Source organism: Zingiber officinale, chromosome 8A, assembly GCF_018446385.1.
Source record: "Zingiber officinale cultivar Zhangliang chromosome 8A, Zo_v1.1, whole genome shotgun sequence".
NCBI classification, from domain to species: domain Eukaryota; kingdom Viridiplantae; phylum Streptophyta; class Magnoliopsida; order Zingiberales; family Zingiberaceae; genus Zingiber; species Zingiber officinale.
In genome coordinates, this window is record NC_056000.1 from 27,221,064 (window position 1) to 27,292,501 (window position 71,438).

At 40.4% G+C, this 71,438-nt stretch overlaps 5 protein-coding genes across 19 annotated transcripts; 4 read left to right on the forward strand and 1 right to left on the reverse strand.

Annotated features, from left to right (window-relative positions):
• Nucleotides 1-8,670: 8,670 nt before the first annotated feature.
• Nucleotides 8,671-9,505, forward strand: LOC122011617. The gene is made up of 3 exons (XM_042567999.1): nt 8,671-8,862; nt 8,941-9,046; nt 9,134-9,505. Exons 1-3 carry the CDS (start codon nt 8,686-8,688, stop codon nt 9,292-9,294), a joined length of 444 nt encoding a protein of 147 aa, XP_042423933.1. The 5' UTR covers nt 8,671-8,685; the 3' UTR covers nt 9,295-9,505.
• A 7,728-nt stretch (nt 9,506-17,233) lies between these two features.
• LOC122008152 lies at nt 17,234-36,069 on the forward strand. Of its 14 annotated transcripts, none has more exons than XM_042563765.1 (5): nt 17,234-17,447; nt 33,625-33,717; nt 33,795-33,836; nt 34,578-34,680; nt 35,302-36,069. In XM_042563765.1, exons 1-5 carry the CDS (start codon nt 17,426-17,428, stop codon nt 35,330-35,332), a joined length of 291 nt encoding a protein of 96 aa, XP_042419699.1. In that variant the 5' UTR covers nt 17,234-17,425; the 3' UTR covers nt 35,333-36,069. The 14 variants fall into 14 exon arrangements, 3 of the variants coding, with proteins under 3 accessions (XP_042419699.1, XP_042419697.1, XP_042419698.1); XM_042563763.1 differs by having other exon boundaries at nt 35,551-36,069; XM_042563764.1 differs by having other exon boundaries at nt 35,577-36,069.
• A 9,800-nt stretch (nt 36,070-45,869) lies between these two features.
• On the forward strand, nt 45,870-47,050 carry LOC122011447 (two-component response regulator-like APRR1). Its single transcript, XM_042567838.1, has 3 exons — nt 45,870-46,293; nt 46,403-46,525; nt 46,622-47,050. Exons 1-3 carry the CDS (start codon nt 46,063-46,065, stop codon nt 46,922-46,924), a joined length of 657 nt encoding a protein of 218 aa, XP_042423772.1. The 5' UTR covers nt 45,870-46,062; the 3' UTR covers nt 46,925-47,050.
• A 558-nt stretch (nt 47,051-47,608) lies between these two features.
• LOC122008155 (UPF0664 stress-induced protein C29B12.11c-like) lies at nt 47,609-50,522 on the forward strand. Its single transcript, XM_042563767.1, has 5 exons — nt 47,609-47,785; nt 48,771-48,876; nt 49,670-49,741; nt 49,839-50,062; nt 50,160-50,522. The coding sequence occupies exons 1-5, from the start codon at nt 47,676-47,678 to the stop codon at nt 50,266-50,268; spliced, it is 621 nt and encodes a 206-aa protein (XP_042419701.1). The 5' UTR covers nt 47,609-47,675; the 3' UTR covers nt 50,269-50,522.
• A 1,288-nt stretch (nt 50,523-51,810) lies between these two features.
• LOC122008156 (14-3-3-like protein GF14-C) lies at nt 51,811-55,314 on the reverse strand. Of its 2 annotated transcripts, none has more exons than XM_042563770.1 (6): nt 55,109-55,314; nt 54,477-54,913; nt 54,289-54,367; nt 53,722-53,844; nt 52,068-52,184; nt 51,811-51,979 (listed from the first exon to the last, which is right to left on the reverse strand). In XM_042563770.1, the coding sequence occupies exons 2-6, from the start codon at nt 54,881-54,883 to the stop codon at nt 51,920-51,922; spliced, it is 786 nt and encodes a 261-aa protein (XP_042419704.1). In that variant the 5' UTR covers nt 54,884-54,913; nt 55,109-55,314; the 3' UTR covers nt 51,811-51,919. The 2 variants fall into 2 exon arrangements, with proteins under 2 accessions (XP_042419704.1, XP_042419702.1); XM_042563768.1 differs by having other exon boundaries at nt 55,094-55,312.
• Nucleotides 55,315-71,438: the final 16,124 nt, after the last annotated feature.

The following is a 71,438-nucleotide window of genomic DNA, read 5'->3' on the forward strand; positions in this document are numbered from 1 at the left end:
TGGCCTCCATACTGAATCGGCTGTGGTAGAGGAAGACTGGTCTTGTTCAGGCACTGCTTAGCCATATGCCCTTCCTGTCCGCATTCAAAGCATCCTCGTGTGCCCTTACGACAAACTCCAGGGTGGAATTTCCCACAAGTAGCACTTGGATAGTTTACTAGCCGGTCCTCCTTTGGGTAACTCCCGGTTTGCTTGTTGGAGTTCCCTTTCGATTAGAGCCATGGAGCCGTGACCTCTTTGTTTCGAATACGAACCTCCTTGACCTTTAGATTACGAGAGGACTTGCTTTGGCACCGGGTGCTGGTGGTCAGAGCACTGCTGACTAGTTCTTCGGTGGTTTGCGGCCTATGAACGCCGCCAGCCACGTTCATTGCTATTTCCGGCCTCAGCATCTTGAGCATCAACCGGACTCGTTCTTTCTCTGTGCTGACTAGTTCAGGGCATAGACGAGCCAATCTGTTGAATTTCTTCACGGCTTCCTCCACTGAAAGGTTGCCCTGACGAAACTCAGTGAACTCGTCGTAGTGGCGGTTTGTAACCCGCATGTGAAAGAATTCCTCAAAGAACTCCTTCTCGAAGTCATCCCATGTCATCTGGTTTACTGGGCGCTTCGCTCTAATTCTCTCCCACCACATACGTGCATCTCCTGTCAGACAGAAGGAGGCGCACTTCACCTTCTCATGTTCTGGCCAGTCCAGAAGCTCCATCGTACTCTCCAGTGTTTTGAACCAGGCCTGTGCATCCCATGGTTCACTGCTGCCTGAGAAGTTCTCTGGTTTGACTCTTTGCCACTGGATCAGATAGGCTTCTCTTTGGGTTCCTGCTGCTGGGGCCACTGGTGCTGCAGGTTGGACTGGTGGAAACTCTAAAACCACTGGTGTCGCTAAGTTAGGCTCCGGGGTGACAGTGGGAGTGTTCTGCTGACTAGCCTTTAAGGTGGCTATTTCCTGTTGCTGTTCAGCTAGCTGCTGCTGTAACTGAGCCACTAATGCTGTAAGGTTTGGGGGAGGCACTGAACTGCCTGCTGCTGCCCTTCTAGCTGGGCGTCCTCGTGACATTTCTAAAGACATGAAGGACATACATGACTAACACAAGCATAATAGAGTAACTATTGTTATCATGTTAACTACTATCCTAAACAAGCATGCTTTAGTTATATCTGAACATGAAAACAAGAAACATAATGAAAGTGAGAGATGTTCTTACTTGGAAGCTGCAGGTTCAATGCTGATGTGTGTGTAGGAAGTATGGGAACTTAGCTCTGATACTACTCTGTAACGACCCACCTTCTACTAACTAGGCTGTGAGGCCAATCGTTACATTAATCTGTGCTAATTAATCCATGACCATCATTAAATACTAAGTGTGGAAGCTGTACTAACTGAAATTTTGCTAAACTACTAATATTTCTTGGTACTATACATGCTAAGGGGTGTAAACTAACTATTCAGGACATGTTTTACCTTCCCCATGGTCAAGGAACTGAACTTGAACATTTTTCCGCTGATATCAGACCTCCCAATCGATCCATTGATCGATTGGAATGTCGGATCGATCCGGTGATCGATCCAGCACGCTACTATGCTCGGACAATATTCTGGATCGATCGGCTGATCGATCCAGACTGGTCAATCGATCCAGTGATCGATCCCAGAGCCTTCTGTTCGCGACGGAATTGGCTGGATCGATCGGCTGATCGATCGAGACGCCTACTGTTCACGAGACGAGTTGCCCAGTCGATCCATCGATCGATTGGAAACTCTCGAATCGATCAGCTGATCGATTCGAGTTTCTGATTTCGTGCCAATGATCTGATTTCAGCACTATTTCGTGCCTCAATCTCATTACAGGTTCCAAAATGATTAAGAAACACTCTAACAATAACAACTAACATTCTAACATTATAAAAACAGTGTTCTAAGCATAATAAAGTGCATGGTTAACTAATTCGTAGCAATTATCATATTAAAGTGCAAATGATAAAATACTGAAAGGTTTTAATGCTTAAACCAAGCTTGCTAAAATTCCTTAGATCTCTATCCCAAGTTCCTGCCCACACACATCTTCATAGCATTGTCCTCCAGCCTCCGCTAGTCCATCTTTCCTTTACCTTTATCTGCAGTATAAGGGAAAAAAAAGTATCTATAAGCTTTCGTTTAATAAGAAACCATCTACCTCACTGAAACATGCATACGATGCATTTATGCTTTTTAAAACATGCTATCAAACATATGATGAACTTGTTAACACATGGCATACTGAAATCACTGAACATGAACACTAAAGCATGGCATACAAGCTAATCATAAACTATCATGAGTATCAATAAAGGAAACTGAACTGAACATGAACTGAGCTAAGCTGGAACTGAATTCAAACTCAACTATCATAACTAACCCTTGTGAGTTTTGAAAAAAACTATAATATAATAGATTAAAATACATAATCATACTGCTAATGGGCCCGGCTACTGTACATACTATGCGCGCATCCTTAACTAAACCCGGGGTTACAAATCCCAAATTTAGTAAGGTTTACTAGGTTATCTAAACCTAGGGACCGACTATGGGAGCCCAGCCCAATGGATATCTAATCCTGTACAGTGCCCATACTGAAAATAAAATACTGAATCATAGCTAACTAATTTATCTTGCTTTTACTAGGTTATCTGAACCTAGAGGCGACTATGGGTGCCCACCCATTGGACCGTAGTCCCATATAAGCTGTAGCAAGACTAACTAAACTATTTAAATGCTTCTAGTGCATTTACTGAGCTATTAAAAATTGTCTACTGTAGCATTTTACTGAGCTACGCATTTTATCGAACACTTAGTGTGCTCCAACTCTCCTCTCTATTGGGGAGACCACCTCTAGGCACCCGACAACGTCTAGAATCTCCAACTGAAAGGAGGAAATGTGTCTGGCCCATCTAGAGGTGCTCAACTAAATCCCTAAACCTGCGAGAAAGGTCAAATACACCCTATGCATCGAAAAGTCTGCATATAACTAATTTAAAAACATAGAATCGTACGAAAAGCTACTATACTACAGGTGAGGGGTTTCATACCTCGTGCGCTAGTTTTCTTACGAATCTAGTCGCTAGTTTTCCGGTGGAGACGATCCTCTCGACGATCTTCTCGCGTCTACGCGTTCTTCTCGCGGAGAGGAGCGTCCTCGTATCGTTTGTATTGCCGGGAGGTGTTCCTAGAACCCTTGGTTTGGTGCGCCGAGAGAGGGAGGGAAAAAGAGAGGTGGGCGGCGGTGGGGTTAGGGTGAAGGAAAGTTACGATCAAAATAACTCTTCACTAAATTATTTCCCTATTTATATTAAGGAATTAATTCGCCCAACTCTAACATAAATATAATTGATTCCCTTTCCTTTCAGCACGGCCCTGCTGGGTTCACCTGGTTACTAAGGTTCACCATAAGTCAAAGAACCCAATAGGTCTCGGGTTCAATTCCCGCGTAAGCTATTTTCGTTTTCTATTTATTTTTGCTACTTCCGCTACTCTAAAAATTCCATAAAAATATCTTAAAATTCCAGAAAAATACTAGGATATTTCTAATAATTATTTTGAGAATTTTCGGGTGTTACAGAGTAGGTGAGGACGCGTTCCCCCGAAGAGGGAGCAGTAAGTGTCAGTTTGACCTAGAGTTTCACCGAAACTCAAAGTCAGAACCGGACAGTCAGAGACTCTTAAATTCATATTTTATATATTATTTATTGTCTGAACTAACTTTATTTAGCAAAAAATCAAGATGGCTGAAATGTTGGTCCGTGCGCCCGAAAGGGGTCCAGGTGCCCGGACTAGCCTCTCCCCGAGCGAGGCTGGGGTGCCTTGCGATCCGGGCGCTCGGAGTCAATCCAAGCGCTCAGACCCAAAAAAATATCCACAAGCTGATGTGGAACGCTTCGATTGGTAGAGACAAGTGGTCCAGGTGCCCAGAGGGGTTCCAGGTGCCCGGAATATCTTATATAAGCAACATTTAACCAGGGGCTAAAAAACAACATTCAAAACGACTTCTGCTCTTGCACATTGCTCAGAAAACACTTCCTCGATGCTTAGACGTTGCTCCGATGACCGAAGGCTTAATTCTTCAGATATGTAGTTGTCGGTATTTTGTTATTTTACAAGTTGTTTTAATATTGCAATTTCATACTTGTACTTATTCAGAATTGATAGTGGATTGCCCATTGAAAGCACTCTCACGTGCGGGCCTTGGAGTAGGAGTCGTCATAGGCTCCGAACCAAGTAACTCTTGGGGTTCACAATTGCTTTCTTTCTATCTTTTCTTTCTTATTCCATTGTGTTTTACTCGAACATTTCTAAATGAACGCGAAAGCCACGAGCATTATTCACCCACCCCCCTTTAACACATCAATCCTATAGTAATATCAAGTCGTGTGATGGTGGTATTATAAGGCTCCAATAGTACTTTGATAAATCTATGAATTAGACAGAGCATGAGAGGATAAAGTTGTAAAGTTGTTTATAGAAATTGATGTAGAAATTGGACGTGCTCCATCCATTTTAGTTATTTGGAGAAGCACAATAATATTATTTGCTTTAAGAAAAAAGATAGTTTTCCTCATGTGGAATAAGTTCAATCCCAAGAATAAAATGAGCATTACCCAAATCTCGAGTAGAAAATTTTTGATTAAGAAGAATTAATAAAGTTGTGATACCCTTGTGCGTTGCCAGTTATTAGGATGTCACATATATAAATAAGAAAAAATATCATAGATTCATCATTATATTTGTGGAATAGAGACGATTTAGTTTTTTATCTAGAAAATTCTTGAGCTTGTAACTAATTAGATAATTGATAAAACCATGCACGATGAGCTTATCGAAGACCAAACAAGGATTTCTTGAGTTGACAAATGACAAACATGAGATGAAAATTATGGATGAATGAACCCAGGTGGTTGTTTTATAAATATAATTTCCTCAAGATGACTATGAAAAAATACATTTAAAATGTCTAATTATCTATAGGTCAATTAAAACTAACAACTAATAATAATAATAATAATCTGACAGATGTAATTTTGATTACTAGGCTAAAAGTATGAAGTCAATACTTAGTTGTTGACTAAATCTTTTGGCTACAAGTCGAGTCTTGTGTTGTTCAAGAGAATCATCAGCTTGATGCTTAAGATGAAATATTCATTTAGAGCACACAATATTCATGGAGGGATTGCATGAAACTAGACTTCATGTTCTATTGTGAAAAGTGGATCAAATTATGTAGCCATTATATTACGTCAATTCAGATCCTTATTTGCTTATGTAAAACAAGTTGGTTCAATAAATTTTGAAGAGACCATTAGAGCTTGTGGAAGGGGATATTGAGTTGTCATTGGTGGACATTGTGCATATATGTCACTTAAGGAAACATGTGATGAAGTATATTATCATCTGAATCACTTGTTGATGGTAATGAGGAAGTAAGTTGGCATAGTGACTTTGTTGACGGACTTGTATTAACTGAGGATCTCGAGCTAGAAAACATATTATCTTTAACTGGTGATGCATTTGAGATTGGAGCAACAACTTGAGATGATTCTGATGGTATAGGGGAGTTATTAGAGAGATCCGGAACATAGCCTAGGATGTCATCACTTCCGACAATGTTAGGTGGCATCAAGAAGGTGTCACCTGTATCTGGAGGAGAGATTGAAGATGCTACTGAAAAAAGGAATAGAGATTTATCAAAAATAACATATCATGAAGTATGTATCTGTCATGTTGGTATATGCAAGCAACAATACTCATGATGCATATTACTATAACCAAGGAAAACACATAGTAATGAACAAGAGTCGAAGTTTGTGTTTAGAGTATGGGTGTAACCATGGATAACATGCACAACCATAAATTCGAAAAAGGTGTAGTTAGGAGTCTAATTATAAAGTTTTTTTAAAGGACATTTATGATTGAGTAATAGGGTAGAATGTCGATTTATGAAATATATTGTAGTACAAATAACTTCATCACAAAATTTATGCAGAACTGATGCATGATGGAGAAAAGCTAAGGCAGTTTTAACTATATTTCTATGTTTTCTTTTAGCAGAGCTATATTGATATGAAGTGTGAGGGCAAGAGACTCAATGAATAATTCCACAAGAGACAAGGTGATGATGAAGAGCTTGATATTCGCCTCCCCAATCAAAATGAAGAGAGAATATTTTATAATTAAAATATCATTTAATTTGTTTTTTAAAATGACAGAAAATGTCTAATAAATCAGATTTTCTTTTCATAGGATAAAGTTAAGTATATTTACTAAAATGATCAATAAAGATAACATAATATAGGAAACCTCGATTAGACAAAATAGGTGCAAGCCTCAAACATCTGAATGAATTATTTCAAGTGGAAAATTAGAAACATGATCGGATGAAAAGGAAGGTAACTTATGACTTTTAGATTTCATGCAGACCCTACATATATGAGATTGGGAGGAGGTAAAGGAGGTAGATAAACCATAACTATATATTGATAATCGATTGAACGATGCGAAGAGAAGGATGACCAAGACGAGCATACCAAGCTAATTTATTTTTATGTTCACCAATAAAAGTTTTGATTAAAGAGCTTTGAAGATAATAAAGACCATTTTTATTCCCCCATAAAACACGGCAGTACTTGTTCCTCGATCTTTTATAAGATAACAATTATGATGAAATTCAGAAAGGACATTGTTATCAAGATAAAACTAACATGTGGAGAGTAAATTTGTAGTAATAGAGGGAACATGAAAAATGTTGGCATGTAAAAAATATGATTAGACAAATGAATATATATGTTTCCAAGATTAACAATTTGTAAACCTGAGTTATTGCCTACTTGTACCATAGTACGACATTATATTATAATTTGATGTGAATGATAAGTTACTCCAATGTCAATATACCATTGAGACAAATTTGATATCTTTTCCGAGTATCTGACATTGAACATAAAAGCAAAAGGATAAAGAGAAAAGAGTGAAGGAAAGTTTCATTATTTTTTTTAGGAGACAAAAAAAAAAAAGAAGTAAAGAGGCTTGTAACCCCTGGAAAAGAAACTTTTTTCTAACAGAGGAACGCTGGAAAAGAAAGTTTTGTGTGTGTGTGTGTGTGTGTGAAATAGAGAGGTTGCAACGAGTATACGATGAGAAAAGATCAAAAGAATAAGGTCGGTGCTAGAAAAAGAAAATACAAAGGCCAAAGGAGAAGTAGGAAGATAAATGGTAGAAAACTGACGGGGACACAAAGAAAACAAAGGAGAAACAAGAAAAGAAACAACAACAAAAAATGAAACAAGAGAGAAGAAGGAAGAGAAAATGAAACTAGAAATGAATGAAGAGAAAATAACTTATCTAGAAAAATAAAGTCGGTGATAGAGCTCAGATACCATAAAAAAGAAGAATAAAAATCATATAATGAAAAATAATAAATCTTATTATTTATTAATATTTGTCTGGATAGTACATTATATAATATATAAGAAGTATTAATAAATAATAAAATTATTCTAATAATTATTAAATCCTAATACTAATTTAATTTGATCTGTTAACTTAATCGGTCAATCCTCGTATATTTAATGATTTTTTTTAGTTATCACATGTCATGTGCACTATACTGATCCACATGCTACCTCAGCCCATGTAAAGTCCCACGTGTTATTGAACAGGCTAAGCTGATTGAGCTGGAGAAATTGACCTGTTATTTCCAGAGATGTTGGGTTGCTGAAGTTGAGACGGTTGAGTAGGAGATGTCAAGTCAACGGGGTCAAGACGATTGAATAGTAGGTGTCAGATCGGTGTAGCCGAGCGGCCGGGTGTACAAGAGGTGTCGAACCAACAAGGCTGAGACATGTGAGCAAGGGGCATCGAGTCGGCGGGGCCGAGACCATTGAGCAGAAGGTGTCGAGTTGACGGGACCGCGAGATGGTCGAGATGAGTGATTGAGTTAAAGTAATCGACATTCGTCGAGAAGACTCCTTCGAGTGAGTTGATCTTTGTTAGGAAGACTCCTTGAGGAAGTGTCTTCGTTAGGAAAATTTCTTGGAGGAGTCGACCTTTGTAAGGAAGACTCCTAAGAGAGGTCAAGTCGGCTCAGTAGTTGACTCACCTTGTTGAGCTGGCTCGGTAATCAACTCGGGTGATCTACCCGGCTAGCTATGGGCCACGAGCATCAATGTTTTTCTCTTTCTTTTATGCCTTTTCTTTCTCCGATCGTAAATCTGAGCTTATCTCCTTCAATTCTCAACGCCATCGGATCCTGGGGCTAACGTCTAAGTAGGTGGTACCATGGCTCCGCCCTATCTAGCTACCATGCATATGACTTCTTGTTCATCTCTGCGTCACATAATTAATGTTGTAATTATTATTTTTTAGCGTACACATTGAGATAATGACGCATGCGGAAGAGGAATCACAAACGATCAACAACGATGACTTACCCTGAGACGGCAGCTCCTCCCACCGTTGCTCCGGCGATCGACCGCGACCGCGCGAGTTGTGATCCGAAACGGCAGGAGTTGTGATCCGAAACGACATCCTGCGCAAGAGCCCGCTCCGGGTGGCCCGCGTGGTGCGCCTCCATTGGCCCTTAGGCGGTGGCCGAGGAGGGAATCTGGTGCAGGAACATGACGGGGACGGGCAAGATCTCCTTATCTGATCTCGACCAATGGCGACGCGTTGTCCACGTGACCGCGGGCCCCTCACTGGCATCGCCTTTAAGATCGACTCTCGCTCCTGGCTCTCTCTCTCTCTGCTCGCAGTTTCGCAGCTGACGAAGCGATCGATCACAACCGCGAAGGGAAAAAAAATGGCTGAACCTTCATCGGCTTCCTACATTAGAATGGTAAGTAGGATCGATCATGATCGTGCCATCTGAGGACTGAGATCTTAACTTTTGACACATTTGTTCATCCGATCGCAGGTGCAGCATTTGATCGAGCAATGCCTGGTGTTCCACATGAATCAGGAGGAGTGCATCGAGGCTCTCTCCAAGCACGCCAATATCAAGCCTGTCATCACCTCCATTGGTATATACACACACGCGCGCACTCTATTTATTTCATGTATGTATATATATATATATACACACTGATACACAGTCTTTAAAAGTATAGTTTGGAAGGAGTTGGAGAAGGAGAACAAGGAGTTCTTCCAGGCGTACAAGAAAGAGCAGGAGGAGAAGGTGCTGGAGATGGCGGCTGAAGAGAGGACACAGAAGATGCTCGCGGAGGCGGCGGCGGCGGCCGCCAAAGACTCGGACAAGGATGATGAATAAGTTAGTCATGATCATTAAGCTTGAATTAATCTTTTTTAGTTAATTAATTAGATCATTGTCGCTAGTTAATCAAGTATATTGGATTAGAATTTAATCGAGTACATGTAGATGAGTCGATTCAGGGCAGGCTTATTTTTTCAACTTGATTCCAGTGGATCTGATTAATAAACTTTGTAGTATATAATTACTTAATTAATTAATCATTAATTCATTCGTACAGTTTGCTCTAGTATCGTTTCTAGGGTCAAATCGAATGAATTGAAGTGAGTTAGTAAGAAATTAATTAAATAAAAATTATATCTTCATATAAAAAATAGAAATAAACTATTAAATTTGATATGACTTAATTGATTTTCAACTAAATTTCGTATTTTTTAAATGTGCCCTATTCCAACTTGAGATCATTGGAAGGTGAGCCACCGTCCATCGGTGAGTTGTCTTCTATATTGACGGAGTCGCTGAACTTCATGGAAGATAAAGAGAGGGCCGATCAACCGGAGTACCTACAAAGCATAAGAGAAGTATAGTTAGAATGGAGGCTGGGGGATGCTCCAGCTCAATTACTCTGATGTTCAAGTCAATTTTCAAACAAAGGAGGTGGAGAAGATGAATAGGGAAAAATGTGTAGTTTGTAGGTACGTGTAATGCATAAAAGCATACCTTTGTCGGCAGAAATGAGATCCTTTTATAACAATACTTGTCTACTAATTAACTGGACATTGATGCGGCAGAGCTCTGCAATCTTATGTGTCCCTAGAATAAAAAGTCATGTTAAGTTGTTAGTCAAAGTCAAGATATTGTAGGTGCTATCAATAGAGGGTCAAACTTATCATAGAAGAAACTCAAGTTGAGTCTAGTAAGTCCAATACATTCATTCTAGAGATGCAAAGTTAAACAAGGGCAAGTTAGCTATCAGAGCCCCTGTCTCGATTCAAATCCTGACACCCCTTCTAACTCAATTTGAAAACCTTACATTGACTCCCTCTTAGTTTCGGCAACAGACTCCTCAGTCTTGACGATAGACTCCATCTTAGTCTCGACAATAGACTCTCTCTTAGTCTCAGCAATGGACTCACTCTCAGACTCAACAACATACTCCGTCTGAGTCTCAATTTCGACAACAGACTCTCTCTCAATCTCGGTAACAGACTTCCTCTCAGTCATGACAGAAGACTCTCTCTTAGTCTTGGCAGAAGACTCCCTCTCTATCTTAGTAGCAGACTCCCTCTCGGTCTCATTCCCGTACGTTGTCGCCCTCTCTCTATATTAGATCCCGACATTGTCTCAATCTTAATCTCAAATCCTAACTTAGTTTATTCTCAAGGTGACTCCACATCGACTTCACCTTTTCATTCTTAAGATAGACTTGTGCCTATATAGGCCCGCTGATAGTAGTTGTGAATATTTCAGGACATGTGGTATCCTAAGAATGAGGGACGATTACAAGGTTGGCATAACCGGTTTTCTAGATGCTCTCTTATGAATACTACGTTGCACTAAATTAATGGAGCAACAACTAACAACTGTCAAATATGGTCTCCTCACCAGCTCCTACAATGATGATGTTTCGGTTGATGTGGAGATGCTCTTCGAACAATCATATAAACATTCATGAAGGTCATGACAGGGGGTTCCTAATTTCTCGAAACTGTAGATCATGTTCCACTCTTTTTCTCGAACTCATGTTTCTCGCATATCGCCTCAAAAAACCCCTAACTTAAGCGTTGGAGTGGCCTCGGGATTCATCCGACAGATAGTCTAACTCTCATTTAGAGTGTATTTCAAGCTTTTTTTCATCTCAGTCATCAATGGAGATGAAGAAAGCGTACACCAACGAGTTCGTTGATTGGTAACTTGACCATCCACGATATTTGGTCAGAATAGACATCATATCCAGTAAAGAACGTGTCACGTCATCGTATTTGAGGGGCATGCCACCTAAGTTTTGTGTTGTAGATCAGATCTTGTAGGATCACACCATGTCAACCATGCTGCTCCACATACTCTAACAATCCATGCGCTATCTCACATGTTGTACCACGTACTGCGTCATTGTTAGGATGTATACTAAAAGTCTAGCTTTTGGTATAAACATTTATCTAGAATTAAGAATCACATTGGTCAAATGTCTACATTTATAATAAATGTAGTTGTTCAATTAATTTATATTGTAGATAACATGGTGTGTGGTGTCACACACAGAGGATCATGTTATCAGTACCTTATAAATTATAAACAGTAGCTCACGACCATGATGGAAAGGAACAAACCATTGGAAGGTCGTAGTGTAATTAGGTATTAGTTTATCTTAACTATATAATTACACTAGTACACTTAGAGTGTATTGAGTAGGACGATTAGAGGTCGTTTCTTTTATACTGACTTTATAAAGGAACAAAGACCTCAGTTATTATGGAAGTGTGTGCTCTTAATCCTAATATAATAACAAGCACATATATTTGATATTTATTTCTTTAATTTATCAATGGGTGAGATTTAGTTCGATAAATGAATAAGTCCGATAAGTTGGGAAATGATATCACTTATAGTGTGTGTTGTTGATTATAGAAGGAAACTGTGTCCTAGTGATCTAAGTTGAGAATGTCCCCAAGAGGAGCTCATAAGGATTGTCATGTTAAACCCTGCAGGTGGACTTAGTCCGACATGATAATAAGGTTGAGTGGTACTACTCTTGGACTAAGATATTAATTAAATGAGCTGTCAGTAACTCACTTAATTAGTGGACATTCAACATCTTAAACACAGGGAGACTAACACACTCATAATAAGAAGGAGCCTATAACTTAATTTGGGATTGGTGCGGTAGTTCAATAATAGTTCTTTAGTGGAATGAATTATTATTGATGAAATTAAATTGTGTTCGGGGCGAATACGGGATGCTTAATTTCATCAGGAGACCAAAACCAATTCCTTCTCTCGGTCCCTATCGTAGCCTCTATATATATAAAGTCTTATATCCATCTAAGTCCATCTTCTAGTTCGTGTTGTTGGCGTTGCTATCCAAGGGTGTTTCATGTTGTTCTGATCAACGTGAATAACAAGTTCATTCTTGGATTGCTGTGAGATGCCGTTTGTTTAAAACAAGAACAACAACTCCAAGTTGCCTCACGTTTTTAGCTTGCTTGCAAATTGAATCAACGTGAGAAGTGCTTGACAACTAAGTCAACATGAGAAGCTTAAAACCAACTCATGTTTTTTTTGCTTGCTTGCAAATTATATCAACGTGAGAAACTTTGCTGATGTGTCACATGGAATTAAGAGGAGAATAAGTTTTAATCTTTCTTGTTGTGGAGATATTTTTTAAGGAAGATTTTAATAAAAAATTATCCTTGTTTATAAATCATCCACATGTTTAAAGAGAGATTTTAATTTATAAGTTTCCTTTTTACAAATCACCATGAAGGGATAAATTGTTAGAGAAATTTTATTTTTAAAATTTCCGGAAACAAATTAGGAAGGTTTTAATTCTTGATTGAATTAAATTTCCTTTGCTTAGATTATTTTGGCCGGCCATGTTGATTAATAAAAGAGAAATTGATTTTATATCAATTAGATTTATTTTTCATGGCAAAGGAATTAAGAAAGTTTTTATTAAAATTTCCTTATTTGCCAAGACCAAGAATTATAAAAGAGGGGGTAGAGGTGCCTTCATGACAATAACTCTATTCTATTTTCTCCCTCTTTTTCTTCCTTGGTGTGGCCGACCATCTTCTCCTCCTCTCTTCTCTTTGATGGCCGAACCTCATCCTTCTTGTGGAGATTCATATGGTGGCCGGATCAAGTTTAGAGAAGAAGAAGAAGAAGGGAGAGAAAGAAAGCTTTGTTTCTAGCATCCCTTGGAGCATGGTGGTGGTGGCCGAACCTCTTCATCTTAGGAGAAGTTTTGATGGCCGAAACTTGCAAGGAAGAAGAAGGTGCTTGGTAGTTCTCATCTCGGAAGATCGTTGCCCACACAACGTCCGAGGTTAGAAGAGGAATACGATAGAAGATCAAGAGGTCGTTAAAGTCTACAAAGAAAGGTATAACTAATATAGTTTTCCGCATCATGTTAGTTTTATCTCCATGTAAAAATACCAAATACAAGAGGCATGCGATTCTAGTATTTCGAATTAGTTTTCGATGTTGTGTTCTTTTATTTTTCTTTTCCTTGTGATTTGATTGTTCCTTTTGGTTGACCTAAAGTTATTTAAGGAAATTAAATATTAGCTTTCCTTAAAAGGCTTTGTCTAGGCGGTGGTGGTTGTTCCCATATCCAAGAAGGTCATGTGCCTCGCCATGCAGTCCTGGAAGCTAATTTTGGGAATTAATATTTAATGAAATTAATAACCTAAGTGATTTGGATCGAACGTGTTAAGTTCTGCAGGAGATCCAAGTCTAAACCTAAAAGAACAAATAAATTAAACTTAGGATCAAACGTGTTAAGTTCCGCAGGCGATCCGAGTTTAATTTAAAAGAACACATGGTAGCTAGGAAAAGGTTCAGACCTTTGTACAAAATTTTTGTACAGTGGAACCATTAGGTTTTCCGAGTAGCAACCAACAGTCAGCACACAGGATATTGAAGTAATTGGGCCATGTCTTGTTAAGTAAAGGAGCATTAGATCGGCGAGGCCGAAAGGAATAAAGTGGCGGTCATGTAAGTGGGAGCGTCTGGTCGGCACGGCCAAGTGGGGAAGGAGCTAAACGTCCAGTCAACGAGGTCGAGCGGGGAAGGAGATGAGCGCCCAGTTGATGAAGTCAAGTTGGAAGGAGGTGAGCGTATGGTTGCCAAGGCCAAGCGGGAAGGAGGTGAGCGTATGGTTGCCAAGGCCAAGCGGGAAGGAGTTGATCGTCCGGTCGACTGGGCCAAGCGAGATAGAGCTGAGTGTCCGATTGGGGGAATCAAGAGGCAAGGAGCTAGTGTCCGGACAGCGAACCTTGAGTCGATGGAGTTGAGATGACTTAGTGGGGTAGTCGGATCGGCGGAGCTGAGTCGATTGAGCGGGCCGCTTGGATCGGTGGAGTTGAGCTGACCGAGCAGGGCACTCGAATTGGTGGAGTTGAGCCGACTGATGGAATGACTCGTCTTGGATAGGCCGAGTGAGGGTGGTTCAGTTAACTCGTCTCTCTATCTCAATAGCAGACTCCCTCTCGGTTTCATACCCGTTCGTTGATGTCCTCTCTCTATATTGGATCCTGACATTGTCTCAATCTCAATCTCAAATCCTAACTTAGTTTATTCTCAAGGTGACTCCACATCGACTTCACCTTTTTCATCCTCAAGATAGACTTGTGCCTATACAGGCCTGTTGATAGTAGTTGTGAATATTTCAGGACATGTGGACCGTGGTATCATGAGAATGGGGGTGATTGCAAGTTGGCATAATCGATTTTCTAGACGCTCTCTTATGAATACGCCGCACTAAATTAATGGAGCAACAACTAACAACTGTTAGATATGGTCTCCTCACCAGCTCCTGCAATGATGATGTTTCGGCTGACGTGGAGATGCTCTTCGAACAATCATATAAACATTCATGAAGGTCATGACAGGGGATCCCTAATTTCTCGAAATCGTAGATCATGTTCCACTCTCCTTCTCTAACTCATGTTTCTCACATATCGCCTAAAAAAAAAACCCTAACTTAAGCGTCGAAGTGGCACCGTCTAACTCTCTTTTAGAGTGCATTTCAGACTTTTTCATCGCAATCATCGATGGAGATGAAGAAAGCGCATGTTAATGAGTTCGTAGATTGGTAACTTGACCATCCACAATATTTGGTCAGAATAGACATCATATCTGGTAAAGAACGTGTCAGGTCATCATATCTAAGGGTCATGCCACCCAAGTTTTGTGTTGTAGAAGATCTTGTAGGATCACACCATGTCAACCATGCTGCTCCATGTACTCTGACTATCCACGCACTATCTCACATGTTGTACCACGTACTGCGTCATCACACAGGATATTGAAGTAATTGGGCCATGTCCGGTTAAGTAAAGGACCATTAGATCGGTGAGGCCGAAAGGAATAAGGTGGCGGTCATGTAAGTGGGAACGTCTGGTCGGCACGACCGAGTGGGGAAGGAGCTGAGCGTCAAGTCAGCGAGGCTAAGCTGGGAAGGAGATGAGCGTCCAGTTGATGAGGTCAAGCTGGAAGGAGGTGAGCGTATGGTTGTCAGGGCCAAGCGGAAAGGAGCTAATCGTCCGGTTGACGGGGGCCAAGCGAGATAGAGCTGAGTGTCCGGTTGGGGGAATCAAGCGGCAAGGAGCTAGTGTCCGGACAGCGAACCTTGAGTCGATGGAGTTGAGATGACTTAGTGGGGCAGTTGGATCGGCGGAGCTGAGTCGATTGAGCGGGCCGCTTGGATCGGTGGAGTTGAGCTGACCGAGCAGGGCACTCGAATTGGTGGAGTTGAGCCAACTGATGGAATGACTCGTCTGGGATAGGCCGAGTGAGGGTGGTTCAGTTAACTTTGTTGCGAAAGACCAATATGTTTCTACTCAGAAAAACACATGCACAGCAGAATTAATAAAATATTTTGCTCTCTTTTGTGCAATTAATAAGCAAGGCAAACCAACTAATTAAATCAACAATAAATCATAGAATAACAGAAAAATAATGTCACGTTTTTTTTTAGCATGGAAAACTCTCAAGACGAGAGGAAAAACCACAAGACCCTTAGACCACTTAAATCTTCCTTTAATAAAATTAGTGGGTATACTCCAAGTTTACAAGTGAAATATAAAAGAGGAGAAACCACAATCCAAACCACTAATCTTGTTACCCAGATTGTCACAAGCAAGGTACCAAAATTTTATAAGAGTAAAAGAAGATTCACCGATGAAGCATCCAAATTTCTTTCTTCCACGTTCTCACTTTTTCCTCTCTTCAATTTTTCTTCTTATATTGTCTGATGGCTACTTATATCAAAACCCTATATTTATTTTATCACAAATGAACTTTGAAATAAACAACTTAGAAAAGCCCATCATCACTCACTAATGTGAGAGGGACTCACAACAGACTTATCATAAAGTTTGACATTCATTTCAACTGGCACATTCTTGATACACATGGAGGCCTCTAGTACCACCCCTATCATACTCTTATAAATATGTTTGTAATGTTATTGAAATATTTCTGTTTTTTAATAAAACAGCATGTTGAATTTCTAATATATTTCTCAAACTGTTTTTTTTAAAAAAATATTATTTGAATCGATCTGATAAAAAAAACAAATTGTAATTTAATATGTTTTGATCAATACAAGCCGAATTAACTAGAACCAATTATAATTATAATGATAGTAATTATTACGGCTAAAAATGAGATAGATTGTTGTAAATTCTTAATATTATTAGTTTCAAACTGATTTATCATTTAAAATATGTAAGAATTGGTTTCTAAAAGGGAAAAAAAAATCAAATTTCTTTCTTGCGTAGGAAACTACATTAAATATTTCATAATTAGAAAATTAAAATGTTTTTATACAAAATAATGCTTTCTAAAATGAAGAAAGTTTTCCGAAAATCATTTTTCTGAATTATTCAATCTTTGATATCAAGAAATAACAAAGTTTTCAAAAAAAAAATCAAAATTTTCAATATTTGATATTAAGAAATACTTTGGTTATATAATTTAGGGATGTACAGACGTGAACATAATTATCTTTCGCTATAAATTGATATCAAGAAATAATAAAAGTGTCTAGAAAACAATTTTTTTTTGGTCTTTTATGATTATTAGCCTTTCGACAAATTGGTGATGAGTAATTTTAAAAGACGTGATGAAGTGTATTTTTTTTAAAAAAAAATAATTTAATTTTATTGGTTCCGTGTTTGATTACAATGGGCCAAGTTTCCTTGGCCCATGGGCTTTCTCTCACCTCACCTCTCGCCTCGTTGGAGAATAAAAGGTAAGAGCTTCGGAAACTGCCGGTGGTCACGGGATCCTTTCGAGGTAATCTTCTCCTCTCGCCGTTGCCGCCTCCGTCGCTGTCTCCTGCGACTTCGTCGGAGCTCGATCTAGTCTCCGCCTTTTCTTCCTTCTGTACACGCGCCCCAACTTTATCATTTTGATTTCGTTCACCTCATTGTATTTCACTAGGCAAGATGTCTCTTTAAATCAGATGGTCGAAAATCATATACTAGGTTCGTAAAGTTAAATTTTTTATGATTTCTCCACCATTAAATTATAACAATTGGTTGCGTATTTGTTTCATGAGGGCTAACTATCACCTGTTCTGATCAGGGCAATGTGCTTGTGAAGAATTAATTTTTATTTTTATTTTCTGTAAACTTCTTCCTTTTCTTGTTCAAGTGTCTATTAATTATAGAAGGCTTCCTGTAAATATATTTCATCTTACAAAAGTACAAAATTTCCAACTGGGTTGTAATGTGCATTCAAATCACGAATGACATACAACTTGTGTATGGACTGTTGTTGATAGAGAGAGCATTGTTTGTGCAAATAGGAATTCTCTCATTTAATGTAACTGATGAACCTACTTTTTGAGAAAAATGCCTATTGCATTTTCATCTTGATATTGTATATGCTTTTCTCTAAAGTGTGTGTTACTGAGGATATGGTGCCTATATTCTTGTAAAAATTTTTTACACTCCCACCCCCCTAGCCAACTTGGCAGTCAGCTATAAGCTGACCCCATGATTTACCTCTCTTCACAAAATCTGGAGACGGACTATGAGGGACGCCTGGGGTGAGCGTAATCACCTTTTGCTACAATTGTAAAATTTTTTTACATATCTTGTTTGACTTGACAAATTAGTACCTCAGTAAAATTTGAAAGAATTATTTATAAGCCTTTTATTTATTTCCTATAGGAAGTTCCATCTTTTTTCTTGTTATGTTGTTGTGTTGAAGTTTCCTAACTTTGACTTTGTGACTCATATTCAGAAGGCAAATTGACAATGTGAACTATAGCTCTCAAAGCAATCTGGATGGAAGAATTGTACATGGCCTCATATATTTTGAGATCTGAGCTGAATGATTCACATACAACATTAGGAAAACATAATCTTGATGATTTATTTTACGAGATAAGATTAATGATTATGAGGACGTTGACTCCCAATATTCTAAGCCGATCTTGTTTAATTATCCCTGAATTCCTTGGATTTCTTATTTTCCAATCTGGGTTTTCTTTTTCTTTTTGTTTTTTCTCTTTACTTTTTAGTGTTTTTTTGTTGTTGTTGTACCCTATTTCAAATCCACTGAATATTAGTTCTTAAATTTGAGATTAAATTCTCAAAAGGCATATGCAACTAATATGCCATTGATCCGCTATATAGCGCATATGCAATATGTGGAGGCATAGAATCAATATTAAATTTAATTTGTATTTATATGTAAATATTTACCACTTGCAAAATAAGTGACTAACACTTACAAATTCTATCTACTATACTGGGTAGCTTAGGATTTTAAGTCAATTTGGTTCAATGTATATTAGTTCAAACAAAATATATAGGGTATTTTAAATGCACATGTAGATAACATATGTCATATGCAACCATATAGAATCAATATGCAATCACCTTCAAAATCTACCTAGGCTGTTGCATGTGTGGCCTAAGTGGTGGCAATTTAAAACCATGATTAAAATTCAATTCCTTTGAACTCCCTCGGTTATAATTCAATCTATGTCAATATACTATGTTGAATACAAAATTATAGTGCATCTCTTTTACTGCTATGGTAACATTTTTCTTTAAAGGTGCGTAACTTTATTAAATGTAAGAGAATTAGTATGATGTTTTGTTTCTAGAACTTGTATACTTGTTCATTACTATATACATACTGTATATAGGCACCTTGAGTTACTTCAGCAATTGTAGTACCTTGGAAAAATTTATCCTCGGTGATTTAGAGCTATATCCTTTGCCTTTAACAACAGTATCTAATAATGTAAAACTTTATCTAACTTTTCAAATTTGTTAATGGTTGTAAATTTAATCCTAAGTAATCCAAGGTCAAATTGATTATGTGGATTATACAAGAATCAGTGATGTTCAGGTAATATAATCATGCAATATAATATATTGCATGATTATGTTACCTGAATATATTAGTGCCAACTAAAAAAAAAAACTCATGCAATATAATAGAAAATAAAAAATCAAAGCCTATTTGACAATTCTGCTTGTAATATGATTAACCTATCTTTTCTTTTGAGTTTTGACTTCACACTTAGAAGGATATATTAGATGAAGAAAGAACTCAGCTTAGGAGAAGTAAACAAGACAGACTGTTAATATAGCAACCAGTTAATAAAATTCCTAAACGTGTATCAGAAATGATTAGGTGTTCCATATGATTGTTTCTAAAATTTTTTGGACATGATCTAAGGACACTGCTGGAAAGTGGTGAACTGGTGGTCCACTTAATTCACCAAATAGTTTGCACTGTGCCTTGAGCTGGGATTCCATGTACTCCTAGTTTCTTCTGCTTTATCTGTCAAACTCACTGATCATTGACTTGAGACTAGAGGTGTCTAGTGTCAACTCCAAGTCAATGTTTGACACAGGTTTAGAGGGGAAAGCGGAGAGTCTAAGTATTGGAGGACAACTATGTAGTTCTGAGTGTAGAAAATTTGATTAGATCCGTTTATCTTTTTCCCCATGAATACACAATATAGTTAGGTTTTTAAAATTCTTTGTAACTTAATTTGGAATTATTATTAAGCACTATGCATCCACTAAGGTAAAATTACATTAGTATGAAGATTTAGCTTACAATAGCAATCTAACTACTTGCTATTTTATTAAATTCACATGTACAACTACTAAATAACTATTCATTATTTCACTTGTATAAATTTTTTTTAGTCAAATCAAACGTTTCACTTGTCTTCATCATGTTGCTACAAGTGGATTAAGAGACGTTACTATGTGAGAAAAATATAATGAATATTCATAACCTAAAGATTTTCATGAACAACAGAATTTTTGCTCCTAACTAATATCTCCATGAAAATTGATATTTAAGAGGCTTTCACCGGTTAAAATATCCACCTAGAACTATTATTATCGGCTCTCTATATTGTGCATATGATCTCTGATATGGCGAATAGGGTAGGGTCCCCGAAGTGGGGTCAAAATTAATAAGACTGGCTGATGTAGCGGTCAAGGTTAAGGATGTGTTATCACTCAGGGCTAGCACGGTAGCATGGCCGATCGAGTGGCCCCGTCGATCGGATTACAAGTCCCTGCGGCTCGATGGAATCCTGAGACGTATTAATTTGATTTGGAGTCAAGTCCCCTTGGTCTGATTGGATATGATAGACGTACGACCCGATCAGACTCCTTGGTTGAGCGGAGGTTGAGTTCTCAAGGCGATCAACATTCCTTAGCTGACCCGACCCCCGTTCGAGAACAAGGTTCGACTGGACATCCTGGCCGAGCGAAGGCCGAGTCCTTAGGAAGGCTGAATCCTCAAGGTGGTCAACATTCCTTAGCTGACCCGACTCCATCAGCGAGGTCTGATCGGACATTAGAGGGGACTCGGTCGATCTACCATCAAAGCGTACTCAGGGCCTACCAACCCAATGACCCAATATTTTTTTTGGTGTTTTGTATAATTGTTGTCAGAGAATTAAGGGAATATTCCCTGTGCAATCCATACGAAGGAAGCTTCGACCCTAAAAAAAAAAGGGCAGCCCGGTGCACGAAGCTCTCGCCATGCGGGGTCCCGGGGAAGGATCCATTGTACGCAGCCTTACCTTGTTTTTTTGCAAGAGGCTGTTTTCAGGATTCGAACCCGTGACCTTTTGGTCACATGACAACAATTTTACCGTTGCGCCAAAGCTCCCCTTCAAAGGAAGCTTTGACCCTGCAAAACACAAATGGTGGGTCTATTTTAGGAAAGTTGTCAGAATGCCAGAATATTGGGTCATTTTTTTTGGAAATGCATCGATATTCATGCACAGAGGAAAGCTAGCATTATATAAGGCGTCTCCTCCTAAAGGCGCGGGTACGCAAAATTACGCACTCAGATCTCACTGCTCATTTTTATTGTTTGTCGCATTCTATTTTCCTCTCGACCACTTGTCTAACTTGAGCGTCGGAGTGTCTGCGACCCCTCCTTGGCCCTATCGCTGACGTTCTCTTCCCTCTACATTCTTTTGGCACGCACGATCGCTCACCTTCCTCCAGCTCAAATTCTTCTCACGGTCAATGTTGAAGCCACCTAATTGACTGTCTGTCTTTCCCAATTTTAGACATGATCAAATTTTACGTCGTTTGTAGGAACCCTGAATTTGAAACGCGTAGATGGAAGAAGCTGGACGATTCACAATAGTTACTGATGTGGCGATGGGGGAGGTCTACCTGGCACCGGGTCAATTGCCGAGGTGGAGGTTAAAGTCAAGATGGTCAACGTCATGGTGCCAGAGGGCCGAACGGAGAACAATGGCAATGGACGATTGGGCAGGCAGGCCAAACCGGCGAGAGACATCTCCGAGTAGACCACTCGTCCAGCTCGAGATGACACGTAAGATAACCGACGCTCTATGCGGAGTAGCAGGACTTTGAGGGAAACCGGATAGCTTATCCGAATGGGGGGAAGGCAGGTGCTACTAAGTCATCACATAGAAGAGCCACCGAGGTCGACAGAGCAGAGGGGTCCCGACCGAGCGACTACCCCTCTCGGCCAAGCAGCGGGACTTGGCCACGGACGTAGCAAAGTCCCGGTCGAGTGACTATCCCGCTCGGCCCAGTAACGAGACCACTGTAGTCTCTCGACATCCTTTTGGGAGATAGTGCCACTAACACGAGGCATGGTCGACAGACAGATCGTACGGCGAAAGCTTCTACTGTCTTGTTAGGGATATGCATGCCCTGTTAAGGTATGGTGTTAGAGGTACTTTCCTGATAGGTCCTTTCATAGGACATATCGGAGGGCGTGCCTATGCCTTGGGAAGCATGCACGTCGCCCGCTAGGACTATATAAAGGGGGTCCATCACCGACGGAGGTACGCATTATTCTTGAGTTTTACTGTTGCTATTGTTGCTCCGTTTTTCTCCACATTCCGATGACTGACTTGAGCGTCGGAGGACCAACGCCGGGGACCCCTTCCCTAGCCCGATACTGATGTCATTTGTTTTGCAGAGTGGAGCGAAGTCCACGTCCGATCAGCAAAATCGCCACCTCCCAGCTTTCCAACTTCACGTTTTCGGACAGGATCAGTTATTTTGTCGCAAGAGGACCTAGAGTTACTCATAGATACTAGAGCGCAAAAGTTGGTGCAACAACAGCAAGCAACAGCCGGATATCCTTTGTCAAACGACCCAGCTATATCTATGACAGGCCCGCACACCGAGCGAGGGATCGGAGTGGAAGGGCTGACTGTGTTCCCACTGATTCCTCCTTCTCCGGTCGGCTTCATGCAGGCGCTTGCACTACCGATTAGCCTTCTGCCCGTGCCTCCATCTCCGCTTGCATATCATCGAGCATTGTTTCACACGTCTTTCGATGACATGGGCCGAGCGGAGAGGCCCCAAGGATCATCTTCTGGAGATGCACTCGTTAGGGATAATTGGAAGGGGAAAGCTCTAATGGTCAGTAGCTCTCCTGAGTGGATAAGTATGTCGTTCTCCCTGAAAATATTGGAAGACAAATTGCCGAGCCTTAGCAATTGTGGAGTATGGAGGAGTGACCGATCCGGAGGACCATCTGCTCAAGTTTAAAAATGCAACTATTCTCCACCAATACATGAATGACGTCAAGTGTTGAGTGTTCCTAACTATCCTCTCCGGCTTTACACAGTGATGGTTTAACCGACTTTCAGCCGACTCCATTTGTTACTTTAAGGATTTCCGCAAGGCGTTTCTCCACCACTTCGCCAACAACCAACGGTACCACAAGACCACGGTTTATTTTTCCTCTAGCAAGGACTCAAGGAAGTGCTCAGGACGTACATTAAACTGTTTAATCAAGTGGTTATAGACATCCCTTCGGTCACTCCAGAAATTCTGGTGAGTGCTTTTTCCCAAGGGCTCATAGATGGGGACTTCTTCCGGTCCCTAATCAAGAAGGCCCCTAGGGATTTCTACTATTTGCTAGAAAGGATGACTAAGTACATCAACGTGGAAGAGACTCAGTCCGCTCGGAAGGAGGTAGCTATGCTTGCTCATGTCTCTGCCTCCGAACGCCAAGTTCCTCTCCCTCCTCTTGCGCACAAAGGACCTCGATCGGACCCCAGTCGTATCCACACAAGCATAGGCTAAACACGGTCTAGCATGTGGAGGCCGATCAGGTCTCGTTTGCCGAGCCCCGTCAATGGGTCTAGCCATTTTGTACTTACCACCGGACTGGAACCCATAACACTCAAGAGTGTTATAGGTACAATTAGGGGAGGCACCGACCGTCCAACCAAGAGTTCCGAATGTGATTGCTATCTCTAAACAACAGGCGTTATCCACGGCCGAACGAACCACCTAGAAGAGACATCCGAGATGCCAACTGCCCCAACAAGTACCCTAAGAACGAGAAAATAGTGCCCCGACCCCCACCAAAGTCAAGCTAAAGCGTTCCCCGACTCCACAAGAAGAAAATTGTGGTGGGGGGACATTGGTATGATAGCGGGCGGCTCGATTGACGGTGATTCCAACCGAGCCAGAAAGTCACACGCTTGCCGATTGAAAATTCATGTAGACGGGTGTAGCTGAGAGCAGGCGCATGGGCCAGAAATTTGTTTTGATCCCAATGACTTAGAAGGGATGGAAGTACCGCACGATGATGCCTTGATCATCAAGGCTATTATAGCTAATTATAATAAATATCGTACCTTTGTGGATATAGGAAGCTCTATCAACATCATATTCAAGAAGGCGTTTGATCAAATTGTAGATAGAGAAGTGTGAACTTCAACCTATGACGACGCCCCTGTATGGATTCACCGACAACGAAGTGCAACCGATCGGACAAATCCAATTGACTGTCTCTCTGGGGAGGAGCCCCTGATGAGGATCTGTCGATCGACCATCATTGTGGCGGACACGCCCTCGGCCTACAACGTGATTTTTGGTCGATTGGCGCTGAATAAGTTCCGAGTGATCGTATCCACCTTCTGCCAAAGATTAAGTTCCTGGTCGACAACTTGGTGGGAGAGGTGAAAGGGGACCAACTGGTAGCATGCAAGTGTTACGTGGATACGAGCAAGACCGAATCTTGCGCAGCTCTGAAGATCCAGTGAGTGGAGGTTAATGTCATTCAACGCTAATTTATGAAGAGAAGGAGGAGGTACAGATCCATCCTAGTCGATTAGAGACCACCACTCAAATAGCGACCGACCTGACCCCAGAATTCAAGGCTGATCTAGTCGCATGTCTAACCTGTAACAATGATATGTTTGCCTGGACGCCTCATGAAATCACTGGTGTATCACCAAGTGTTATGGAATACGTGCTCTATGTCCTCCCGGGCGCTCGGCCTGTCAAGCAAAGAAAGAGAGATTTTGAAGCCGAGCAGAACAAGATCATCTGAGCAGAGGTTGATAAATTGCTCAAGGCCGAACACATTCGGGAGGTGCAGTTCCTAGGCTAATTGGCCAACATAGTCCTGGTATCCAAACCCGAACTCGGGAACAAATGGTACGTTTGCGTGGACTTTAGGGATCTGAACATAGCATGCTCGAAAGATTATTATCCCTTGCCCCACATTAACCAAGTGGCGAACTCGACCTCCGACTGCGAGCTGATATGCATGCTGGACGCGTATTAGGGCCGCCATCAAGTCCCATTAGCTAAGGAGGACCAGGGGAAGGTTAGTTTCATAACTATCGAACGAACCTACTGATATAATGTTATACTGTTTAGGCTAAAGAATGCAGGGACTACATACTAACTACTTATGAACAAAGTGTTTCGGAAGTAGATCAGACGAAACATGGAGGTGTACGTTGATGACATACTGATCAAGTCTCACAGAGTAGATGACCTATTTATAGACATTGACGAAACTTGCCAACATTAAGGGAGTATGGGCGCAAGTTCAACCCCAACAAATGCTTGTTCGGAGCCAAGAGTGTTTCCTTGGCTACATAGTGATAGAACAGGGGATCGAAGCGAACCCAAACAAGGCACAAGCTATCCAGGACATGGCTCTCTCGCGGAATTTGAAGGAGATGTAACGGTTGACCGGACAGATCATGTCGTTGTCCCATTTCATTTTGAGATTGTTCGATTGGAGTCTACCCTTCTTCAAAATACTCCGTCGAACTATCAAGTTTCAATGGGATGTCGAGTGCGACCAAGCGCTGGAGGAATTGAAAGATTACTTGTTTGCCTTGCCTATACTTGTTAAACCAATAGTGGACGAGCCATTGTGAGTGTACTTATCCACCATTGAAAGTGCAGTTGGGTCGGTGTTAGTACGACAGGAGGGCAAAGAACAACAACCAGTATTTTTCTTAAGCCATTTATTAAAAGATGTTGAATGTCGCTATACCGCTCTCGAGAAGTTAACATATGGGCTAATTTTAGTCTCTTGGAGGTTACGTTCCTATTTTCTCTCTCATCCAATCATTGTATTAACCAATAACACCCTAGGTCGAGTGCTCATCAACCCGGAAGCTTCGCGAAGATTGATCAAGTGAATCATATAGCTCAGTAAATATGATATCAAGTATCAACACCGAATGACTATCAAAGCCTAGGCCTTAGCCGATTTTGTGACTGAAATACAAAATCTGGAACCAGAAGAAACTTGGAAAATCTATATGGATAGATCATCCACTCGGCAAGATAGTGGGGTCAGAATTCTTGCAGTTGTCCATTCCACTGGATTATCGAGCAACTAATAATGAAGCGAAGTACAAAGCATTAGTAGCCGGTTTGCAAGCCGCGAAGAATGCCGAAATCGCTCGAGTTCTAATCTACTCAGATTCCTAGTTGACGACTTAATTGTCAGGCAACTTTGAGATCAACAGGGAATGACTAAGGTTGTACGCGGAGGCCTTTGAGAAATTGAAAGTTGAATTTCAAGAAGTGACCTTGTAGAAAGTTCCCCGAGCGAAAAATCAGAAGGCCGATGAGTTAGCCAAGTTAGCTGGCTCCTTAATCCCTTAGATTTTGGACAAGCCTGTGGAGTAAATATTGTTGATAGCTCATATCGAACGGCAGACCAAGCTAGAATTACAGAGCGACTAGAGAGCGTCGTTACTTTCGTTCCTTCAACAAGGAAATTTACCTGCCGACCCGAAACAAGCGCGTATGATAAAGAAAAGGGTCGATCAGCTCACATTAGTTGGAGATCACTTGTACAAGAGGGTTTTCTCTCGCCCTTTGCTCAGATATATCGGGTCAGATGATGTGCAGTACATTTTACAAGAGGTTCATCAGGGTTCCTATGGAAGCCACTCGGGAGTCTAGCCACTCAAAAGATTTTGCTAGCCGAATATTTTTGGCCCACTCTACAAGTCGACTCGACTCGGCTGGTAGCCACTTGTTTATCGGGTCAAAAGCACCAGAATATCCCGTATCATCCACAGAACTGCTGAAGACCTCAATTGGGATTGATATTATAGGGTCCTTCCCTATGGCATCCGATGACCATTGATTATTTTTCTAAGTGGATGGAAGCTGAGGAGTTGGTAAAAATAACCGAGTGGATAGTCATCAAGTTCCTATCGCAGAACATCATATGCCTGTTCGGAATTCTCTATAAGCTTGTCTCAGATAATGGAAGGTCGTTCCAGGGTCGGAAAATCCAGGAGTGGTGCTCAAGTTATGACATCTTGAGCTTTCACCTCCGTAACATATCCTCAAAGTAACGGTCAAACCGAAGTTGCCAACAGAGAAATCATCAGAGGACTCAAAACTAAGCTAGATCATGTTGGAGGAAGTTGGATGGATGAACTACCAAGTATATTGTGGGCCTATCGCACTACTCCTCGAGAAGCCACAGGTATAACCCCTTTTCATCTGATTTATGGTGGAGAAGCAGTCGTTCCAGTGGAAGTCGTCTTGGAGTTCGATCGGAGGCAACTGTATGATGAAGACAACCCCGGTCGACGCCTTATGGAGCTCGATCTGATAGACGAGACTAAAGATAAAGTCGTCGCTCAACTGGTAGTATATCGTCAGCGAATGAAACAAAACTATAATCAAAGGGGCATCCGAAGATTCTTTCAAATGGGAGATCGGGTTTGGAAGCCGATCAAGTCGGTCGGGGATATCAGCAAGTTGGAGTCACAATGGGGTGAACCCTACAATATAGTGCAGAAGCTCACTTCTAGTTCCTACTATCTTCAAGACGTTGAAGGGAAAAACTTGGATCGGCCGTGCAATGCAAATCATCTCCAGAGTTATCGGGCCTAAGAATACATGTGTAATGCGTTTATATATCCTGTTGAATATTCACGCTTAATGAATGCAGGCAAACTCATCTCAAGAGGTTCCATTCTAAACTCTCGAACCTTAGCGTCGAGTTATAAGCGGATTTTCCCGTGTCCTTTGACCATCCGGTCAGAGGTTTAATTTCAGATTCTTGAGCTTGGTTGCCAAATTATAAGCGGATTTCCCTGTGCCCTTCGATCATCCGATCGGAGGTTTAATTTTAGACTCTTGGGCCTGGGTGCCGAGTTGTAAGCGGGTTTCCCCGTGCCTTTCAATCATCCGGTTAGACGTTTAATTTCAAACTCGTGCCTTGATGCCGAGCAGGTTTCCTTATGCCCTTCGATCATCCGGTTGGAGGTTTAATTCCAGACTCTTGGACCGGGTGCCGAGTTATAAGAGGGTTTCCCCATACCCCTCGACCATCCGATTAGAGGTTTAATTCCAAACTCTTGGACCTGGGTGCTAAGTTGTAAGCGGGTTTCCCTGTGCCCTTCGACCATCCAGTCAGAGGTTTAATTCCAGACTCTTGGGCATGAGTGCCAAGTTATAAGCGAGTTTCACCGTGCCCTTCTACCATCTGGTCGGAGGTTTAATTCTAGACTCTTGAGCTTTAGTGCCGAGTTATAAATGGATTTCCTCGTGCCTTTCGACCATCCAGAAGTTTAATTCTAGACTATTGGGCCTGTGTGTCAAGTTATAAACGGGTTTCCCCATGCCCTTCGACCATCCGGTCGGAGGTTTAATTCCAGACTCTCTAGCCTTAGCGTCAAGTTATAAGTGGATTTCCCCCTGCTCTTCGACCATCCGATCATAGGTTTAATTCCAGACTCCCGAGCCTTAGCGTCGAGTTACAAGCGAGTTTCCTCGTGCCCTTCGATCATCCGATCGGAGGTTTAATTCCAGACTCTCGAGTCTTAGCGTCAAGTTATAAGCGAGTTTTCCCGTGCCCTTCGACCATCTGGTCGGAGGTTTAATTCCAGAGTCTTGGGCCTAGGTGCTAGTTATAAACGAGTTTCCCCGTTCCCTTCGATCATCTGATCAGAGGTTTAATTCCAGATTCTTGAGTATTAGCACCGAGTTATAGGCGGGTTTCCCCATGTCCTTCGACCATTCGGTCGGAGATTTAATTCCAGATTCTAGAACCTCAACGTCGAGTTATAAGCAAGTTTCCTCATGCCCTTCGACCATCCGATTAGAGGTTTAATTCCAGACTCTCGAGCCTTAACGTCGAGTTATAAGCGGGTTTCTTTGTGTCCTTCGACCATCCGGTCGGAGCTTTAATTCCAGATTATCGAGCCTCAACGTCGAGTTATAAGCGGGTTTCCCTGTGCCCTTTGACCATCCGGTCGGAAGTTTAATTTCAGACTCTTCAGTCTTAGCGTCAAGTTATAAGCGAGTTTCTCTGTGCCGCTTACTTAACGTCAAGTAACGTTTCCCAACTCTTGCAACTTAACGTCAAGTCATGGGTGGGGTCCTCCGTACATTTATTGAGAAATCATTTAGCCGCTTACTCGACACGATTCAGCTGCTCGCTCGGTATCATTTAGCCGCTCGCTCGGCACTATTCAGTCACTCGCTCGACATAATTCAGCCGCTCACTCAGCACTATTCAGCCACTCGCTCAATACCATTCAATCGCTCTCTCAACGCGATTCAACCACTCGCTCGGTATCATTCAACCGCTCGCTCGACACGATTCAGCCTCTCTCTCAGCACCACTCAGTCGATGGACTGGACTAATTGATTAAGGACGAAATCTCAAGGGTTATTTATTTATTGTTCACTTGGTCGATATTGCATCAATAAGCCTCTAGTAAGGTCATGAAGAGAAGGTGAGCGGATAGTCACATTACCAAGGGTTGCGCATACCTGCTAAAGCGAAAGGTTTCCGATCAATCGGGGTGATGCTTAGTCGTGCGACATTTGTTTAAGCATTACTCGCACAAATTTGTGCGCATAAATTAACTCGATGCTAAGGAAAAGATGCACGACATAACACCAAGGAAAAATGGCAAAGGCTAAACAATAGTAGAAGAATATATACAGTAAAGTAGCACAAGTTCTTACGCATTTACAAGGCTAAGGGGAAGAAACCCCGAAGGAAAAAGTTCTCATAAGAATACTAAGCGAAGTCTGGGAAAGCATCATTTGAAATATCCTCTAAAATCTTTGGCGGCGAATGAAATTCTTGGGGATGTCTGCTGTCAAATAGCTAGCTTACCAACATTGCTTTATGGCTCCTTCCACACCATAGCCAAACATCTTTGAGGTACGTTAGCTGAGCTTCATATTGAACTCCCGAGAGCGCAAGTAATCCACTCTGTAAGCTTCTAGCCGCTTGGGCTCCCCCACCTTGCAATTTGCCAGCTCAGATTTTTCCCTCTAGCTCGATGTCCTTGGAATCCAGGGTGCGTTGTTTCTCTTCAAGCTAAAGGTCCTTGACAGTCAGTTTGGCCTCTTTGTTGGCTAGCTCGCAGGTAAGTGTGGACTATGCTTCTTTTAGCTTCTTGGCAAGGGCTTGGGCTTCAATGTTCTTCAAGTCCAGGTCGGATATGACCCTTAGTTTCCGAGTGATCTCCGATCAGAGGCGGGATTCGGAAGTCTGTAGTTGTTTCTGGAGCTTCTCAATTTGGCCCGCCTGGCTGAGTCCTGTATCCTTCTGTTCAGTAAGGGCCCACTCGGCTCTTAGCAGCAGACTTGACTCTCTAGCTCTTTCTTTAGGCGAGCCACTTCAACTTGGAGTCGCTCATAGGAACCCTAAGAAGTTCCTGCTCCTCCCATCGAGCCCTTAAGGGTCCGGTAATTATGACTTAGCTCCGCCATCTAGTCAACCAGAACTGACAAAGTAAAGGATAAATTAAAGTTAACACCACAAAAAAAGGGTATATGACAGTGGAGAAAGTTTACCCCTGTGACATCTTGGGAGAAGCGATCGATCAACTTCTCTGGGGAGCACTCGGATGTGTGCGCCCGGGAGTCCGCCCAAGTCTAAGCCAGCGAGCCTTGTATTTTTATCAAGTGCTAAGGGGGGGAGTGGCACGGAGGGGTTTGTGCAAAGTCACTCATGAGAAGGCAGCCTGAGTGTGGCGTTGACTTTCCTGGGCCCGGACCCTTATGAGCTAGACTTAGACTTTGATTTGGGTGTCGAGTATATTTTAGAGTGGGGCCTTGTTGGTTCGGTCGGCGAAGGAGATAAAAAGGAAATTGGCAGCGCATGATTCGCTCCGATCGGCGGTGCGGGGTCTGGTGGTGTCCGCTCAGATGAAACAGGAATTAGACGGTGGGCTCCGAGTTCAGGAGGAATTGACAATGAACTCTCTCCCTGCTCGGACAATGGACGAGGTGCCAACGCTTCGGTGGAATTTTGTTGCATGTTTGTAGCTGAGCGACATCTCTTGAGACGTTGACGTTGAAGCAGGGGCTCGTCATAGGCGGTGGACTAAGAGGAAACCTCTATGGCCATCACAGAAGGACGAGGGGGGAGGGTGCAATTCCTCAGTATTAGCAGCCACGTCACTCCCCGAGAGTTGGCTAGCGCCCTCCTCGCCGGCTGACTCCTCGGTTGAGCTGATCGACCAAAGCCTATGGCTTGCCAGCTCAGCCTCACCGTGTTCGTCTATTGCTTCGTCGTCTAGCTTGGTGGAATCCCCTAGGCAGGCTTCCACATGGTTTTGACTGCCAAATAGAAAAAAATCAGTTAGATACAACAATAGAGGGAGGTTGAATTTCTCACCAAAGTTGTTGGGCATCCTAGTTTGGATGAGACTGAGTCCGAAGATATACAAAACATCCTCCAAGAACAGCTGGTGAATGTTGAACTTTCAGTTGGACAGCTGACTGAGGCAGTGAGGTAGGTCGGCTCCCAGTGGAATCCGTTTAGCTCGGGAGAATGAGACAATTTCATTTGCCAACCTGTCGGGAAGGATACTAGAGGGACTGACTGGAAGTAAAAGTAATGAGACTTCCAACCTTTGTTGGAAGTGGACATTTTATCGAAGAAAACAGCACCCATTCGGGCTTGGAGAATAATAACATTCTGCTCAGATTTTTTGGGATAATAAAAATAATGGAAGACTCGGGGGTGTAGGGGAACTCGGTACAAACGAAAGAGGATGATGACTCCACACAAAAACCTAATAGAGTTGGTGGCTAACTACTAGAGCTGAATGTGTACATTGGTGGCTAACTGCTGGAGCGGAATGTGGAAATATGTACAGACTTCCGAGAAAAAGGGATGTAGTGGGAAACGAAGGTCGGCCAGAAATTGATCCTTAAAGAAGGTTATGTAGCCGGCAAGGGGAGGATGAGGACGATAGTGGCCGGAGGGTATGATATGGTGGTTGTGGGGGAGATTATAAGTCACATTTAATCCACTTCCCCGCCGTTGAAGTCAGAGGCGATGGAAGTGTACCAGAGATTGTGGACGACGATGGGAGGAGCAGTGGCCATGAGGAGCAGGAAAAGTGAACGAAAAAGGGATGAAAAACGAACTTACGGCGAAAAGATGAAACCTAAAAAATTGTTTGCAGTAGCGAAGGAAGTTGAAGAAGTCGAGGAAGAAGGCGAAGATGAGAATAAGAAAACGATAGAAGTTGTATCAAAGGTTGTAAACCTTAAAAACCCTAGCAGTGCCCCACTACAACCGTTTGATCATGGGAGCAAAGGAGAGAGGATTAATCAACGCCGTCGAATTTGAACCGCTAGAGGTCACATCAAATTTCAACAGTAACCTGCTGTTTTAGATATTCTTTTCATAGGCGTGCGCCACATGGTAGAAAGATACAGGCCGCATTTTTTAGGGATGAGAGGCAGTAAGCATGCTTATGCTCATCATACTAAGCATTAATGGTGAATGACGTGTCCTGTTTTCAAAGGACAAGTATGACGTCAACTCGAGTCGAGTGACGGATCAGGGACTGAGCATCCGATCGGAACATGAGAAACACAAAAAGACACAAGTGTCTAGTCAGTCGGACTTGCAGCCTCCAACAACTAGATTTGAAGGGGAGACTTGTGATATAAAGAATAGGGTAAGGTCCCCGAAGTGGGGTCAAAGTCAATAAGGTCGGCTGATATGGATGTCAAGGTTATGGAGGTGTTAACACTCGGGATTAGTACGGTAGCACGACTCGATTGAGTGGTCCTGCCGATCGGATTGCGAGTCCCCCCAACTTGATGAAACCCTAAGACAACCGAATCCATAAGGTGATCAACATTCCTTAGTTGACCCGACTCCATTCGAGAGCGAGGTCCGACCGGACGTTAGAGAGGAATCGATTGGTCTACCATCAAAGCATATTCAAGGCCCACAAATCCAACGACCCAATATTCCTTTTTGACGTTTTGTATTACCGCTGTCAGAAAATCAAGAGAATATTCCCTGTGCAATCTGTACGAAGGAAGCTTTTACCTGCAAAGCACAGAAATGGTGAGTCTATTTTAGGAAAGTTGTCAGAATGCCAGAATAGTCGGTCCTTTTTTGAAAATGCATTGATATTCGTACACAAAGGAAAACTAGCACTATATAAAGGGTCTCCTCCTAAAGGGCCGGGTACGCAAAATTACACACTCGGATCTCACTGCTCATTTTTACTGTCTGTCGCACTCCATTATTCTCTCGATCATTTGTCTGATTTGAGAGTCGGAGTGTCTGGCCCGGTTGCTGACGTTCTCTTACCTCTATATTCTTTTTGACATGCAAGACCGCTTGGCGTCACCTTCCTCTAGCTCAAAGTCTTTTCACGGTCAACATCAAAGCCACCTAGCCGACTGTCCATCTTTCCCGTGTTCCGATAGGATCAATCCTTTATTAGGATCTCTAATTTTTTGCGCATAGATTAATCTAATGCAAGCAATGATGTCATTGTGTGCATGAACTTCGAGATGGCGCTCTGCTGCTGTCAAGTTGCGTCAATATAATCTGAAATTCCTGAGGCGGGCCTCTACTGTTTCTAATTGTTCCTCAACTATGTAGATTTCAGTCCTCTTGGCATGATTGCTGCTGATTGTGTTATGAACCAATTGGAAACCAACACGACATGGATCATTCTTGTCAGCTACCGAACAAGTACACACACTGAACAATAGGTGACTGAAACAATATCCATGTCTTTTTGTTTGATGTATCATTTTGTTCCTCTGCAGGCAGCCATGTTCAAAGGGAAATCATTCTCCTGCAAAAACCATGTGAGATGTTCCGTTCAGACTGATTATATGACTGCCTTGGACCTTAGTGGGTTCTGGATTCTTACTAGTATTGTCCTTGCAACTTATGGCAATTCTGCATTGTTGTACTCAGAACTCTATATGAAAAGGAAAGAACACTGAAAGCATGCAAATTAAATGGTAGTCTTTTTAGGGGGCAGTGTTGAATGGTGTTGCATGTGATGGTCACTAGCTAGATCATTCTCATTTCCTTGGTTATGGATTTATCGTACTATGTTGGTGGAGGTCATCAGACTAGTGCATAGACAAAGGTGCTAAGGAGGACTTCATTGTTTCATGGAGAAAGTGGTAGGTCCATTTTCCTCTGCTCAAGTGCAAGTTGAATACTTCTGCTCAAAAGAAAAAAGAAACACAAAGCTAGTGCAAGTTGAATACCTTTTGATGTGCCACAAAGTCACGAAGCAATATGTGATACGTGGTCTAAGGACACTGCTTGAAAGTGAGCGATCACTTAAGTGACCAAATAGGTTGCACTGTACCTTGAGCTAGGATTCCATCTACTCCTAGCTTCTGTTTTATTTGTCAAACTGTCACTGGTCATGACTTGAGATGGATCAATATTCATTTTCATGTCATGTTAGAACATTTGGTAATATGCTGTCTATAATAATTGTAGGCAATTTTTTTTTTTATCTATCTTGTTATTTTTGTCTAGATTTTGAATCAACCTAACAAAAGAACACTGGCCATATTCTTTCACAGGTAGATGGATTAAGAGAAATAATAAAAAGGTGCAGATTGATGCTAACAGCATTTTTTCTTTCAAACATACTGATGAAACTATAGAAGTTATCAGATTGCAAAGGTATGTGTCAATCTGAGTAAAAACATACTGGCTTCATGTTTATTGATCATGATTTTCTCGTGTCCCTTTGATCTAAAATACACGGACTTGACAAGCACAAAGTTTCAGTCTCAATTTGTTTGAAGGTTTAAGGACATCTGTATCAGACATAGTTCATCAGGAACCATGGTTAGCAATGGTCCTCTCTTCCTGATAAAAGTTGCATGAATGGTGGAAGTTATGATGACTGGTGCCATTGAATTCTCAAAAGGATAAGTGCGAAGGGGATGGAAAAACCAACTAAAACAGCAGGAATGCTAGGATTCAGGCTTTTTCTCCACTGCAATGAATGAAATAATTCTAAAACGCATAAAAAACCAAAATTTCTCATGAGAATTGTGTTTTTTTTAAAGTAATATCCAGTCAACATGCTAAGGACAAGGAAGAGTGCCCTATGGCGAAAATTTTCAAGATTTCAACTGATTTGACTAAAACTGCTGCAAATCAGTGAGCTGACTTATGTGGTGATTGTGTTGATTGATTAATGCACTTCTACATAAACCTCATTGTTGTTCCCACAATATAGTGAGTAAACAAAATTTCAAGATCTCATCTGATTTGACTAAAACTGGAATGAACCAGTGAGTTGACTTTTGGTGACGGTCCTGATTGATTAATGCACTTCTGTTTGGTGGGTGGTGAGCACTCTCTTCCACATAAATCTCATTGTTCTTCAAGTTTGAATCCTTACCCGGTATAGTGAGTAAACAAAGGTAAGGCTTCTATGTATATGGATCAGTATGGGACTATTTCACTTTCGGCTCTGATGAAGTGATTGAAATGTTTGGACTAAATGGATAATTCAATGCTGATTGATCTTCCTTTAATTAGGTGCTTCTTCACTTGGAATTGTGTAGGGCTTCTTGTGTTAGCTATTCATGGATGACGATGCATTAAGACGCGTTGGATTCTTTCAATTGGTTGCTAATGGGCATCATTGTAGATATTTCTTCCATATACTCAAGTGCTGAGATCTAAGGAAAGTCAGAAATTCAGAAAGTTTTCTCAGATCAATTTATGCAAGGCTTTCCTCCACACTGTTCCCATTAGTTCAAGCTTTTTGGAAGGATCAGTTTCACTATTTTCTAAAGTTGAATGTGATCAGTAACCTAGGCCATCTACAAAGCCTTGGGGTGAATGGAGTTAATATTGATTTTCTTTTGCATATTTGCCATCTGGTCAAATTTGATTTGCTTCTTTCTTTTTGATGAATTTTATAAAGGTAGAGAGCTATATTACATTCCTTGAACTTCTTGTACCTCTCATTCATTCCAAAGTTAGAGGATGATTGCAAGAGTTGTGTGGATCATTGCTCTTAAACACTTGTTAGTAAGGTAATCTATTAATTTCCATGGTGTTGGCTCTCAGGCTTTCAGAAGTTACGAATGTCCTTTATCGGGATCCCTACTTTATGGCTCATGACTGGTTTGTTTGTATTATTTCATCTGAAAGGAAGCATGATGTAATGGTAAATTTGTTGTCGCGTGATCTTGTTATCACGGTTTAAATTATGAAAATAATTTCATACAATATAGAATAAAATTATATATAATAAATTTAATGTGATCCAATTCTTATTTGGGATCATATTCTTTTGAATTTTATAAATACAATTTATAAATTTTTTTATAGAATTTAATTTTTCTCTCTCATTTTATAGAATTTTACAAATTTATTTAGGCAAAAAAATGAAAAGGGCGTTCTTGTTTTTTAAAAAAATTAAAAAAGTATTCTATTAGAAATTTTATTCCAATGGTATTATAGCAGATATCGATACTTGCTACAACTGCTATAATGTGTAAAAATTATTGAGTAGTTGATATAATGGTATTCCTTATTTCTAATGCTATTGTAGTAGTTAGCTTAGTTGCTACAGCATATAGAATTATTCTCTAATTATTATAATATATAGAAACTACTAAATAACTGTTATATATAGAGGTTAATGGGTAATTGTTATAATTATTTTAAAATGATTTTGAATACTTTAAAAGAATAATAGTTTTGATGAAATTTAAATAATTTTAATGAAATTATAATTAAGATTTAAAGTGCTAAATTTTAAGATTTAGAATTTAGTGTAGAAGTTGCTCAGTAGTTATTATAATATGAAAAATTAACTATTCACTTTAATCAAATTACTATACATAAATCATTATTATATCAATTTTTTTTACCAATTTAATTAAAATTATTTAAACTTCGTCAAATTGTTTTAAATTAATTAAAATCACTTTAAAATAGTTGTAGTTAAATCTTAAACCTTAAATTATAAATTCTAAACTCTAAAATCACTTGAAAAAAATTATAGTAGCTATTGTCTAATTTCTATACATTGTAACAGCTATTGATAGCATCTCTACATTATAGTAGTCACCGATAACTACTATAACAATGTTGGATAAGGGGTATCCTAGAAATAAATTTTATGGAGCGTCCTTTTATTTTTTATTTTGAAAAATAATTTTTTTATGATTTAGATAATTTAGGAGGCACTTTTTTATTTTTTTTTTCAATTTATTTTTTTTATCTAGAGAATTCTGAATATTGAATAAAAGTTTTAAAGACAAGAGTTAAGAGGATGCCCTTTTTTCTAAATCATCGAAAGGTGTCCCATTTTAATTTTTTATCAAAAGGGCACCTCCACTTTACTATTTAACCGTGTACAATTGCCAACTATCCTCTAGTACTATCTCCTGTTTAAATCTCTACATATGCTACAGCAGTTATGATTTCGAAGTTGTTATAATGCATTCTTAATCTATTCAAAAATATTCACGTTATAGCAATTATTATTTCGAAGTTGTTACAACGAAGATTCATGTTGTTGGAGTAGCTATGAAATCGTAGCTAGTATAATGCGGATTGAATTTACTTAATATTCAAGTTATAACAGTTACGAAATCATAGCAACTACAATGCGGATTATACCTGCTCACTTAACATTGATGTTGTATAGGGGTGTAAATGAGCCAAGCCGCTCGTGAGCTATTCAAAACTCGATTCGATAAAAGCTCGTTTGAGCTCGTTTAATGAGGCTCGTTAAGATAAATAAACCAAGCTCAAGCTTCACAATATTCGGCTTGTTAGCTCGTGAACATGTTCGTTAAGCTCATGAATAAACTTTTAAATAAAAAAATAATAGTTTTGATATTGAATTTATAGATTTTATACTATGCTTATGAAAAACATAGATAAATATATTAAATTTATTTATTAGAATAAAATTATAAATTTTAACAAGATTATTATAATTTTTTAAAAATATATAATTTAGTTTTTAATGAATATTTAAATTTATAATTTATATTTATTAAGCTCGTTTAGGCTCGATAAATGCTCGAATAAGCTCGTGAGCCATGAATATATTCGTTAAATAAAGTTCGAGCTCGACTCGATTATAAACGAGTCAAACTCAAACATCCAAAAGTTCGGCTCAGCTCAGCTCGTTTACATCCCTAATGTTGTAGCAGTGAAGATTTTGTAATTGCTATAACACGTCCAACCGTATTTTGTAAAATCGCTATCTTGGATTGTAGGATTGTACAATCCTATGATTTAGAAGCACAAATCGATCCTAGATCGTGCAAAATCAAGTTTTGCAGTAGGATCAGAGCAGGATCGATAGGATTGATAGGATCGAAACAGAATCGATAGAATCATAACAGGATCATAGCAAAATCGGAGCAAGATCGATGGAGGCTTTGAGAGGTCAAAACTTTTGATTCAGATTGAACCACAAGACCTATAATATATCAGATCAAAGTTCGTTCAGAGATCTATAATTAGTTTCAAGTTTTACCCTTGATCGTCTAGTTTTAAACCCAAAAAATATCATTTAAAGCCTTTTCGGAGGCTTGAAAGATTTTTAATCTTTTTTATTACCTTTTTTCGTCTTTTGCAAAGTTAGGGCTAGGGTTTTAAGATTATTTAAATATCTATTTAATTATTTTTGAGTTAGTTTTTAATCAATAATATTTTATCATTTCTTTTCCCCCAAAATGATAAGTTTTTGATGTCTATTGTCCAATATTCTATGGAATGAATGAGTCTTTAGAAGATTATTTTAACATTCGTGTTCGAATTAAAGAATTCAATAGCTTCTACTACGTTAAGTGCTTTGTTGTCCTTTAAATTAGATCTTGTAAAATAAGAGAATATTCTTGAGGTTGATTATTATTATTATTATTAAAATGAGTTATTTAGATTTTTTTCTAATTATTAATCATCTATCATAAAATTTCAAAGGTTTTTGGTAGAATCGTATGATTTTATGATCCGATCCGGACCCTAAATTGATTTTGTATAGGATCGCGATTCTACAAACTATGCGTTTAACCTATTTAAAAATTAGATAGAAGATTTAGGCGATAGATAACAATATTAGAGGGCAGCTAGATAATTATATATATGGTTGAATAGTAAGGTGGACATCATTATATATATATATATATATATATATATATATATATATATATAATGTTGATATGCTGCGCGCCGCACAGTGCGCGACTATGCCCGCGCGCAGCATATCAGACTTTTTATAGTTTTTTTTTTATTTTAAATTTTAAAAAATCAATATTTTCTTATATATAAATATCTAATTCATGAATATATCTCCTAAACACATTATAATACTCTATAAATACTTAAATTTATTTTTTTAATTTTTCTTTTTACTAAATACTATAACCCAATTGAGAAATCTGAACCCTAAAGATAAAATCTTAAAAAAAAATAACTTACAAATTATAACCCAATTGGGAAACATGAATCCTAAAAATAAAATTTTTAAAACATATTTTAATTATTTTTTTAATTCAAAATTTTAAAAAAAAATTAAAAAAAAAAAACGCTGAAATCCTGCGCGACGCGCACAGTTGCGCACTGTGCGCGTCGCGCAGGATATCAGCGCTATATATATATATATATATAAAATAATCTCGAATTGATTTCAATCAATTGAGATATATTATATTTAACATCACAATCAAGATCGATATTAATTAAATAGCAAAAAATAATACTTCCAAATCTATTATATTTATTGATATGAAATCTATTATATTTATTGATATGCTTATAAATTGTATGTCATATTTAATCTTTCCATTATTGTTTAGACAACTTATATAAATAAGTTTATTGGCTTTAGTAAATATCAATGAAAGAATTATTTTCTAATCTATTATTTTCTTCATCTATTAGTTTCAACATGATATCAGAGTTATTTTCTCTTCCTTCTAATTTTCCTCTTCCGAATTTTTGTTACAGTAGCTACAGGAGTTTCTACATCGAGGTTTGATATAATTGTTTATAGTGTAGCAACCTCGGCAACTTCGACAGCAGCAACTTTTCTTCTTTTATTAGCAACTCTTTTCCATCGACGATAACAACTTCGACAACGTCAATCGTAGCAAGATAAAATTATTATTTGTTCATTTTATTTTTTTTTCTTCTCCATTTTTTCCCTGGTTCTGTTAGGGAAAAAAGCAACGAAAAAAAAAGTTCTGTTAGGGAAAAAAGCAACGAAAAAAAGCAGGAAGAAAACAAAGAAAAAAAATGAGAAGAAAAAAAGAGGGAAAAATGAGCAGAACAAAAGGGAAAAAATGAAAAAAAATAAAGCAGTAGAGAAAAAAATCGAGGAAAAAAAAAATCTTTTGTCAATTTTATTGAGATCCCTGTGCCATCACAAAATATATCTTTCCCTTTTCATATGATTTCTTCTTTTTCTGTTGACCATGATAATTATTTACTTTCGAAATTACAATTTCTTTCTTTACTTTGTATTCATGACTTACTTGATCGTGTTAATGGTATTTCATCCTCACCTTAAAAAGATGATCCATCTTATACTATTTGATTTAAGAATGATCAATTAGTCTTGTCTTGGTTAATCTCATCAATTACCGAGCCTATACTTCCAATGCTCGTTGGCTTCAACACCTCTCGTCAGGTTTGGGAAGATCTTGATCATTCTTTTGCATCCCACTCTCAAGCACGGGTTTTCCAACTTCGTCTACAATTACAGTATGTTCAACAAAGAGATGCCTCTATCAGTGACTATATGCAATCAGTTAAGACCATTGCTAATAGCCTAGCTACAATTGGACATCTGGTCTCTGATCCAAAACTATTAATGCATGCTCTTATAGGTTTGAGTCCTCAATATGATAGCTTTGTTCCTAGTATGATGACTCACAATGATCAAGTATAACTCGAAACTCTTCATAATATGTTATCCTCTCATGAAAGGTTTCTACAAATACAATCTCAAAGGATGCCAGATTTATTTCTTTATCGGCACACATGATTAGCAAAACTCCATAACTTAATTAACATAATCAGTCTCCTCCCCAACATGGTTATCAAAATCAGATTGGAGGTTTCAGATGCCGAGGTCGAGGTTGAGGTCGAGGTCAAGGATGTTGTCAGATTTGCTTCAACTATGGTCATTATGCTCAAAATTATTGTAAAAGATACGATTCAAATTTTCAAGGAGGACCTGTATCATCAAATTGACCCTCTCCCTCATCTTGACAATCTAGTACTCAATCATCTCATTCTGGAGCATTCTCACTCTCCATCCCTCCTAATGCAACGTCATCGGTTCCTAAAACCCCAAGATGACATCTAAATTATGGAGCAACTCATCATGTTATACCGGAGTATGCTATTCTTACAGAAGCTTCACTTTATCATGGACCTGACATGGTATAAATAGGTAATGGCATCAATTTCAGGATGACATCCAGATTCTGGAGCAATTCATCATATAACACCAGAGTATGATATTCTTATAGAAGGTTCACCTTATCATAGACCTGACATGGTACAAATAAGCAATGGCTCAGATTTGTAAATTGCTCACATTGGAAACATCTCCTTTCATTCATGTGGTCATACTTTTCACATGCGCAATACTCTTCATGTTTCTTCTATTTTACTTTCCGTATGCCAATTTACTCTTGATAATCATGTGTTTTTTGAATTTCATTCTCATCATTGTCTTGTGAAGGATCCCATGACAGGAACTATTCTAGTCCAAAGGGACACTAAAAATGATCTTTATCATCTTCAACCCACCTCTCTTAATACCTTTATTGGAGAACACAAGGACAAATTCTCTTGACATTCATGTCTTGGTCATCCGTCTCTACACCTTGTTCAAGACATTATTAGTCGTTTTGGTTTACCAACTTCTTTAGCATCATCATCTCATTTATGCGAAGCTTGTATGAAAGTAAAATTTCATAAACTACCTTTTGTATCCTCTACTCGCAACTCTACCTTTTCTTTGAAAATTATTCACTCTGATGTATGGGGTCCTGCTCCTATTCTTTCTCATCAGGGTTTTCTTTATTATGTTATTTTTATTAATAACATTAGCAAGTTCACTTGTATTTTTCCTATAAAAAGAAAATTTGATCTCTTCGATATTTTTTATCGTTTTCAAAAGTATGTTGAACGTTATTTTGATCGTAAAATACTCTCCCTTCGTTCTGATTGGGATGAAGAGTATCAAGTGCTTCATTGCCATCTTACTTCCTCTGGCATCCTCCATCGAGTCTCTTGTCCCCACGCTCCTGAACAAAATAGATCCATCGAGAGAAAATATCATCATGTAGTTGAAACTGCCTTAGCTCTTCTTAATCATGCCTTAGTTCCACTTAAATTTTGGGATGATACTGTCCAAACTACAGTTTACTTTATCAATCATTTACCCACTCCACTACTTCAAAATAAGTATCCATTAGAAAAACTTTATAATCATCTTCCAGATTACTCTTTCTTTCGTATCTTTGGTTGCGCATGTTATCCTTGGCTACTAACTTACTCTAAACACAAGTTAAATCCTCGCTCTCTACTATATATTTTTCTTGGTTATAGTAATTTGCATCATGGGTACCGTTACCTCTATATTTCGACCGACAGAAATATATTTCTCGATATGTTACTTTTGATGAATCTCTTTTCCCGTTTGCAGTTGCTACCTTGGATCATTCTTCATATAATCAAGGCACCTATCTAATATCACCGAGTAATATACTAGAATCCCTACATATTGATTCATCAAGACATATTGAAAGTACAAGGGGGATGGTATCTTGGGTCATGCTCTATCTCCGCATATTCCTGTAGACTCAGCGGCTAGTGGTGATCCACTCTCCAATTCTAATTTTCATCTGTCTGACCACTAATCTCTGAGTAGTTTTGATGATGATACTCCTTAGTGAATGCTTCCTCTAAGTGATATTTATACACGATGTCAACTAATTTCCACTCATTATCCTCTACCACGTGCTCTTATTACTTCTTCCAATTTTATTGAACCTTCTAGCTTTAAACAGGTAGTCAAAGATCTAAATTGGTGTGCTACGATGACTACAAAGTTTGATGCTCTTCTTCGTAATGTAACCTGGAGCTTGGTTCCTCATACTCCATCTATGAATATTGTGGGCTTTAAATGAATTTACCGAATTAAGTATTGTGCAGATGGATCTATTGAACGTTACAAAGCTCGCCTTATTGCTAAAAGCTTTAATCAACAATTAGGTATTGACTTCAATGATACTTTTAGTCCAGTCATCAAAATTATGACTATTAGATTACTACTATCTATAATTGTTAGCTCCAATTGACTGATACGACAATTAGATGTTTCCAATGTTTTCCTTCATGGACACCTTGAAGAAACTGTTTATATGGAGCAATCACCTGGATTCATCCACCCGTAACATCCAACACATGTGTGTCAACTTCAGAAATCTATATATGGTCTTCGACAAGTACCTCGTGCACGGTTTCATCGTCTATCTACCCGGTTTCATACTCAGGAATTTTCTGGTTCAAAAATTAACTTTTCCCTATTTTACAAATATAATGAGGAATTTTTAATATTTGTTTTGATTTATGTGGATGATATATTAATAACTGGTAGTGATCAAAACAACATTATTACTTTGCTCCATCTTCTTCGTCAAGAGTTTCCTATTCGGGATCTTGGTAATGCTAATTTTTTTCCTTGACATAGAGTTTCTTTCACATTCTGAACATTGTCTTCTCTCTCAAAATAAATATATTACTCTTCTACAACGAGCTAAAATGGATGGTGCACGTCTTATCTCCACACCAATCATTGAAGGTGTTTTCACTGCACCTTCATCCTCCTCTCAATGTCTGACCCTCAGATCTACCGAAACATTGTTGGTGCCCTACAATATGTTACCATTACATGACTTGATATTGCTTTAGCTGTGAATCGTGTCTGTCAATTTATACATACTCCTACTGAATACCATTGGTAAAATGTTAAGAGAATTCTTCGATATCTCAAAGGCATTATGCTACATGGTCTTTTATATCATCAGTTATCACGAGAGTTGATTGTCTACAGTGATGTAGATTGGGCTGAATCTTCCGAAGATAGACGTTCTACTAGTGGATATGCTATATTTCTTGGTCGAAATCTTATTTCCTAGTTTTCAAAGAAACAACCTATAGTCTCTCGCTCAATTACTGAAGTTGAATATAAAGTTATAGCTAATGCGACGTCAGAAATTATTTAGCTATAATATTTTCTTTCTAAATTACACTTTTCCCTAACTGCTACGTATAAAATCTGGTGTGATAATATTAGAGCAACTTATCTTACGAAAAATCCTGTTTTTCATGCTCGTACCAAGCATGTAGAGATTGATTTCCATTTTGTTCATGAGCGTATGGTGACTCGACAATTTTCAGTTTCTTACATCTCTACAGAACATCAAATTGCTGATATATTTACCAAGCCATTATTCAGACAACATTTCATCAAGTTAGCACTCAAACTCAACGTTAAGGCACTCTCGTTGAGTTTGTCGAGGGTAATGGCGATTGATCCTGTCCAGAATCTGAGTCAGGCGAAGGCCAGCTGAGATGTCGTTGGTGTTGACGAAGAGGTGACTTGGACGCCCCTAGCTTATGTGCCCAGGAAAACAGACCCCACGTGGGACTGACGGAAGATGGTGATTAAACCGGTGGTACTTGGGCTCTACCCACACTCAGATAAGCACACGGAACATTAGAGATAAGAAATAAGGGAAAAAGTCCCTGGCGCAAGCCCTCCAACGCTCAAGTCAGATACTTTTTTCCTAGAAGAATAGTGTACGAAGGAAAAAAACTGTAGAAAACAAGTGTGAATGTGCGCATACCTGCTCAAGAGAGAGGACCTCCCTTTTTATCTGACCACGCGTACCTCTGGAGCCTGATCAATGTTAGAGAATGTCGGGTGTCAGAGCCTGTCGGGTGATGGAGGACACATGACATCATCTTATGAACTGAAAGAAGGTTCTACTCGCAGATGACAGCAAACTCTTGGAATATTCCCTGATATATGGCGGTTATTCCCTGGAAGGTTGTTACGATTCCCTGACATTGTTGTCGCCTAGTGCCTTCTGTCCCGCCCGGGTTTATCTATGGGCCGTTCGGGCTGACCATTAGGGTGTGGCGCCTGGCCCGAGTCTTGATGAGGAAGATGAGCTGCGATGAGGGCCCCATCTTTCACGCTTAAAGTACTGAAGGGTCGACTGAGAGTTGTCTTACTGAAAATACTAGGCCTGTCTATGCAGATCGGGTTGAGGAAACCAGACCAGTTGGGGAAGGTCCAACCTTACTCCATGCTACATCTCATGTCTTTAATTTGATATCCTGATCTGTTAGTATCCGATCGAGAATTATGCTTCTGATAACGTCAGGTGATCTAACTCTTTCTTTCCCCTAACTGCTGACTGTCACGTTCTCTTAACTTTTGACTGTCATGCCCTTTTGACTTCTGACTATCACGTCCCCTTAACTTCTGACTACCTAGTCTTATCGGACCTCACCTTTATGCACCGTATCAATGATAATGAAAAATAATCTCAAATTGATTTCAATTAATTGATATTATTATATTTAGCTTCACAATATATGAATCAAATAGTAAAAATAATATTCCAAATCTATTATATTTATTATTATACTTATAAATTATAGGTCATATTTAATCTTTCCATTATTATTTAGACAATTTATATAAACACTTTAATAAATATCAATTAAATAATTATTCTCTATTTTATTTTATTTTATTTTTTCATCTATTAATTCAAACAGATGACCTACTCCATGGACACCACAAGAAGCTGCTGCTGTGATCTTCCCTCACTGGCATAAGAGAGATGGGAGATCACATCATTAGCCTCACAAGCCACACTTAATTCCACATTCACAGAGATCCACCATGATCAGCGCAACTAGAGCATCGGTGATAAGTAGGCGCGCACACGCTTCTCCTGCTCTCACTCAGCGCTTTGCATAGCCATGTTCGATTCCTCTTACAGCGACAGTGGCCTCCACCCGCTCTTCTTCTCCGCCACAGCGGCGACCATGGCGGTGGCGGCGTACCCTGCTCCTCCTCCTCCTCATGGACTTCCTCGATCATATCTCCAGAGGAGGAGCAGCTCCCACTCGCTTCCCTTCCACCACCACCACGTCCTCAACTCTAACGCCAGCCCCCCCATGAGGCGGGTCCTCAGCGCCGGCGACCTCCAGGTCGTTCGTCGACAGATTTCTCCTCCCGTACCTACCAAACTCCCATTTAGAATCGTTCCCCGCATTCAAAATTGAATCTTTTTTTGTTGCTCCGTGGATACTATTGCAGGGGATGATGAGTTGTCCCAACGCTAATCATCGCGTCGGGCGATACAGCGCCGAGGAGAGGAAGGAAAGGATCGAGAGGTATCGGAGCAAACGAAATCAAAGGAACTTCCGCAGGAAGATCACTGTAACTATTATTTTTTTCCATTTTAAATTGATCGATCCTGATTGAAGAAGAATTCTGATGAGTCGATGCCATTCACATCCCCCTCTGCTTTCTAAGTACGCGTGCAGGAAGACGTTGGCCGACAGCCGGCCGCGAGTGAGAGGTCGGTTCAAAAGGAACGGGGAGATGGAAACGGAGACGGAGACGGAGACGGAGATGGAGGCAGCGAATGGGAACAACTTCGAGTTCTACAGCTACGACGACGCTGAGCATAAGCAGAGCAAGAGCCGTAAGGTGGAGGTGGACTGGAGGAGCCAGTTGCAGGCGGCGCTGGCTGAGGAGGACCAAACGGAGAGCTGCTACGACGAGGAGCTCCTTGCCGGCTTCGCCGACGCATTCTCCATCAATATTTTCTCCTAAATACCAAGAGAAGTTAGTTTAATGAAGAACGAGAGAGATGGAAGGTTAGTAGTGTCGCTGCAGGAGCAGCGTAGTTTCTGTATTTTAATTTTCAGTTTTTTAAAAATAATATATATTTTTAAAGCATAGTTTTATAGATTAATTAAACATTTCAAATAATTAAATTAATATTTTTAAATATATATATATATACACTACGGCGCCCAGTAAATAGTCAAAATTGATCATTTATTTTGAAAAAATATTTTATTTAACAAAAATCATACAGGTAAAAAATATCAATAATCATGAAAAACAAGATAAAAGTACACATATCAAATTTTCTATCACTGTATTAAAATTTAAAATAAATAATTTATTTTATTAAATTTAAATAATCAATTTTCACTACCCGCTAAATCAACTATTCCAATATTTTTATTATTTTTTTTCTATTTTATTATTATATTTATAAAATAAGTTGAAACAAATAATATTTTATTTTTAGAATAGAAATTTTTTATTTCTTAAATTTAACAAATTATTATTTATTAAATTTAAATTTAGATAATAGATAAATTAACTTATATATAATTTTTTTAATTATCTTATTTAAAATTTAAAATAAAATCTTTACATAAAATAATATGCGACGCGTTTACGTCAGCGGAACGACCAATCTGGAAGGTTCCGGATCCGGGTTTGCCCAAATAGACGAACTCAAATTTCCATTTGATTCGAAGGCGAGAAAGCGAGATAGGAAACGACGGAGATGGCGATGAACCCTCAGCTGTTCCCCAACGGGATGCCCGTGCCCTTCGTCGGCGAGTTGTTCGTGCTCGCTAGGGATGGCGTCGAGTTCGAGATCGACAAAATCCCCGGGTTCATTCCCCTTCCTCGATTCCTGATTCCGCTCTTGGATTAGTCTTTTTTTTTAATGTGTGTGTTTATCTTACCAAAGAGGAAATTTTTCAGAGTGATCTCGGTTTTGGATGATCCCGTGTGCATGTGATGCGAATTTGTGCAATTACGTATTATCGCGTCGTGAATGGTTGAGCTTTTGTTCCGAATATGATTGAGAAACTTGCGGAGATGAATCTTCTTTCAGAGCTTTTTTAGGACCGTCTTGTTACATTAGTCATATTGAACTCTCATGCATGTACTTCATAGGATGGATGTGTGTGATATTCGGAAGTGTGCTCTTCGTTACTATTGATTTTACCCTAGATTAGGCTCCTACGCATCCGCTTATTTTTGGTCGATGATACACATCCTATAGATGGTTTCGATTCTAGTATCTGATCCAAACAAAATGCAGTTGAAAACCAGGAGCTTTTTCAAACAAAACCGAGTTGTAGGAAAATGTACCATTAACGAACCATATAAGGCACTTATAGTTTTCATTGTGTAATACGTGCCTCCAATGTAAAGTTATTAGCTTTGCTCGTCATATGTGCTTTCAACCAGAAGTTTTTATCTCTGTGATTGTTTACCTCGTTTTATATATTTTTTAAATGTTTTTTATTATCTATTGTTGTTCGTGTCTATTTGTTGTAGACAAAGCAACAAGATGTAATTTGAGATAATTTACACATATCGTATCATTCAATCTGCTTTAAAGAAATTGTGAATGATTTCTACGATATATGAATTAACTAATCAATGTATGTAATCAGCTGTTTCTGCACTTACCCATATGTTTCAGAAATCTGATGTTGGTAGAAACTAACCAATGAATTGTGCCTTCTGTTCATTATAAAATCAATCTATAGCATGTGCCTTAGTTGCCTACCTTGTGTTATGCAAATCTAAAATGCTGCAATCGCATCAAATGCTTTTTTTTTAATTCAGTTGATTTTATTTCCAGAGAAGATCATGTCAAAGCAAAGGGAATTATTTACTTGTCAAACATAAGGATGGTGTTTGTTGCAAAGAAACCTGTTGGAAACTTTGTGGCTTTTGATATGCCTCTGGTATGAGCTTTCTGAATTAATTGTATACTACTAATTGCATTTGGCATCTTGTGCATGGGATTCATATTTGCTTGGCACGAGTGGATGGTACTTTCTGCTGAGCCATAACTTTGATTGTCCCTATTACATATTCTTTATTTTATTTCATGTATAATAGTCTGTAGAATTTTTTATGAACATATCTTCTGTCATTATTTGGTTCCATAATCTTTATTAATTTGGTTATTAAAAATTGCAAGTGAAACTGATTTTGTTAAGTTAATCTCTGGGGTTGCCAATATATTTTTGGTAATGGTCAAACAGCATAATTTTATGTTGCATTAGCCAGAAGTATACATCGTATCACCAATTTATTTTGTAAGTAGCTCGTTCTACAACTGGATTTTTCACTGTTGCTTACAACATCTAACATGTAGCTGATAGGGACAATATTGCAAATAGTTAGCCATGTCTGCTAACTAAAGATTACATATGGCGCATATGGTGTACTCAGATAAGCTCTCTTAAAGAATATCTATAGACATGATATGCGCACCACCTGATAAAAGCTGCCTGCATTCTCGTTCCCTGTTCGAGCAGAATCTAGTTTGCACGGTGTCAGTGGGATTGTAAAATGCCAAACAGCTACTTCTGAATTCTTCCAATTCCCCCTTGTTTCCCTCATATGTTGTAGCATGCATAGAATCTTTCATTTTGAGCATTAACTGCTTTGTTCTTTTGTTTGTTCATTAGCATCTCCAAACACATGCTTGGTTATTATCTCCGTGTAAGCATAGCTTGCTTTCTTTTGCAGCTATTTGTTCATGGAGAAAAATTCAACCAGCCAATATTTCACTGTAATAACATATCAGGATCCGTGGAACCTGTAAGTACTGGACAGGCACTATTTTTTTTTTTTTTTTGACCTTTTTTGAATATACATTTGATGGCTCAATCATTTCATTTGGATGTGCCTAACTCAGGTGGTACCAGAGGGCCAGCACAGTGCACTCTACTCAACTCACAAATTCAAAATCTTGTTCAAGGAAGGTGGATGTGGAACTTTTGTTCCTCTTTTCTTAAATCTCATTGGAACCGTGAGGCAATACAATCAGCATGCAGCTGCTTATCGTGCTCAAGAAGCTGCAGCCCATGTGGATCCACTACAAGCTGCTCAGACTCCAGTGGATGACATGATGAGGCGCGCGTGAGTAGACGGGCATCGATAACATCAAATGTTTGCAATTGAAATGTTGGCATTCCTCTAGTTTTAAGTTTGTCTGATTCAACATCTCTATGTGCAGGTATGTTGATCCGAATGATCCGACTAGGATCTTTTTGCAGCAACCCACTCCTGAATCTCAACTGAGGAGGAGAACATATCATCCTAACTCTGCTGAAAACTCGTATTAAGGTGCCAAACCACTGTCATAATATCTCAAGATGTCTGGTAGTTCTTGTAAGTGTGATTCTCTTCGCGTAGATGCTTTGACACACTGCATTAAGTTTATGGTTCCATAATTCTGTAAGTTTGATATCCATATACCGTCGTTAATTTGGTGCCTTTTGTGCTGCTTTCATCTGCTCATATGGTATCAAAAACATGCATTAACAACTGTGTAATTTTGTAAAAAGGTGAAATTCATCACTTTGACGGTCTTGTCTCATTACTATTGAAAAAGAATCAATCAAGAAATAGAATTTAGTCATTATATCGGAGGGTAATTTTTTGATCTTTGGATTCTTGTTCAATTTTATAAATTTATCGTGTGATAAAAAAACTCTGGCTATGTCCTTGGGTATTTTTCACAACACTCTTTGCAAGTGTGGTTATGGTTAAATTGATAATATTTATTGAATAAATGTAAATAGCAAGTTTATTACAATTACGGACTAAAATATTAAAATTAGTAAATTTTTGTTATTGATGCAGAATCATAAAGCTATTAGAAAATTAATTTAAAGTATTAATCAAACCATTTTGGAATCATGAAATGTTAATCCACACGAACGTTCGAACGTTTTTGGTGAAATTTTTTTATGAAACCAAATTGGTCTTCCCGTTCATTATTTTTTTAATGAAATGTTAATCCACGAATATTAAAAAAATAACAAGTCAAACAAAGAGAGGATTTTTATAAAGAAAAATCATAGGAAAGATAGCATCTTTATAAATCCTTAAATATTTTTGCAATGGAATAAAGATAATTTTTTCAAACGAAAATTAACATTCATTTTTAATCCCATCAATAAATTCAGCCAGCCGTTAATTTAGATTAGATAAATAAATTAAATTAAAATTTTATCAATCTAAATCACGATTAGATAAATAAATTAGATTAAAATTTTATCAATCTAAATCCATCGTGAGATGACCCACCTAAGTCCATCGACTTGCACGAGTCATCTTGCAGATTGAGAAACACATCAACAACAACCAAACTCTAAACACATATAAATTAAATTTTATATTAATTTACTATTTTTTATTATAATTTTAAAATAAAAATAATATTTTTCATTATTAATATACATTTATATTTAAAATATTTATTTCTAGATATATTTAATTAATGAAATCTTTCTAAAATAACAAGTTAAAAATATGAATATTTTTTAAAATTTTTAATAGAACGTGAATGGATTTACCTAACTCACACTCCGTTTTAGATTATATTGAATTAAAAAACTATCAATCTCTCAAATCAACCCGTCCTACCGTGCCAAATGACTGACCTACCACAAGCCAATCCCCCTACCACGGATCGACCCTAATTCTAACACTATTTTTTTATATAATAAATAGACCGACTTTCTATAACCTCCTAAGGATCATAGAGGCACCGTAGATACTAAATAAAACACTGAAGTAGAATCATTATGTCCTTCATAAGGATTTAGGATCCTTCATAATAACTAGCACGTAGATACCCCAACCAAAAAAACACTGAAATAGGATCAGCTATCAATCCACCAGGGAGTATTGGTTGCTTTATCATGGAAAATACCACACTACAAGCAGATAATTTTGTTCTTTTAGCAAGATAAATGAACTAAATTAAGTTCACAGGCCCTCGCCTGTTTCCTTCTTCGTAGCTTCCTTGATCTCATCCGTTCCATCCTCCTGCCAGAAAAAGTCCAGTCACATGATAACTGTGATACAATAACATCATCGTTTCTAGACTAACCCAGGAAAAATCAGGGAGACTGACCGTGATATCGGAGGTCCACAGCGTCAAGTTGTCTCGAAGAAGTTGAATTATCAAGGTGCTGTCTTTGTATGATTCTTCTCCCAAAGAATCAAGTTCAGAGATAGCCTCATCAAAAGCCTGCAATCCATATTTGCACTGACTAATAAATTTCAAAATAAAAAAAAAGAGGTTATTTTATATTTATAGAATGTCAAAAAAATATTTTTTGTTTTGAAAAATCAAATGGAGAGGCAATAAATAGATGATGAAATATTAATATCTTTGAGTTCAGTGAATGCAATGCACACTAGGATCTTCCTATATTTGATCATGCACTGCCCATGCAAATCCATCCTAGGGGTATCGAAAGGGAGGCGCTGCAACCGATCAGTCGGCAACGCCCAGGACCACGTATTAGGCTCAATACAGCCTGTGCCTTGATCATATCTAGAATAGCATGGACAATGCTCAACACGGCATAGGAGCTGGGTCTGAAGGACACGGGCCAAAACAGGTTTCCTCTAAAAACATCTTTCAAATGATCTTGAACCAAAAAAAGATAAAATGTTGGGGGGTTATTATCGTTCGGCTGAAAATTTACCAAAAAAATCTCAATAATTCAAATAATATATATATATATATATATAATCCAAAGCTTTCCTATAAATAAACACCAACCATTATCCCTCTTAAAATAGATATAAAATATTTATTAAATAAGATTTGTATCTTATACAAAGAGAAGTATGATAATACACATATGCGAGACCTACAATACCATCACCTTCTCACAAGGGGGCGTTGCTTCTCCATATATAGGTCGTTGATTTGTAATTGGGTGAGCTAGCACAGCAGAGACCCAGAGATTGATTTAAATTATGAAGTTAATCAGATGAATATTTTAGCTTCTAGGGTAAATAGAGAATCAAGTGATATTATCTATGAAGAAGACTGTCCATGCTGCCATGATTCATGATATATTACAAGTTCTAAGTGCCTACAGTGGTGCAAGTTCTTAATTTGGCACAGGTACTCAAGTGTGGGACGGAAAGTGTTGTCCAAACAAGTAGAGCATGGAAATGTGCATTTTACTTGAGGATTGGTTAGATGTAAAAGATTGCCTACAAGATAACTATTACATCAGGCTCTGACAAGGAAGATAATGGCAATTGACATTGAAAGACCATCAAGAACCTATGCCAATTTATGCTGATCATCAAACTCTATATGTGAATTCTGATCCTACTAGAGAAGGTGCATAAGGGGCATAACTTTCTGATTTTAAAAGATATTTTCAATAATTTATAGTTTTAACTTAAGAATTAGAAACAAGACAGCAGCAGTCTTTGCAAGAGGCTTCTAAGATGACTAAAGACTTTAAGCAACGCACTAGATCAGTTTCAAGTCAACATGACTTCTTTCTAAGCCCTAATTTTCATAAGATGTTGTAGTTCACTAACAATTGCTCTTTGGGGTACTCATGCACAGGTATGCATCTTGTTACTTTTCATTTAAGGAGCTATATTTGCTCGCTACAATACAAATTTGCTTTATTGCTCCTAGTAACAGCATAGAACCACACACGTTAAAACATAAATTGTATAATGTGTATCAGGAATGTAAAAAATAATGACTTGCGCTCAGATCCACATGAGCAAAAATATGTGAGACAAACCTGCTTTGCAAGGCTACAAGCACGGTCTGGTGAGTTCAGAATCTCATAGTAGAAGACAGAGAAGTTAAGTGCCAGCCCCAGCCTTATGGGATGAGTAGAAGCCAAATCAGCAAAAGCAATATCCTGTTATGCATCACATGAATGTCAGATACGCGAGACAATTTATAAAATTATTTTGGAAAGCAGGTAAAGAAGAAAATATGATTCAAACATAATGTTACAATGAACAAGATTCACGCACGTATGCGTGCCCTCTAGGCCTCTATGCCAAAAAAAAAAAAAAAAAAAAAAACACAACCGAGGGGGGTTACTCAAGTTAGTTCAGTTCAGTGGAAAACCTAGAAAATGTAAAAGAAAAAACAGTGTGAAAAAAAAAAAAATCTTCCTTTGCACAAATTTAAAGACACTTTATGTGGTCCAAAAGTTAGAGTACTTGGTTTCCAATAAAAAAAGGGAGCTAATTGCATAGTTTCATTAATCCATCTTATCAATAATTTGCTTAAAGGTTCACAAAAATAAACAAAGAACGAATAATCAACGGAAGCTCAATATGTAAATGTTGCATACTTGTGCAGATTTGTATGCCAAAAGAGTGTTTTCAGCTTCGTCTTTCCTCTCTGCTCCAGTCTTGAACTCAGCCAGGTACCTATGCATATAAACCAAATAAGATAACGAGAGAAAGAAAAAGAGACAAAACAAAAATTGTGCTAAAACATACAATTTTTTTTTGAATAAGAGAAATGCGGTTATCTAACCTGTGGTAGTCACCCTTCATCTTCAGATAAAAGACCTTGGATTCTGCACTGGTAGCGGAGGGGACGAGGTGGGAATCAAGCAGCTTCAGGATACCTTCGCAAATTTTGCTGAGTTCTTCCTCGACCTTGGCTCGATAATCCTTGATCAAAGAAACATGATCCTCATTGCCACGGCTCTCCTCCTTCTGCTCGATGGAAGAGATAATCCGCCAGGACGCCCGACGAGCTCCAATCACATTCTTGTAGGCTACTGAGAGGAGGTTGCGCTCCTCAACGGTGAGCTCCTCCCCGTTGATCGTCTTCACCACCTTCTCCATGTACTCCACCATCTCCTCATACCTCTCCGCCTGCTCAGCCAGCTTGGCCAAGTAAACATTCTCCTCGCGGGGCGTTTCCACCGGCGGCATTTTGCTAGATCTCCACGAACGACTTCCCCCCTGGAAAACCAACAGCACAGATAAATCATCATAATAATAGTTTCATGCAAAATCGGTGCAGGAAACAATCGATAAAAAAAAAGATTGTTAAATGTCGGCAAAACGAAACCAAGGACAGAGATCATCATATGCTCAAATTCGCATAACAATTTTTTTTCCCCCAAAAAGAATGAAAAATACTCGGTGAAGATCTACGGGAATCCGCAGACAAAACTGAAGCAGAAACGCCGCCGGATCGAGCGAGAGGAGCCCTTCGCCAACTAGGGCTCGCCGTGCTCACCTTCGTCTTTTTCTCTTTCGACAAAGCTGCCTATGGTTTGTTTTCGGTGATTTTACGAGGGAGAGATTATGAGTGGAGAGATACCACCTGTTCTGGAGACTTACCCGACTGTAAACCCTCCTGTTATACACCTGCCCCACATAACTCGATCAATGATACTGTGTGTAGTCCGTTTATTCGTACAGGAAGCGGAGAGCGAACGACCACTAGCCAAATTCCGCCGGGCCGCCTCCTGCAACCGCAGAAAGGTAGCAGGCAAGCCGAGATCCCCTGCCTCTCCTCCATCAGGAAACAGGACTATCTCGCCCTTCAGACCATATCAGCATCCGCGTCGATTTAATTTCCGTGGCGCCTGACTCGCACCGTGCACCGACTAAGATTCACGTCACGGCTCCAGTCATAGCGGGTTGAACCGAGCCGGACCGCTAAATCCGAGCCGATGGTCTTTAACCGAGAGACTTGAAAACGAAGCTTCCGTGAGTATTTTTAGAGCCAAATTTAGTATAAATTCAGTGTAACAAATTAACTTATAATTTGAAAATATAATGATTCGGCCATAAAGGGGAGTTCCTTTGTCACAGGTGACATGATATCGATTAAAATTAAGATGGTCAATGTCAGAATTTACAGAAAGAGTCTCAATTAAAAATAATTGTCTGGTTATCTTGGTCGATAAAGGAGTGGCCGAGTGGATCATCCGGTCGGTCAGACAAATGGACATCATGGGCCGATCGGACGAATGGACAATTCGTAGTTAGTTATTTCGGTCGGCAAGAAAATGAGCCGTTCTGACCGTCCGTCTAGTAGGAAAACGAGCCGCTCGGACTGCCTATCCGACGCAAGAATGACACTACACAGTAGGAGACGAGAAAACAAAAGAGAAAACTCCGTCTATCATCATTAAATATGAAGTCAAGACCAAGAAGAATACTCCATTTATCATTAATGCATTGAAGTCAAGACAAAGAAGTCTCATCTGACAATTAATATCATTAAATAAGGGCAGATGAACGATCACAAAAAAAGGTATAAAAGGGTATGTCAGGTATGAGAAAAGGGAAGATTTATCTATTTCTCGACTACTCATTCTCTCTTCCTGATTTTTAACTTGAGCGTCAAAGAGCCAACGTAGAGACCCCTTCCCTGGTTTGGTTTTATTTTGCAGGATTGAGGTCTTCATCCCGTCAGTAGTCACCCAATCCCTGACTTTCCAACTTCCTTCATTCAGACAGGATCAATTTGCCACCATATGTGGGAACATGGCTTGTATCCGAATAAGAAGATGGAAGACGCTGAACGACTCACCAAAATAATCTCGATGCACTAATACAAGCTCGAGTGACGAAGATATTGGAGCAACAGCAACAGGCGTTGGCCGATCGGCCAACGCATGAGCCTACTGCCTCTGCAGTAGGTCGACAGGCTGAAAGAGAAAGAGAAGATCGAGCGGATCAACTTTTCGCTTGGGAGCCAAATAGGAGACCGATCGACTCCTATGGGGATGCTCGTAATGAGCCAATCCCCTTCAACCGAGTGCTATCATGGGCTCCCCCAGAAGAAAGAGGTCAAGCGGATAGAGACCGAGGATCTTCTTCGGATGAGGCGCCTGTGCGGATGCACAAAATGGAAAAGCGCCGAGGGAAGACGACTCGCCCGATCGGGTCAATCAACAATTTTCAGAGGGGATCCTAAATGATCCTCTGCCGAAGCATTACATCCCACTGACGATCGGGGAGTACAATGGAGCAACCGATCTCGACGACTATTTGACCAAGTTTAACAAGCGGCCACCTTTCACCAGTATACGGACGGGGTGAAATGCCGAGTCTTCCTTACCACTTTATCTGGATCGATGCAACGATGGTTTAAATGGTTGTCGAACAGCTCAATCCACAACTTCAAAGACTTCTGAGCGGCATTCCTACATCACTTTGCTAGTAGTCGTCGCCGCTAGAAGACGAGCGTGAATCTATTCTTACTGAAGCAAGAGCAACAAGAGGCCCTGAGGGCCTATATCCAGCGCTTCAATCAAGTGGCGATGGACATTCCAGCAGTCTCCTCAGATGTGTTGGTGAACGCCTTCACCTAAGGACTCGCCAGGAGAATTCTTTCGATCACTTATTTGGTGACTGCCGAAGGACTTTGGTCATCTCCAAAATAAAGTCAATGAATACATTAATATGGAAGAAGCTCAGGCGGCAAGGAAGAAGGAGACGACCGCCGTGCCCACTGGAGCATCCGAGCGGCGTCAACCGAGCAGTCATCAAGCACCTAAAGGGCCTCGATCATGAGCCACTCCATGTAGGGGATCGGTGGTCGGCTACAAGGGGGGTTGAATAGTCGTGCCCCCAAATCGATAGCTTCCTACGATGTTAGCTCGCGCAGCGGAATAACACAAAACAAACAAGCTAAACACTAAAGGAAATACAAAGACTAAGAAAGAAAATGCAAACCAATACACGCCGATGTAACATGATTCGGAGATAGCTTGCTCCTACTCCACGGCTGTCCATAAGGTGGATGATTCCTCAATCTGTCGGTGGATTAGTCCCCAGAAACTCCGGCTAGCTCAAACTTCCTTGTGGGTGGAGAAACCTCGCCACAAACTCACCAAGACCTCTTGGACACAGGGAAACCTTGAGCACTGGTACATTACTAATTAGACTTTAATCAAGTCCAATTTCGTCAGTCCTAACCAATCTTCCAAGCCTTGGTTATATAGGTCACGGGTTAGAAAACCCCATCTATCAGTCGACTACCAAAACTATCAGTCGACTGTCCTCCGTGGAGATTCGACCGTTACATCCCAACGACTCAATACCAGTCGATTGGTAAAAGTACCAGACGACTGCCAGTCGACTCCTCCACACTCGTCAAGCGAACAAAAGCATTCTGTTCGCTCCCAGTCGACTGCCTAGTCGACTACACCAGTCGACTAGTACCTGAGTACAATCTCTCAGCACTCGGACCCTCACCCTTACGACTCACTTGACTCTTCGTTGCAGCTTTGACCTCTTGCCTTCAAGCATACTTCATTTGGATCTCGTCCCTCGGATGCACCCATGCCCGCGACTCGTCGCAATGCCATCCTTCGTATATGCCTCAAAGTTGTTTCCCTCGACCCTTGTCCTTGCTACCTTATCGACGGTCCCTTGGATGCTCCATCCTTCACCGGACCCGAAACTATCTACCTGAGTCATATGTGCATCCTACAAACCTACACACTCATATACATATATCAAATACAAGGGTGAACTTAATTTAAACCCTTTGCCCAAACACCAAAACACATGATCGCACGGACCATCGAGATTGCTCCAACAATCTCCTCCTTTTTGATGTTTGACAATACGTTTAAGTTAGGGAAAACAAATAGCAAGTAAACATGCTAAAAACAATGGTCCTACGTTGTCAAGGCTACACATTTGGACTTACACCGCCTAATGGACTTACGTCGCCAAGGCTAAACACTTGGACTTACACTGCTGAATGGACTTACGTTGCCAAGGCTGCACACTTGGACTTACACTACTGAATGAATATGCAACATGCATTGGAACCTATCCCAAAGTTCCCCCTACACCTATGCTCCCCATTGAACTAAGATTTTACCACAGAGTTATTTAAGAACCTATCACAAGGCTCCCCCTATGCAAAGGCACTAAGGTTTTCCCAACTAAACCTTACTTCTCTCTCTTTGCCTAACATCCAATAAGCTTTCTAACAATATCTCAATTGTTGAAAAGTTGTCATCCAACTGACCATAAACTCATGTAGTTATCCCCCTAGGATCTCATACACCTATACGAGCTGACTCGGTCAGAATCCAGTGCTGAAAATAATTTCAAACTAGTATCAGTCGACTGCCAGAAGTACCAGTCAGCTGACCTTATCGAATACATTAAAAAATGTATCTATCACAAATCCCAAGATTGACACAAAAATAAAAACTAGCTAAATGATTCAATTAAATCTTAACCTAAAGTCCTAGTTTTGGCTTTCTCTTGATGTATTTACTCATACTAACCCAAAATGCATCCCTAGCATGGGTTTATATGACATCTATACATCAAAAATCAATTATCATGCAATATGACCCCAATGTCATATTTCATTGCATGAAACACAACCCAATTGTGCCAATTCCCTAAGGTTGAAACTCAAATCTGTCTTCAAACCTTTTGACACATTTACTGACCCATCTAGACTCCCAAGTGAAACCCACTTAAGATCCATTTGTTATGAGTCTCAACTTGACTCTTAGAGCTCCTCCGATGCACAATTACTAGGCCACATCGATGCACCTCCGATGACACTTGACCTATAAATCTAACCTTTTTAACCTTGGACACCTTGTCCTTGGCTAATTTATTCTTACCATTAAATGACTTTCGCTTGTCATTTATTGTCTTCTCCTTGCTATAGTCATATGCAACCCTAGCATAAGACTTTCCCTTAGCCTTGGAGACATTACATCGGTATCCCAAACCCGATCTATCATGTTGGGTTTTTGACTACCCAACACCATATCTAAACCCTTAGATCCAACATTGAATCTATCTAGCGTTTTCTCCAAACGATCAAGCTTTGCCTTCAAAACTTGATTTTTTCTTTCTAGGTTCCTAACCCTAGAGTCAACATGTTCACCTTGGACATTCTTAGACTTACCTATTTTTCTAGGCATATGTCTCCCCTTCTTGGAATTAATGCCTTGGGTCTCCTTAGGTCTACCGTTTCTAGAGTTATCATGAATGAGTTTCCTAAGGTTATGATTGGCATTTGCCCTACTCCTATCATGATATATAAATTCAAAATTTTGTATTGCTACATAATGATAATTATTATTTTTCCTAGTATGCATGGGAATATAAGGATTTGAATTTGAATTACACTTCAAATTAGGGATACCTCCCTTACCCTTGAAGCTCCCCCTTGACTCTTGCTTCTCTTCTTCTCCCATTTTTTCAAATGCTCCAATTTCTTGAGCTCTCTCTTCTTTGGGCATCTTATGTGGTAGTGCCCCATTTGACCACACGTGAAACAACTAATGTGCTTCTTCTCCTTCTTCTTCCTACAACTCAAATTAGATTATAAAGGAATTTAATTGAGTTTAGGAGATACCTCTTTTTTACCCAATGGACACCTGCTCTTGTAGTGTCCCTTTTCATTGCACCTGAAGCACACAATGTGGTCCTTTGACTTTGCTTTAGTGGAGGTGCTCACTAGGTTGACCTCCAAGACCTCTTCTTCATCCGTCTTGGATTCTTCTTCAACCCTTGGGGATGTCGATGATGCTTCCTCATCCTCCTTCTCCTCCTCGGATGTTAAGCATAGATCAACTTCCGTTGGCTCCTCCTCAACTTAAGCCACTTCATCCTTTTCTTCGGATTTTCTTTCTTCTTGTGTAGGCATGAGTTCTTTACCTAGAATTTTCTTCACTTTGCTCCACAATTCGTGGGCATTCTCGTATTCACTTACATCACTTATCACATTAGGAGGTAAAATATCGATTAAAGTTGATATTACCTTTGAGTTTGCCTCCGATCGTGAGGTTTGCTCTTCCATCCAATGTCGTGGTCAGAGTCTCTTTTATTTCTTGTCTCTTGGGACTTCAAATAATTCCTCGACGACCATCATTGTGTCCCAATCCATCTTGAGGAAGTTCTCCATTCACCAACCAAAAGGTGATGCCCCATAAGCTTCGTCCTTCGAACTTTGGTGGTTCTATCAAGCCGGTCATCCTTACTTCCTTGGCGGTTAGTCCAATGGAGAGTGTACTCGCTATGATACCACTTGTAGGGGATCGGTGCTGGGTAGAAGGGGGTTGAATAGTCGTGTCCCTAAATCGATAGTTTCCTACATATGTTAGCTCGCGCAGCAGAATAACACAAAACAAACAAGCTAAACACTAAAGGAAATACAAAAACTAAGAAAGAAAATGCAAACCAATACACGTCGATGTAGCATGGTTTGGAGATAGCTTGCTCCTACTCCATGGTTGTCCGTAAGGTGGTTGATCCCTCAATCCGTCAATGGATTAGTCCCCGAAAACTCCGGCTAGCTCAAACCTCCTTGTGGGTGGAGAAACCTCGCTACAAACTCACCAAGACCTCTTGGGCACAAGGGAAACCTTGAGCACTAGTACACTACTAATTAGACTTTAACCAAGTCCAATTTCGTTAGTCCTAACCAAGCTTCCAAGCCTTCGTTATATAGGCCACGGGTTGGAAAACCCTGCCTATCAGTAGACTGCCAAAACCATCAGTATCAGTCGACTGGTAAAAGTATCAGTCGATTGCTCCACACTGGTCAAGCGAACAAAAGCATTCTGTTCGCTCCCAGTCGACTGTCTAGTCGACTATACCAGTCGACTAGTACCCGAGTATAATCTCTCAGCACTCGGACCCTCACCCATACGACTCACTTGACTCTTCGTTGCATCTTTGACCTCTTGCCTTCAAGCCTACTTTCTTTTGCTCTCATCCCTCGGATGCACCTAAGCCCGCGGCTCGTCCCAATGTCATCCTTCGCATATGCCTCGAAGTCACTTACCTCGGCCCTTGTCCTTACTGCCTTGTCCACGGTCTCTCGGATGCTCCATCCTTCATCGGACCAGAAGCCATCAACTTGAGTCATATGTGTATCCTGCAAACCTGCACACTCATATACACATATCAAATACAAGGGTGAATTTAACTTAAACCCTTTGCCCAAACACCAAAACACATGGTCGCACAGACCATCAGGATTACTCCAACACTCCATACCAGGAGACTCGGCTACATGTCATACAACAAGTGGCGGTCGCTTATCCAAGAAGCAAGAGGTGGGCACCGATGTTTTGCACCTTCCACCAGTCGACAACGCACAACACAGGTACTACTACGACCTGGCAGCTAGCAGGTCGGTTTTGCATGGATACTACTGATGATTGCCACTTCTAGATCGACGTCACTGAAGCAATCTGCAGAATGAAGGAATTTGGAAAGGACGACAAGGTCACGCCACCAACAACCACAAAGGGAACGAATCCCTACTCGCGCCTCCTCTGAACGGACCAGACTGCCCACAAGGGAAGAAGAGAATTGAAGTAACGCCGCTCGGGGGGAGATAGGAATAATCACCGGCGGGTCGACTGGTGGAGATTCTAACCGAGCAAGGAAGTTGCATGCGCGGCGGCTTGAGATCCACGTCGTTGGCTGCAGCAAGGAGAAAGCTGAGGGACTCGAGATTAGCTTCAGGCCTAAGGATTTGGAGGGAGTGAGGTCCCCCACGATGATGCATTAATCATCTGAGCCGTAATTGCCAATTATACAGTCCATCACACTTTTATTGATACAGGGAGCTTGGTAAAAAAAAACTTCATATCTGGTACTTCTTGACGTTCCACTTTATCGCCCCCAGTAAGTAATCTATTGTTTCCCTAGCTTATACCTTTGTCCATGGCTGAGGAAGCTATTGCTCCTTGGTATGTGCATATGTCTTCTATCTTTGATAAGAATACTAGATTATCCATCCGTCGTCAATATGAAATTCCTAAGGAATATAGAATCATAATCCCAACATCGAATGATCGACCTCATCATCCTCCTGATAACTACGTGACTTTTTTCAGGGATCAGTTGATAGGGGGTTTAAGGTTCCCTATCCCCTCTTTCTTGATTGAAATAAGTCAATATTTCGACATCCCCCTGCAACAATTTGCACCTCATGCTTTTCGTTATCTATGTGGCACTTACATGCTCTTCAGTTTTTCCTCCTACTCCTCAGAATTTCTTCATGTTTACCTACCCTAAACTCTCTGAGCCTGGTGTTTTCTTGTTCCAGTCGCAAACTAAAATGGTTCTTTTTGGTGATATGCCATCGTCTCTCAAGGCCTGGAAATCCCGTTTTTTCTTCCTAAAGTTTCCCGGACCCATCCCTTGGTCTCATGCTTGGAAATCCTTCTTACCTCCTCTGCTCGATGTTAGAGAGCTTCATCTGCTTCCCTCTTTTCCTGTTTATTGTGAGAAGTTACTAGTGTTAGGATCGACGGTCGCGGTTAGAGAGGGGGGTGTGAATAGCCGACCCCAAATTCGCGTTTCTTTCTACAAATCAAGTTAGCGCAGCGGAAAAATAACAACAGAAACGTAAATGGAGAAATCAAACCTCAAGCACAGCGATGTAACGAGGTTCGGAGATGAAACTTCTACTCCTCGGCGTGTCCGTAAGGTGGACGAATCCTCTCAATCCGTCGGTGGATGAGACCACAGAAAACCGGCTAATAAACACTCCTTCTGGGTGGAGAAACCTCGCCACAAAGTTCTTGCAACAGCAAGATAGGAGTACAAAGATACATCACAATACAAAGGCAGTAAGAATGTAAAAACACAGCTTGCCTTCTCGTCGACTGGATGAAGCAGCAACTTCACGAAACACCTACAACAGCAGGAACCAGCCGAAGGAAGCTTCCACGAAGTTTCAGGAAAATGAGAGCTCAGCAAAGCTCTGATTGCAGTAAGTTCAGTAAGAAAAGAGAAGCAACAGCCCCAAATCCTGTAGCCATCGACCTGTTATATAACCTGCGAAGAAGAAGACACATAAACTAGCCGTTGTGTCGCAACGGCTAGGGCCTGGACCGATCAGGCACACTCCTGATCGGTCCAGACCTATGCTGATCGGTCCCCAGACCGATCAGCACGCTTCACAGAGAGTTGCGCAACTCTCTGATCGGTCTGTGGACTGATCAGGACTCAGGTGGATCGGTCCACAGACCGATCCCCCTCTTTCTTCTCCCGATCTTCTTCGCTTCTGATCGGTCACCAGACCGATCAGGTAATTCAAAGAAACACACTATTTGGTTACTGATCGGTCACCAGACCGATCAGTCAACTAGCGTATCACTGGATCGGTCACCAGACCGATCCAGGTTTAGAGCTCCCAGCCCTAAACCCTACCTGGTCCAGAGAATGAGCTACCGAGCCCTCTCTGACCTAGTCCGGAGAACAAGCTATCGAGCCCTCTCCGACTTCGTCCGGTCCAGAGAACGAGCTACCGAGCCCTCTCTGACCTAGTCCGGAGAACGAGCTACCGAGCCCTCTCCGACTCCATCCGGTCCAGAGAACGAGCTACCGAGCCCTCTCTGACCTAGTCCGTAGAACGAGCTACCGAGCCCTCTCCGACTTCATCCGGTTCAGAGAACGAGCTACCGAGCCCTCTCTGACCTAGTCCGGAGAACGAGCTACCGAGCCCTCTCCAACTCTGTCTGGTCCAGAGAACGAGCTCCCGAGCCCTCTCTGACCTAGTCCGGAGAACGAGCTGCCGAGCCCTCTCCGACTTCGTCTGGTCCAGAGAACAAGCTCCCAAGCCCTCTCTAACCTAGTCCGGAGAACGAGCTGCCGAGCCCTCTCCGACTTCCCATGCCAAGCTTCCATACTTGGACTTCTCCCGTGCCAAGCTCCCTGCTTGGACTTTTCCGTGCCAAGTCTCCATACTTGGACTTTTCCCGTGCCAAGTCTCCATACTTGGGCTTTTCCCGTGCCAAGCTCCCTGCTTGGACTTTTCCGTGCCAAGTCTCTATACTTGGACTTTTCTCGTGCCAAGCTCCCTGTCTGGTCAACCTTGACCTATCTAGATTTCCCTTGACTGGCTTCACTCACCAGGACTTTCACCTGGCTTCACTCACCAGGATTTCCCGAATCAGGTCGACTCACCTCGGGTCAACCAGGTCAACCTTGACCAAAGATTGCACCCACAATCTCCCAAGTTTGTATTATGTCAAACATCAGAATACAACTTTTCTACTCTCGTCAAACATCAGAATAGAACTTTTCTATTCTCGTCAAACATCAAAATACAACTCGAGTCAGGTCAACTCGAGTCAGGTCAACCAGGTCAACCTTGACCTAAGGTTGCACCAACAATCTCCCCCTTTTTGATGTTTGACAAAAACCATAATCAAGTTAGGTTAACCCGATAACCTAACTTAGGTTTTCCAATGTTCTTCCTTGAACATTCTCCCCAAATTCTAATGTTCTTCCTTGAACACTCTTTGGATATTCTCCCATTCTCCCCCTTTTTGACACACATCAAAAAGAGTGAATCAAGGTCAAGAGTTTCTTCCTAATGAAAGTTCCATACCTTTCATTGAAACCCTTAATTTCCCCCTTAATACTAAAGTCAACAATCAACTTAGTGATAATCCTCATATCACTAATCATGACGAGTAAAAACTCCCCCTAAAAGTCAACTCCCGCCTGACCAATAGGTAAAACTCTCCCTAAAGGTCAACTTCCCCTTGACCATTGCACCAACAATGTCTCAGAGAGTTTCAAACCTTTAGAAATCCAAAACACAAACTGTGTTTTAACTTTCAGCTAAAATTTCAGAAATTTCAGACAGCACATTTCAGAAATTTCAGACAGAATTTGGCACGCCCGATCGGTCACCAGACGGATCAGGAGCTCCCTGGATCGGTCCAGTGACCGATCCAGCATCCCCTGGACCGATCAGGGAACCTCCTGATTGGTCACACATGTCTGATTTCTGAATTTCTTCCTTCCGAAATTCAGAAACCCCTACAAAATTACAGAAAATTTCAAAAATTATAAAATTTTGAGGATACATTCCTCATAACATATACTATCATGGAAAAATAATTTTCTATGAAAATAACTTCCATTTTCAAATCTTGATACAAAGTTTAAAAACTTTGAAATAGTTCAAGTTTACCTCAACTTTGTATCAACTTACTCAATGATAAATGCTATCACTAGAAAAGCTTCATCAAGGTTTTTCAAATCAATTTTGAAATGATTTTAAACCATTCAATTTAGAACCATAATCTTAGGGCTAAATGTACATGACTTGTACACAAGCTTTCCCTATGATCCTCCATTTTGAATTAGGCTCATCTAGGTACAAGAACTATGCACCTTGATCCTAACTCATGATCCTAATATATCACACACATCTAAGGTGTATCAAACACATCCAAGTCAATTTTGATGTGAGATATGGTTTAGGTCATCTTAATCTAAGTTCTCATGCATTTTCTAAATAACAATTTGATTTCCATATCAAATTGTGTTTTTATCCTTAAATCAATTTAATTGATCATAAATGCAAAAGATGATGACATGGCATATAATGATATCATAAGTAAAAACATGTGCCAATGTCATGATGTCATGACATAAAGTATGAAACTTAAATAAAGCATGACATTTAACTAACCTAAGCATTATCATGACATTTTAAATGATAATAAATTAAATATGATATCATGACATGGCATATGGCAAACAATACATGGCAAATAATATATAAAGGTATAGAAAATACCTAATTCTAGCCTTAGTTGCCATTTTTGATAATTTTGATCATTTTGCCATAAATTCCATATTCCTAAGTGTAATAGACCTAAAATCATATACTAAAGATTTTTAGATCACTATGTGCCAATTAAATTGACCCTAGAGAATTCCTCGAATATGGTTGGCACATGCTAATCACCTTAGGAATAATTTTTTTTAATCTCATTTTCAAGGCTTGATTACACCTTGAACATTCCTAAAGTGCCACCTTTTTCCATGATTAGGTTAACTACCTATTCAATTAAGGTTGACACACCTTAATTCATCTAGCGTGATGGAATCACGATCCTAGGAACCCAATACCTATTGGAGCTCATTGGGTTCACTAAATATTCACTAGGGATGACTTCTCTAGCAACCCTCCTAATGACCCTCCTAGGCTTTAAAGCCTTGGTCATTTGGGACTCATCAAGATCAACTCTAAGGGTGACTCCTCTTGTGACCTTGGTGATGGCCTTTCTAGCCCTATGTCTTGTTCCATAATCGAATGGAACATTATGATAAGTGGGCTTGACCACTTGAGTCTTAGGTTTGTGACCCAAACCTCTCATGTTCTTGGGCTTTGATTTTTGACCCTTAGACCCTTGAGTTGACTTCTCTAAATTCTTAAGGGCCTTTTCTAAATTGTCAAGTCTTGACCTCAAGACTTGATTTTTCTTTTCTAATACCTCAAGTTTTAATTTGTCATTTTTCTTTGAGGTATACCTAGGCATATGTCTAGTTGTTTTGGGATTCCTACCTAGGTTTTCCTTAACCTTAGATGAGTTAATTCTAGGGTTGGTTTTTCTAGTATTGTCCTTATCTAGGCTAACATGTTTGGCACCTAAGCACATGTATCGGTTACTATAGTTATCATGCTTATTATTATTGACAATAGCAATAAGGCTACTAGCATGCATCCTACTAGAATTGCAAGAATGTGTCTTAGAGATTACCTTAGGGTTTGCCTTAGCTCCCCCTATAGACATGCTCGGTCTCTTGTCCTTGTGAGATTGCCTCCCCCTCGGACATTGGCTCCTATAGTGTCCCCTTCGCTTGCATTGGAAGCACACCACGTGCTCCTTACCCTTGCGTATCGGGACTCCGGTTTTCTTGACCTTTGGCGCCGGTGGAGTCTTCCTAATCCTCCTTGGACATTTACTCTTGTAATGCCCAAATTCCCTACACTCAAAGCACATTATATGTAATTTACTTGAAAGTAAATTGCTTGAGTTACCTAGGGTTGAGGATGGTTGTATGCTTTCTTCTTCATCCCTTCCGGAAGTAGAGGCTTCTTCTTCTTGCTCCAATCTTGAAAAAGAACTCTCCTCCTCCTCTTCCTTAGATGTTGAGTAGCCCTCAACTTCTAATTCCTTTCCTCCATGATGTGAGCTACTTGGCTCACTTGACTCCTCTTCATGACTTGAAGTGGAGCTCTCCTCATGGAACTTAGCCAAGTTGTTCCATAATTCCTTGGCATTGTTGTATCCACCTATCTTGCACAGCATATCGTTAGGTAATGAGAATTCAAAAATTTTCATTACCTCGTCGTTGATTACGGATTGGTGGATTTGTTCCTTCGTCCACCTCTTCTTCTCAAGAATTTCTCCTTCTTCATCCCTTGGAGGAACAAAACCTACTTGTACACAATTCCAATTAACTAAGTTAGTTATAAGAAAGTACTTCATTCTTACCTTCCAAAACGCGAAGTCGTCGCGATCGTAGAAGGGTGGAATCGTGACGTCTTCTCCAAGTTGATCCATTCTCTAGCTTGTGCTCCCTCGGGTGTTAATCCGACGAAGAGCAACCTTGCTCTGATACCACTTGTTAGGATCGACGGTCGCGGCTAGAGAGGGGGGTGTGAATAGCCGACCCCAAATTCGCGTTTCTTTCTACAAATCAAGTTAGCGCAACGGAAAAATAACAACAGAAATGTAAATGGAGAAATCAAACCTCAAGCACAGCGATGTAACGAGGTTCGGAGATGAAACTCCTACTCCTCGGCGTGTCCGTAAGGTGGACGAATCCTCTCAATCCGTCGGTGGATGAGACCCCGGAAAACCGGCTAATAAACACTCCTTCTGGGTGGAGAAACCTCGCCACAAAGTTCTTGCAACAGCAAGATAGGAGTACAAAGATACATCACAATACAAAGGCAGTAAGAATGTAAAAACACAGCTTGCCTTCTCGTCGACTGGATGAAGCAGCAACTTCACGAAACACCTACAACAGCAGGAACCAGCCGAAGGAAGCTTCCACGAAGTTTCAGGAAAATGAGAGCTCAGCAAAGCTCTGATTGCAGTAAGTTCAGTAAGAAAAGAGAAGCAACAGCCCCAAATCCTGTAGCCATCGACCTGTTATATAACCTGCGAAGAAGAAGACACATAAACTAGCCGTTGTGTCACAACGGCTAGGGCCTAGACCGATCAGGCACACTCCTGATCGGTCCAGACCTTCTCTGATCGGTCTTGGGGACCGATCAGGACCTATGCTGATCGGTCCCCAGACCGATCAGCACGCTTCACAGAGAGTTGTGTAACTCTCTGATCGGTCTGTGGACCGATCAGGACTCAGGTGGATCGGTCCACAGACCGATCCCCCTCTTTCTTCTCCCGATCTTCTTCGCTTTTGATCGGTCACCAGACCGATCAGGTAATTCACAGAAACACACTATTTGGTTACTGATCGGTCACCAGACCGATCAGTCATCCAGCGTATCACTGGATCGGTCACCAGACCGATCCAGGTTTAGAGCTCCCAGCCCTAAACCCTACATGGTCCTGAGAACGAGCTACCGAGCCCTCTCTGACCTAGTCCGGAGAACAAGCTACCGAGCCCTCTCCGACTTCGTCCGGTCCAGAGAACGAGCTACCGAGCCCTCTCTGACCTAGTCCGGAGAACGAGCTACCGAGCCCTCTCCGACTCCATCCGGTCCAGAGAACGAGCTACCAAGCCCTCTCTGACCTAGTCCGGAGAACGAGCTACCGAGCCCTCTCCGTCTTCATCCGGTTCAGAGAACGAGCTACCGAGCCCTCTCTGACCTAGTCCGGAGAACGAGCTACCGAGCCCTCTCCAACTCTGTCTGGTCCAGAGAACGAGCTCCCGAGCCCTCTCTGACCTAGTCCGGAGAACGAGCTGCCGAGCCCTCTCCGACTTCGTCTGGTCTAGAGAACAAGCTCCCAAGCCCTCTCTGACCTAGTCTGGAGAACGAGCTGCCGAGCCCTCTCCGACTTCCCATGCCAAGCTTCCATACTTGGACTTCTCCCGTGCCAAGCTCCCTGCTTGGACTTTTCCGTGCCAAGTCTCCATACTTGGACTTTTCCCGTGCCAAGTCTCCATACTTGGGCTTTTCCCGTGCCAAGCTCCCTGCTTGGACTTTTCCGTGCCAAGTCTCCATACTTGGACTTTTCTCGTGCCAAGCTCCCTGTCTGGTCAACCTTGACCTATCTGGATTTTCCTTGCCTGACTTCACTCACCAGGACTTTCACCTGGCTTCACTCACCAGGATTTCCCGAATCAGGTCGACTCACCTCGGGTCAACCAGGTCAACCTTGACCAAAGATTGCACCCACAATCTCCCAAGTTTGTATTATGTCAAACATCAGAATACAACTTTTCTACTCTCGTCAAACATCAGAATAGAACTTTTCTATTCTCGTCAAACATCAAAATACAACTCGAGTCAGGTCAACTCGAGTCAGGTCAACCAGGTCAACCTTGACCTAAGGTTGCACCAACAATCTCCCCCTTTTTGATGTTTGACAAAAACCATAATCAAGTTAGGTTAACCCGATAACCTAACTTAGGTTTTCCAATGTTCTTCCTTGAACATTCTCCCCAAACTCTAATGTTCTTCCTTGAACATTCTTTGGACATTCTCCCATTCTTTGCGCAGATCCTCCCTGATCCTGCTCCCGCTATTACGTCTCCTGCAGCTGTTGCTGTCTCCCCATCTGCCTCTATTCCTCTTATCGAGCTTACATCCCCTGGTAGCTTTGATAAACCCATAACTGAGATTTCTACGGGCAAGCGCCCGGGACGCAAGCTAACCAGGGCTCCTCCTCCAAAAAGGAGGCTCATTCTTTCTGCTGATAAGCTTGCTTCAGAAGATTTTACGTCAACCGACCTTCTCCCCGATGAGCCCACATTAGCAGAACTTTATCCTTCCTTGAATTTTCCTACCTCTCCTTTTCCTAAAACTAGTACTTCTGATGACGTTTCTTTTACTTTTCCTTTGCCTATTCCGACTTCAGGATCTCTACCCTCTTCGCCTTCTTCTTACTTGGTTTTTGCTCCACCATCTATCCCTACTTCTTCCTTCTCAGCTGGCTCTTCTGCCATTCCTGTCCTCCCCATATTACTGGGGGGGGGGGGGTTCTTTTGTTAGTTCTTGGGATGAGGTTCGTCCCCTTTTTGAGGGACTTTCCATTCCTGAAGCAATTGACCGTTTTTCTCACAAAGAGAATAAGGTATGCTTATATACTTCTGCTTTCTGTTTTTGAGATATTATCTCACAGTTTTGAATATGCTTCCAGCGGTGGTTAGAGAACATGGGTTTCTCCCGACTATTACACATCTTATACACTGAGAACGAAAAGTTGAAATCGGAGAACAAAGGGTTGCGATAGCAAGTTACCGAACTGTCTTCTGCCGAGTTTTCTGCTGCTGCCAAGAAGCAATTTGAAACTCAAATTGAGAGTCTTGAAGCTCGATTCAAATTGGTTACGGACCTTAATCAAGAGCTGACCTCCAAACTTGGCGAACTAAAAGAGAATTATGAAGCAGAATTGAGCGAAAAGTTGAAGGCCTTGCAACTAAAAGAAAATGAGGTGGCATCTCTAACCAATTCCCTTGATTTAACAAAAACCGAAGTCGCTGCTAGGGAGAATGAACTGAAAACCTCTCAGATGGC

Coding starts and splice junctions, on each gene's coding strand:
- LOC122011617 (XM_042567999.1), top strand. CDS start 8,686: ATGGCGACGCGTTGTCCACGTGACCGCGGGCCCCTCACTGGCATCGCC. Junction 8,863..8,940: donor CGGCTTCCTACATTAGAATG/GTAAGTAGGATC, acceptor ATCCGATCGCAG/GTGCAGCATTTGATCGAGCA. Junction 9,047..9,133: donor GCCTGTCATCACCTCCATTG/GTATATACACAC, acceptor TTAAAAGTATAG/TTTGGAAGGAGTTGGAGAAG.
- LOC122008156 (XM_042563770.1), bottom strand. CDS start 54,883: ATGCCGCCGGTGGAAACGCCCCGCGAGGAGAATGTTTACTTGGCCAAG. Junction 54,368..54,476: donor ATGAAGGGTGACTACCACAG/GTTAGATAACCG, acceptor TTATATGCATAG/GTACCTGGCTGAGTTCAAGA. Junction 53,845..54,288: donor TGGCATACAAATCTGCACAA/GTATGCAACATT, acceptor GATGCATAACAG/GATATTGCTTTTGCTGATTT.
- LOC122011447 (XM_042567838.1), top strand. CDS start 46,063: ATGTTCGATTCCTCTTACAGCGACAGTGGCCTCCACCCGCTCTTCTTC. Junction 46,294..46,402: donor TCAGCGCCGGCGACCTCCAG/GTCGTTCGTCGA, acceptor ATACTATTGCAG/GGGATGATGAGTTGTCCCAA. Junction 46,526..46,621: donor ACTTCCGCAGGAAGATCACT/GTAACTATTATT, acceptor CTGCTTTCTAAG/TACGCGTGCAGGAAGACGTT.
- LOC122008155 (XM_042563767.1), top strand. CDS start 47,676: ATGGCGATGAACCCTCAGCTGTTCCCCAACGGGATGCCCGTGCCCTTC. Junction 47,786..48,770: donor GAGATCGACAAAATCCCCGG/GTTCATTCCCCT, acceptor TTTTATTTCCAG/AGAAGATCATGTCAAAGCAA. Junction 49,742..49,838: donor TATCAGGATCCGTGGAACCT/GTAAGTACTGGA, acceptor TGCCTAACTCAG/GTGGTACCAGAGGGCCAGCA.
- LOC122008152 (XM_042563763.1), top strand. CDS start 17,426: ATGGTCGAAAATCATATACTAG. Junction 33,837..34,577: donor CATTCTCCTGCAAAAACCAT/GTGAGATGTTCC, acceptor ATTCTTTCACAG/GTAGATGGATTAAGAGAAAT. Junction 34,681..35,550: donor GAAGTTATCAGATTGCAAAG/GTATGTGTCAAT, acceptor TCCTTTAATTAG/GTGCTTCTTCACTTGGAATT.